This window comes from Sapajus apella, unplaced genomic scaffold (genome assembly GCF_009761245.1).
Source record: "Sapajus apella isolate SASKATOON/1434 unplaced genomic scaffold, GSC_monkey_1.0 scaffold32, whole genome shotgun sequence".
NCBI lineage: Eukaryota > Metazoa > Chordata > Mammalia > Primates > Cebidae > Sapajus > Sapajus apella.
The window spans coordinates 18,011,507-18,071,930 of NW_022436972.1; the positions used below are offsets into that span (position 1 = coordinate 18,011,507).

Sequence of the window (60,424 nt, forward strand, 5' to 3'; positions counted from 1 at the left end):
ACCTGGGTAACATGAGTGAAACTCCGTCTCAAAAAAAAAAAAAAAAAAAAGAAATCAAGACTGGTCTGCTCACACCTGTAATCCCAGCACCTTGGGAAACCAAGGCGGGTGGATCACCTGAGGTCAGGAGTTCCAGACCAGCCTGGCTAACATGGTGAAACCCAGTCTTTACTAAAAATACAAAAATTAGACAGGCGTGTGCCTGTAATCCCAGCTACTTGGGAGGCTGAAGCAGGAGAATTGCTTGAACCTGGGAGGTGGAGGTTGCAGTGAACTGAGATCACATCACTGTACTCCAGCCTGAGCAACAGAGTGAGACTCAAAAGAAAGAAAGAAAGAAAGAAAAAAAGAAAAAAGAAAGAAAAAAAAAAAAGAAAGAAAGAAAGAAAGAAGGAAGAAAGGAAGAAAGAGAAAGAAAGAGAAACCAATACTGATACGTTATTATTAACTGAAGTCAATGCGTTTTGCAGAATTTTTTAGTTCTCGCTCAATGTTGCTTTTCTGTTTCAGCATCTCAGTCAGGACACCATATTACCTTTAGTCATAGTGTCTCTACTGGCTCCTCTTGGCTATAACAGTTTCTCAGAGCATCCTTGTTTTTAATGGCCTTGAATATTTTGAAGAGTATGGGTCAAGTGTTTTGCAGAAAGCCCTTCACTTGGGATTTATCCGATGGAGTTATGAGTTTGGAGGAAGATAGAGGTAAAGTGCCATTTCTGTCACATCCTGTCAAGAGTGCTGGTGTTAGTCAGCTAGGGCTGTCACAGCAAAATACCACAGACTGCTGTGTCTTTTTTTTTTTTTTTTTTTTTTTTTTTAATGCTGAGTTTCACTCTTCTTGCCCAGGTTGGAGTGCATTGGCGTGATCTCGGCTTACTGCAACCTCTGCCTCCCGGCTTAAAGCAATTCTCCTGCCTCAGCCTCCTGAGTAGCTGGAATTATAGGTACCTGCCACCACACCCAGCTAATTTTTTTTATTTATTTATTATTTATTTATTTTTTTTTGGGGGGGATGGAATTTCGCTCTTGTTACCCAGACTGGAGTGCAATGGCGCGATCTTGGCTCACCGCAACCTCCGCCTCCTGGGTTCAGGCAATTCTCCTGCCTCAGCCTCCTGAGTAGCTGGGATTACAGGCAAGCGCCACCATGCCCAGCTAATTTTTTATATTTTTTTTAGTAGAGACGGGGTTTCACCGTGTTGACCAGGATGGTCTCGATCTCTTGACCTCGTGATCCACCCGCCTCGGCCTCCCAAAGTGCTGGGATTACAGGCTTGAGCCACCGTGCCCGGCACATTTTTTTTATTTTTAATAGAGATGGGGTTTCACCATGTTGGCCAGGCTTGTCTTGAACTCCTGACCTCAGGTGGTCCGCCCTCCTTAGCCTCCCAAAGTGCTGGGATTACAGACGTTAGCCACCTTGCCCAGCAACTGCGTATCTTAAACAACAGAAATTTGTTCTCTCACAGTTCTGGAGTCTGGAAATCTAAAATCTGCAGGACTGGTTTATTCCCAGGCCTCTCTTCTTATTGCGAAGATGCTACCTTCTCACTGTGTCCTCACGTGGCTCTTTCTCCATGCATCCAGCTTCCTAGGGTCTCTCTCTCTGTGTCTTAATCTCCTCTTCTTTTAAGAACACCAGCAGCTTGAGTAAGGACCTTAAGGGCCTCACTTGAACTTATTGCTTACTGAAAGGCCCTGTCTCCAGCTACAGTCCTATTCATGGGTACTGGGAGTTAGGGTGTGAAATTGGGCGGGGAAGGGGACACAATTCAATCTGTAACAGGTATTTACTATCAACGTGACTTTTCTCTGTCTTCCTTGATCATGAAGCTGAAATAGTGTTTGTCAGCCTCCTCCTCTGTAAGTTGTTCCCTCACCCCTGATCTCTGACACAGTTTTTATTTTGTTTTATTTTATTTTATTTTATTTTGAGACAGAGTCTCGCTCTTGTCACCCAGGCTGGAGTGCAGTGGCAAAATCTCTGCTCAGGCTCACTGCAACCTCCACCTTCTGGGTTCAAGTGGTTCTCCTGCCTCAGCCTCCCGGGTAGCTGGGATTACAGGGGCACACCACCATGCCTGGCTAATTTTTTGTATTTTTAGTAGAGACCGGTTTTTCCCATGTTAGCCAGGCTCGTCTTGAACTCCTGACCTCAGGCGATCCGCCCACCTCAGCCTCCCAAAGTGCTGGGATTACAGGCCTGAGCCACTGCACCCAGACTCTGATATAGTTTAGATATTCGTCCCCTCTAAATCTCTGTGGAAACTTGATCCCCAGTGCTGGAGGCGGGGCCTCGGGGAAGGTGTTTGGATCAGGTGTCGGATCCCTCATTAACTTCTCGGTGTAGTCCTCCTGGTAATGAATGAGTTCCAGGTCTATTAGTTACCTCAAGATGTGTTTGCCAAAAAATGGCCTGGCACCTCCTCCTCTCTCTCTTGCCTTCTCCTCCCTCAGTACGTGGCACACTTGCTCCCCCTTCCCCTTTTGCCATGATTGGAAGCTCCCTGAAGTCCTTACCAGACGCAGATGTTTGGCTGGGTATAGTGGCTCATGCCTATAATATCAGCACTTTGAGAAGCCGAGGCAGGGGGATTGAGACCAGCCTGGGCAACATAGCAAGACCCCATCTCTACTATTTAAATATTGTTAAAACTTAAAAAAAAAAAAAGGAGATGTTCTTGCCATGTTTTTTTTGTACAGCCCACAGAACTGTGAGCCAAATAAATGTCTTTTCTTTTCATTACCTAGGTTCAAGGAATCCTTTATAGTTTATTTGCATTGCTATGAAGGATTCCTTGACCCTGGGTAATTAAAAGCAAAGAGATACATGTGTGTATACTAATCACTGTATAGACACATGTCCATAAATATTTCTATTTGTAGCCATGTGTACCTATGTTAAGTTATACAAGAGTTCATACTGATCTAATCCAGTACCACATGGATCATTCTAGCCTTCTCCCCTTGTCTGCAATTTTTTCTTCCCCTCCTTTAGGGGATGAAACATTTATAAAGTAGTTAGATTCTTTTTTCACATTCTGCACACCATCCTGGGATCATCAAACTTCCTAAATAATTTTTAAAATTTGTAAACGTTAAGGTTCATCTTTTGTGCTATAAGGTAATATGGGTTTTTATAAATGCATGGTTTCATGTATCTACCATTACAATATCATACAGAATCATTTCCCTACCTTAAAGAAATCCTCTGTGCTTCGCCTACTCAAGTCTCCTCACCCTCTGATTTCTTTGTAACCACTGATCTGTTTACTATTTCTATAGATTTGCCTTTTCCAGAATGTCATATAAATGGAATCACCTAGGATTTAGCCGTTTCAGATTGGCTTGTTTCGCTTAGCAATACACATTTAAGATTCTTCCATGTCTTAGGGTGGCTTTGGTAGCTCATTCCTTTTTGTTACTGTATAGTATTCCACTATATAGATGCATTAATGTTTGTTATCTATTCTATTACTTATCCAACCCATTGAGATACACTGAAAGAAGTACAGTAATTCTGATGATAGTTGATGGACATTCTGGTGTAGTGGTGAAGAATTCTAGCTCTGACTTTAGACTGCCTGGCTGCTGCCGCCTCCCAATATGTGATCTTGGATGAATGACCTAACCTCTCTGTGTCTCACTGTCCTTTTAAGAGATGGATAGTAATTGTACCTATAGAGTATGAAACAATACCTGGTTCCGTAAACATTACCCACTTCTGTAATTGTTTATTTGCACATACCATGCAGCAAGCATGTTACATACATCCCTCTATGCTTTCCAGCAAAAATGGGGAAAACTTCATTTCCCCATTTAATTTTATTTTTTAATTAAAAAAAAATTTTTTTTTTTTTCGAGACAGAGTCTTGCTCTGTTTCCTGGGCTGGAGTGCAATGGTACAATCTCCGCCTCCTGGGTTCAAGGGATTCTCCTGCCTCAGCCTCCAGAGTAGCTAGGATTACAGGCACACACCACCGCTCCCAGTTATTTTTTTGTATTTTTAGTAGAGACAGGGTTTCACCACGTTGGCCAGGCTAGTCTCGAACTCTTGACCTCATGATCCACCTGCCTTGGCCTCCTTAAGTGCTGGGATTACAGGCTTGAGCCACCATGCCTCATTTCCCCATTTTATAGATGGAGAAGCTGAAATGCAGAGACCGTAAATCATTAGACTGGGGTTAGTCATTTTATGACTGAGGTTAATGACTGAGGTTAGTCATTTTATGAAGGCTCTGGTCATTCAACTTCATTACAGTGATTTCCCAGACCTTAAGAAAAGTTTCTTTTCCTGCAGCCCTAGTCGTACTGGACCTGCAACAGCATCTTTCCTCTTTGTTGCCACATTTTATGAAGGACAAACTAGAATGTATGAAACAGAGGATGATCAAATTGTTGAAAGGTTTTGAAACCCTTTGAAATGAGGTACTACTGAAGGAACGAGGGTTGATTACATGGGTGAAAAAATAAAAAACTGGAGATGAAAAAGCCAAAATGTCAACAATGTGTGTCTCTCAATGGTAGGATAACAGGTGGTTTTTATGTTTTTATATATTTCTAGATTTTCTATGATGTATCATATATATATGCACATATATATCATAGAAAATCTATAAATATAAAAAATATATGTAAATATAAAATATATATATATTTTCTATGAAGTGTATATATATGAAAATATTTTAAATATTTTAAAATGCATCAGAGAAAATCTAGAAAATTTTAAAAAGTAATAAAAATATACATGTATATATAAAACTTTTATAAGAAAAAATACCTTAATAAATTATGGTTTAAAAAAACCTTGAAATACAGATTAAATGTTTTTTGTTTTATTTTATTTTGAGATGGAGTTTCACTCTTGATGCCCAGGCTAGAGTGCAGTGGTGTGCTCTCAGCTCACTGCAACCTCCGCCTCCTGGGTCCAAGCAATTCTTCTGCCTCAGCTTCCCAAGTAGCTGGGACTATGGGTACACACCACCACGCCTGGCTAATTTTTGTATTTTTAGTAGAGACAAGGGTTTTACCATACTGGCCAGGCTGGTCTCAAACTTCTGACCTCGTGATCTGCCTGCCTCAGCCTCCCAAAGTGCTGGGATTATAGGTGTGAGCCACTGTGGCTGGCCCAAATGTTTTGTTTATGACTTCAGAAGACAGAGTGCTCAATATGTGAAAACTATCTTGAGGAACATTGGGGCTCATAATAAATAAAATTGGCTGATGTGAGGTAGCCACCTCCCCTCTACCAGAAAGGGTTTGATCACAGACTGGAATCAGGCTAGACCAGATGACTTCTGAGATCTCTTTAGCTTTTATTCCATAACCTGGACTTTGACTTAAGAACACAAAATGAGGAGCCTCTGGGAGTCATGGGAGGCAGGTGGGGTTGAAAAAAAACCCACAAAATGTTTTTAATGTTTTAACTCATGATGTACAAATTGATGCTGCTAATATAAATGCATTAAGTTTATTCATCTCTCCAGGCACCCAAGAACACTTAGAGATTTGTTTTATGTACTAGGATAAAATGAACCTGTATTTTCTTAGAATAATTTGAGAAGTTTTGCTCATTCAAACTAGACTTTTTTTCATCTTATATTGGTTTCCTAGGGCTGTTATAATAAATTACCACAACCTGCATGGCTAGAAACAACAGAAATTTTTCCTCTCACAGTTGCAGAGGTGAGAAGTCCCAAAATTAAGGTGTTAACAGAGCTGTGCTCCTTCAAAGGCTCTAGGGAAGAGTCCGTCCTTGCCTCTCCCAGCTTCAGGCAGCTGCAGGCATTCCTTGGCTTGTGGCTGTATCACTCCAGTCTCTGCCTCTGTCTTCATATGATCTCCTCTTCCTTCTGTGTCTCTCCTCTGTGTATCTCTTATAATGACACCTCGATATTGGATTTAGGGTTAACTTGTATAATCCAGTATCGTCTCATCTTGAGATTCTTAATTACAACTCCAAAAACCTTTCCAAGTAAAGTCACGTTTACAAGTTCTGGGAGATGGACATATATTTTGGGGAGGCCACCATTCAATGCACTACACGTGTGAATTAAGAAGTTGTGAGATATTTTGGCAATTTGCTTTCTGATACTGATTCTTTGCTCTAGTCCTTCTTCTTCTAGCCCTGCCAATCTTCCTGCCCACCTCTGATACTTATTCCAGTCAACTTCTATCTTAAGAGTCTCTGCTTTCACCTCCTCCAGAAAGCCTTTCCTGACCACTGTTGTCTTGCTCACCCCTACAGGCCCAGCATTTAGTGTGGCATATACACAGAACTTGAATCAACAAATCTACCAAAAGAAGGTCAAAGATGATGCGCACCTTTCTTCTGAGTTACTCAGAAGTGGTAAGTTTTTAACGATGCCTGGAGAATTTTCAGGGAGAGGAGGGATTTCTCTTATTTGAGGATCTGATAAATTCCAGATTTTTCCATTGTAGCACACTGCAAATATTTAAAGGGAATGAGGCGGAGCACGGTGGCTCACACCTGTAATCCAGCACTTTGGGAGGCCAGGACGGATGGGTCACCTGAGGTCAGCAGTTCAAAATCAGTCTGGCCAACATGACAAAATTCTGTCCCTACAAAGAATACAAAAATTAGCTGGGTGTCATGGCACATGCCTGAAATTCCAGCTACTGGGGAGGCTGAGGCAGGAAAATTGCTTGAATGTGGGCGGTGGAAGTTGCAGTGAGCCAACTGCACTCCAGCCTGGGCGACAGAGCGAGACTCTGTCTCAAAACAAATAAATAAATGAATAAAAATAAATAAATAAAGGGAATGAGAGGCTTAACCTAAACTGTTTTTTATTCTCAAGGCACAAGAATGTAGGGTGTTTAAGTCACATGCCACAGTTACTACAGGGCTATTGACTTTAATTGACTGAGTAATTTTGAACAGTGGGAGTTTTTTGTTGTATTGTTTTTGAAAGAGCAAGAGGAGGTTCTTTTGAGGAAAGCCTCACAGTGTAACTAGGATGGCGGGAGGTGAAGGAGTAAGGGGTGAATCTTCTCTTGAGGTAGAGCAGCCCTAACTGGATCTAAGTGAGATAACTTGGCTAATTAAAAGCAGTTAAGATGGCATATTTTGAGGCTTTGTAATTGATTTTAAAAGTTGGATTTGCTGTCCTACTCGCCAGCAACTTTCTGGGAATTCATCCCTTTCTCCCAGTAGCTTTTTGAGAGGTGATTTATGTTTTCAGAAATTGTAAATGGTGGTTCTTGATATTGGAGCTTGATCCTGAATTGAGTTTTGTTTTTCCTTGGGATTAAAGACTCTGAGGTTCATGTCTTGAGTTTCAAGGCTTTTTGTTTGTTGGAGAAAGGCTAATGAATGAAGTGGGTCTGTTTTCCTTCTCTCACTCCCTGCCTGCTAGGAAATACCAGAATCTGACTTTCCGTCTCATCCTTGATCTTGAATATGTGTTTTGTTTTTTCTCAGTGAATCAAGTGAAGCAAGATCCTAAATTGAGAAAGAGGAAGAGAAGGGAGGTGTTAAGGGGTGGAGAGGGGCAATGGTGTGAAATTGTGTGGAGGACAGAGGAGAGGGGTCAGAACAGGGATGCACAGTCTCATTGGCCAGAAGCACTAAGGACCCACAGGAGATTTGGGGGCTAAAGTCATGAATTTCAGTTACAACAAACTGACTGTCTTGTTTGACAGTCTCTATCCAGATTCAGCTGCATTGGTATAGGCATGTAGTAGGCACAGCCGCATTTAGCCCAGTGCGTGCCCATGCCAAGGAAGTAAGACAAATCAAGACCCGGGCAAGGATGTCAAAGGTATGGCAAAGCAATGATTAGACATCTCCAGATGCCCATTGACATACAAGCCCTCTTTATTAGTCTATGAGGGCTACTGTAACAAAATACCACAGACTGAGTGGGTTAAGCAACAATAATTTATTTTCTCACAGTTCTGGAAGCCAAAAGTCCGAGATCAAGGCATCAACAGGACTGGTTTCTTCCAAGGCCTCTCTCCTTGGCTAGCAGTGTCTGCCTTCTTGCCATATTCTCACATGGTCTTTTCTCTGTGCATAGGCATCCCTGGCATCTTTTCCTCTTCATATAAAGACACCAGGCAGGTTGAATTAGGGTCTACCCAATTGGCCTCATTTTAACTTGATCACCTCTTTGAAGACCCCATCTCCAAAGCATTCACACTTTTTCAGTACATGGTAAAAAATATATTTTACATTTGACCCAGTGAACACATACATAGATACATAAGTGAAAAGAGTTTCCACAAGATGCACAATGCACTTTAATATTTTAGATATTTTCTTTTCCATTAAAAAAAAATCTCTACAGGAAAAATAAAAATCTCTACAGGGATATTTAGGTATGTCACACAAATAATAATTACATAGTTTTGTGTGGATAATAGTGTAGTAATGTAAACAGTATTGATTTAACAAAGTATTGTGTGACTTTTTAAATTTTTGTTTGTTTGTTTGTTTTCTTTTCTATTTTTTTTTTTTTTTTGCGGTGGGAGTTTCACCCATGTTACCCAGGCTGGAGTGCAATGGCGCAATCTCGGCTCACCGCAACCTCCGCCTCCCGGGTTCAGGCAATTCTCCTGCCTCAGCCTCCTGAGTCGCTGGGATTACAGGCACGCGCTACCATGCCCAGCTAATTTTTTGTATTTTTAGTAGAGACGGGGTTTCACCATGTTGACCAGGATGGTCTCGATCTCTTGACCTAGTGATCCACCCGCCTCGGCCTCCCACAGTGCTGGGATTACAGGCTTGAGCCACCGCGCCCGGCCTGTTTGTTTGTTTTTCTTTTTGTTTTTTTTTTTGTTTGTTTGTTTTGAGACGGAGTATGGCTCTTGTTGCCCGGGCTGGAGTGCAATGGCACAGTCTCAGCTCACTGCAACTTCTACCTCCCAGGCTCAAACGATTCTCCTGCCTCAGCCTCCTAAGTAGCTGGAATTACAATCATGTGCCACCACACCAAATTAATTTTTTGTACTTTTTTAGTAGAGATGGGGTTTCACCATGTTAGTCAGGCTGGTCTCAAATGCCTCAGCCTCCCAAAGTGCTGGGATTATAGGCATAAGCCATCATGCCTGGCAAGAATTGCGTACTAACTAATGGGAAGATAAATGACATATATAAGAGAGATAAAATTCTAATTAATTATAATAGGAAATAAATTTCAAAAACAGTTGAACAGAGATATAGAATATATGCATATTATTTAAAAATATATGAGCAAAGAATAGAAGTAACAGTTAAAAATGCTGAGAGTGCCCACCTTTAGTGAGAAGGATATGCTAGGAAGTGGGGCTCAGGAGGTGGTAATTTAGAATTTTTTTTTCATTAGAAGTTTTTGAGTACAATTTGACTTTTAGACTATGTGGATATATTGTTTGATGAAAATAAAAAGTAGGCTGGGTGAAGTGGCTCACACCTGTAATCACAGCACTTTGGGAGGCCAAGGTGGGGGAATGGCTTGAGCCCAAGAGTTGGAGACCAGCCTGGACAACATAGGAAGCTCTGCCGTAAGAAAGTAACATAGGCCAAACGCAGTGGCTCACACCTGTAATCCCAGCATTTTGAGAGGCTGAGGTGGGCGGATCATCTGAGGACAGGAGTTTGAGACCAGCCTGGCCAACATAGTGAAACCTCATCTCTGCTAAAAATACAAAAATTAGCCAGGCATTGTAGCACATGCCTGTAATCCCAGCTACTTGGGAGGCTGAGGCAGGAGAATCACTTGAGCCCAGGAGGTGGAGGTTGTAGTGAGCTGAGATCACACCACTGCACTCTAGCCTGAGTGACAGAGCAAGACTCTGTCTCAAATAATAATACTAATAATACTAATAAAAATTTTTAAAATAATAATTTTTAAAAAGGCACATAGTATATTCAGCTATCTATTCTGCTGACCCTTAGGGACAGACCTGGTTGAGTTTCTTGCTGCACCTCCAAACCTGCACACCAACTGCTTGTAGCTGCTTTTTACTCAAAATTTCAAGCTATGCATTTATTTCATAGTGTTTGTATGGTTTTTTTTTAAAATTTCATGAAAAATATGTATTATAAAAAAACTACACATGCATTTAAAAATACTTTTCCACGAAAATAGTCATACTAACTTGTTACAACATGTATGAACAGGATCTAGTTTGAGGCACAAGAAGGATAAGACATCAGTTTGACCAGAGCCCCTATCAGATCAATATGAATTCTACTAAAATTGAAGCAAGAATAGCAAATTGATCATGAAGCTTGGGTGGAAGAATGGTGTAATCATTGATGTGCTTTATGAAAAGTTTATGGGGACAATGCCTTAAAGAAATCAGCAGTTTTACAAATAGAAAACTCATTTTAAGAAGGGATGAGATGATGTCAAAGATAAAGCCTGCAGCAGCAGACCATTCACATCAATTTGCAAGGAAAAAATTTATCTTGTTTGTGCCCTAATTGTAGAGGACCAGCAATTAATAGACAACACCATAGACATCTCAGTTGGTTCAGCCTATACAATTCTAACTAAAGTTGAGCAAACTTCCCAATCAATGGGTGCCAAAACTGTTTTGCCCAGATCACCTGCAGACAAGAGCAGGGCATTCAATGGAAACAAGTGAGGTCAAGATCCTGAAGCACTTCTTTGAAGAGCTGTAACAGGAGATGAAAAATGGCTTCACCAATACAATCCTTAAGACAAAGCAAAATCAAAGCTATGGCTACCAAGAGGTGGAAGTGGTCCAATCAAAGCAAAAGCAGACCAGTCAAGATCAAAGGGCCTGGCAACAGTTTTTGGGATGCTCAAAGCATTTTGTTTGGTAACTTTCTGGAAAGCCAAACAATGATAACAATGGCTTATTATGAGAGTGTTTTGAGAAAGTTAGCAAAAGCTTTAGCAGAAAAACACCCAAGAGAGCTTTACCAGACAGTCCTTCTCCACCACAATATTCCTGCTCATTCCTCTCATCAAACATCAATACAACAAAGGACAATTTTGAAAGTGTTCGATGGGAAATCATTGAACATCCACCTTACAGTCCTGATCTGACTTTTGATTTCTTTTTGTTTCCTACTTTTTAAAAAATCTGGGCTGGGTGCTGTGTCTCATGCCTGTAATCCCAGCACTTTGGGAGGCTGAGGCAGGTGGATCACTTGAAGTCAGGAGTTCAAGACCAGCCTGGCCAACATTGTGAAACCCTGTATCTACTGAGAATACAAAAACTAGCTGGACCTGGTGGTGCATGCCTGTAATTCCAACTACTCAGGAGGCTGAGACAGGAGAACCAGTTGAACCCAGGAGGTGGAGGTTTCAGTGAGCCAAGATCACACCACCGCACTCCAGCTTGGGCAACAGAGCAAGACTCTGCCTCAAAAATAAAGAAAGAATCTGCAAAGGGCACCCATTTTTCTTCAGTTCATAATGTATTGGGAGGATTGCTGGAAGGTCAAGATTGCAGCGAGCTATGATTGCACCACTGCCCTCCAACCTGGGTGACAGAGTGAGACCCTGTCACACACACACAAAAAAGACAATATTGACATGGTTAAATTCCTAGGACCCTCATTCCCTTATCGATGAACTAAATGGCTGGTATCATCATTTACAAAAGTGTCTTGAACTAGATGGAGCTTATGTTGAGAAATCAAGTTTATATTTTAAATTATTATCTTTTAATTCTGTTTTTCCATGAACTTTTTGAAGTCCTCTCATATATTAGGTCAGAGGTTCTCAGTCCTTTTAGTACATGAAGATGCTTCTTTCTTTACAGAAAGTTGGGATGACCAGTCGTAAAGAGCACAGACCCTTGAGCCAGACTTTTCCATTTACTATATGACCTCAGCACATGTAGTAACATCTCTGCCCTTCGGTTTCTACCCCTCAGTGCTAAATATGTTTAGCAGTATTACTTTTCATAGTGAGTAAATCAGCATTCTAGATTACGCAGTAGTTGCTATGAGTGAATTCATTTAACTTGAGTCTCTGAAAGACTTGTCAACTCTGGGTGCCCAGAAGGAGTCAGGCTTAGCACCTCTAAAAAGACAGAGTAGAGGATGAGACCCTGAAGTGAAAGGACCACAGGTACTACTGCCTCATGAAAGTGAGGCAGCCCCAGACTGTCTTTTTTATCTGTAACATAGCGATAGTAACAGTACTTACCTCATAGGAGTGTTAGGAAAATTAAGTTAATATTTTTTAAGTGCATACAGCAGTGCCTAGCATGTTAAATAAATAAAATTTCATAAGAAAGTAGTGTCCTTTTTGAATCTACAGCTTGAGAAAATGTGTACTTAACACTCCAAATTACCATGAGTTCAGTAATATTATATAAAATAATTTATATTTATCACACCTGGATTTGTACAATTTGCAAGACAGTATATCTGTGCAATATGTTATTACTTATCAGTCTATAGAAACTATTTAATATGTATATGAATTTGCAATAACTCTGAGGAGGTCAGGTGTTCACAATACACATATATGCTCCATACACTGTCCTCAATGTCTGAAAAGTAGGACTATAATTGGTCATTTTTAACTGATTAGAATCCTAGAGTTTTTATGTTTACACTAACATAATGTTCTCTCTCCTCCTACCAAGTCATGGCCCAATATGACTCTGTGAGAGTTCAGTAAACAAAACTAACACATACCGCAAAAGTTTGGTGCCCCAGAAACTAAACGTAAGAAATTATTGACTAGGGTACTGGGAGGCATGCTTTGAATGTAAGTGTAATGAACAAAGCTTCAATCTACTTTAACTCATTGCCTGAGAATTGACTGCGTTAACAAGAAAGGGTTAGCCAACAGCAGAAGCAGGGGACGATCAGAAAACAAAAGGTGAGAAGGATCTCTTGCACTGTCTAGGGGAGAAGGTACCTCGACCTATGAACACAAATAATCCATTCTCTTGAACGCAAATATCCCTATACTGTGGAGATACAAAGTCTCATGATTACATCATTAATTTTTAATCTATCCTTGTTTGTTCTGATCCAAGTTTAACAAGCAACATCCTGTGATAATATGGCTTCTCATGTGGGTTTGTCTAAGGGAAAAAATATGTTTAACACTATTACATCACGAGTAAATCAGCATTCTAGATTACGCAGCAGTTGCTATGAATGAATTTATTTAACTTGAGTCTCTGAAAGAGATGTCAACTCTGGGTGCCCAGGAGGAGTCAGGCTTACCACCTCCAAAAAGACAGAGTAGAGGAGGAGACCCTGAAGTGAAAGGACCACAGGTACTACTGCCTCATGAAAGGGAGGCAGCCCCAGACTGTCTTTTATAATAGCAATATGTAGTCCTCATTCTCAATAGGCTTGTAACTTTCTTTTTTTTCTGGTAGAGAGCGATCTTTACTACATTATTATCCCCAGGAAAAGTAGGCCAAAGTGTATTTTTTCCTTTGACACCAGTTCTGGTTTGGAATGTGTGCTACATCAATGACTTAAACTATTTTAATTAAATACCACTTATGTACTGTATTGATTCCTTCAGTTCAATAATTATCCTGAGTAATGAGCAAAACATTTTGTTGGAAGACGTATGGCTATAAAGATGGATTATAGAAATGTGGAAGCAACTCAACTGTCCATCGTCAGATGAATGGATAGACAAAAGGTGGCATATACATAACAATGGAATATTGTTCAGTCTTAAAAAGGAAAGAGATTCCAGAACAGGCTATGTCACAGATGAACCTGGAGGACATTATGCTAAGTGACATAAGCCACACACAAAAAGACAAATACTGAATGATTCTACTCATATGAGATACCTAGAGTAGCCAAACTTACAGAGACAGAAAGTAGAATGGTGGTTGCCAGGGCCTGGGGAAAGAAGGGATAGAGAGTTAGCATTTAGTGAGTACAGAGTTTGTTACAAGATGAAAGGTTTTGGAGATGGCTGGTTGCTCAACAGCATGAATGTATTTAATGCCACTGAACTTTCCACTTAAAAATGGTTAAGGTGGTGAATATTATGTTGTGTATGTTTTACCACACTTTATTTAAATGGGGGAAAATTGGATTATGGTTCTGTCCTACGGTGCTTGCTACAGCCTGCAGGAGAGGCGGACAGGAGGGTTGGAACAGCAGTATGGAAATTGAGGCAAAAGAGAGGTTAACACTGTCTGAGGAGACCTCGGCCCATCTCATGAGGAAACTAACATAAGAGGTAGACCATTACGTAATTCCCTCAAAGGCTTAAAAACCACTTCACAAAAGCTTCTCATCGCTGCTTGAAAAACATTAGGCCCAAGGCGAGGCGCGATGACTCACGCCTATAATCCCAGCATTTTGGGAGGCCAAGGGGGGCGGATCACTTGAAGTCAGGAGTTCGAGACCAGCCTGGCCAACATGGCAAAACCCTATCTGTACCAAAAATACAAAAATTAGCTGGACATGTGGCGCGTGCCTGTAATCCCAACTATTTGTTAGGCTGAGGCAGGAGAAGCACTTGAACCCGAGTGGCGGAGACTGTGGCGAGTCGAGATTGCAATGATGCATTCCAGTCTGGGCAGCAGAGTGAATCCTGTCAAAAAAAAAAAAAAAAGAAGGAAAGTAGGCGGAGAGAGAGAGAGAGAGGAGAGAGAAAAGAAAGGAAGATGCAAGGAGGGAAGGAAGAAGGGAGGGAGGGAGGGAAGGAAGGAACGAAAGGAAAGAAAAGAAAAAAAGCATTATCCCAGGAGAATCAGACTGTGTTCTCGACCCCTTGTTCTCGGCTCAGCTGTCGCTCCCAAGCTTTGGACCGAAAGACCTCGCTGGCCCAGCAGATGGCGCCGGTGTACGCAGGGCGCCTCCAGGCGCACAGGGGGCGCTCTCGCCCGGGCTTTCACTCCTTGACTGGGTGACTCTTCCGCCTTCCGAGCCTGCCTCCCTGCCACGCCCCTGCGTCAGGGCGTATTGCGCGTGCTCTGGCGGGAGGACAGTGAGGAGTATGGCTGCGTCTTCGAGTGGTGAGAAGGAGAAGGAGCGGCTGGGAGGCGGCTTGGGAGTGGCAAGTGGTAACAGCACACGAGAGCGGCTGTTGTCTGCGCTTGAGGATTTGGAAGTCTTGTCTAGGTAATGCCTCAAGCCTGGGAGCCGGGTTGGAGCTGGGCCGGGGGACTGACCCCGGCCGGCCCTTCATTTGTACTAGTTCTCTGCGCTCGGCGGGGAGGGCCAGCGCGGGAGTTTCGGGTGCACGATGGTCATGGATGTGGGGTCCGCAGCCCTCTGGCACTCTGGGCGGCGGTTTTTCCCAATAGAGGGAATTTTAGTAATGATAGTAATCTTGGAAATTAAGAAATCGCGCGGTCTGAGCCCCTTTCGTCCACGGCCGGCCACTTAACATTTATGGAACGCCCCTTGGGTGCCAACCACTGGGGAGACAGTAGTGAAGGGTAGGCTGGATGTCAGCTGTAAAGAAAGACAGATTTGTAAACTGTCGCGGGCTGCGCTGCGCTGGAGCATGAGGGCTGGACACTTTTCCTGGATGTTGTCAGGACAGGCACCTTGAAGAAAGGGCTGCTTGGGAAGCATGAGCTCGCAGACTCACTAGGCAGCAGGTAGATGGAACAGCATGTGCAAAAGCCTGGCTTGGTGGAGTTGCGAATTGTTTGGGATGGTTATGTGGCAGAGGTAGGAGATGAAATTAGATGTCACTCTTCATATTCTGTTACTTTTTATAAGTATCGCAAGTTGAAGCCTTCCTTGACTCCCTCACGTTGGCTTGGATAGTAAATTATCTTGGTTCTGCTTCCTAAAATGTTGCTCAGATTTGCCGTCTCGTATCTACCCCGCTGTTAGTAACTACTTCTTAAATTCAGTCTCCCAGTTTTAATTGCCTCATGCTTCTGCACTTTATCCTTTTATATTGGCCGAGACCAGTTTCAAAAAGCATGTTATATCACTTTACTGCAGAAAAATGATGTAAAACCTATCTCATTGGTAGGTTTGCGTTGTCCAATGAGGTAAAGTTCAAATTCCTTAGCCAGACTTACATCTTCAGTGCCAATCCCAGTCTACCCTCAATTTGGTGAATGATTCATTTATCCTTCAGAATCCAGCTCAAGTGTCACCTTTTCTGTAGCCAACATTCTTTGACAGCTTTAGAATGAATCTTATCTATTGTATTTTAAAATATACCTGATCTACTTATAAACAGCGCTTCATCTCTGCTGTTAAATTTAGTCTTTGCCACAACATTACAACCAAGTTACCAGGTCAGCATGATATTTAATGATGGAAGAGAACCCTAAAACACATACACCAGAAATTAAACGGCTTGTGTGTTTAATCCACTGTTTAAAATAAACTGTATTAGGGCCGAGTGTGGTGGCTCGCACCTGTAATCCCACCACTTTGGGAGGCCAAGGTGGGTGGATCGTTGGAACTTCTTCACAGAATGAAACTGCTCTGATGTGACTGACTTTCAGAAAAGTCTCATGTGCTCACTCAGACATAGTTATGTGTACTGATTCTGTGATCTGTGAAGTTTGTCAGTCTCTGAACGGAATTTGTGTCTGGATTGCATTTATGAAAATGAGAAGAAAATTCACAAATGGACCTTACATATTTTTAGGTTGAGCATCTTTAAAAAACAGTGGATTTGTAACTTAGGGTTTTTTTTTTTAAATATATTTTATTGCGTTTTAGGTTTTGGGGAACATGTGAAGAACATGCAAGATTGTTACATATGTACATACATGGCAATGTGGTTTGCTGCCTTCCTCCCCGTCACCTATATCTGGTGTTTATCCCCATGTTAGCCCTCTCTGTTTTTTTTTTTAAACTGTTAACCTGATTATATAGTCTTTCCGGATATTTATTACTTTGTAAAACGTAATCGGAGGAGGTAGTCTTTGGAGGAATTTAAAAAGTTGAAACACAAATTGTAGTTAAATGTTTTTTCTTTTCTTTTTTCTTTCTTTTTTTTATTTTTTTGAGATGAAGTCTCGCCCTGTCACTCAGGCTGGAGTGTAGTGGCATTATCTTGGCTCACTGCAACCCTCGCCTTCCAGGTTCAAGAGGTTCTCCTGTGTCAGCCTCCTGAATAGCTGGGATTACAGACACCTGTCACTGTACCTGGCTAATTTTTGTATTTTTAGTAGAGATGAGGTTTCACTATCTTGGCCAAGCTGGTCTTGAACTCCTGACCTCGTGATCCACTCACCTCGACCTCTCAGAGTGCTGGGATTACAGGTGTGAGCCACTGAGCCCGGCTGCTAAACGGTTTCTCTTAACCTGTTTGTAACTCAGAACTCATTGTCCCACAGAACCATGTTGATAGGAGTCTTGAGATTTCCACACCAGCCTATTAATTCTGTTTACTTGAAAAGTGTATTGCCACTAATAATGTAGGCTCTAAACCCTATGGAAATTTTATTTCTGTGGGGAAATGGGGCTGGATTCTAATGTGGTATGCCAGGAATGCACCTTCTTTGTAGCAGTACAGGGCTCTAATTTCCACATCTTTAACCAGACTGAGTGCAGGCTTTCTTTGGCCTTTTTTTCACAATTGGAGAGGACAGAGGTTTCCATTTTGTCCTGGACTGTTACAGAACATGACTAAGTCTTAGAGACTTCTACCTCCCCTGTACTCCTGTCCCTAAAGCAAGCCTTGTAAAGCTTTCTGTGGACTCACACTCCCAGATTTGCAAGAACAGAGAAAGGCTTATCCCACATCTCCTGCCATAGCCCCACTCCAATGAGCACCACCCCTACCCCACCTGAAACCAGCTTTTACTTAGACCAAAGGTTCTCAACTCTCTATGTCTCACTTGTGGCATACACAAAAAGGTTGACATAACATGCTGTTTTCATACACTGTTGATTAAATCCATCAGCCAGTCCTGTTAGCTCTACCTCCAAAAGATATCTGAAATCTGTCCATGTTTCTCCCATCACCGTTACTAAGTCCCAGAGGCTAGGACCTAGTCAAAACCAGTATCTTTTTTTTTTTTTTTTTGCCTGGAACACTACAAAAACCACCCAGCTTCCTGTTCTGGCCCTCTTACAGTCTGTTTACCAAATAGCTCAATAGTTGTTTAAATGTATAAATCAGATCATGGCATTTCCCTGTTTAAAATGATTAAATGGCTTCTCATTGCATTTAGAATGAAACACTAATCTTTACCTTAACTGCAAGGCCCTACATAATCCCACCCCTGGCTACCTGGCTGCTACATCCTCACTTTGCATCCGTCTCCCCAGTGTACTCTGCCCTGGCTACATCTCCTCAGATCCATCTTTCAGCCACTGAACTGTGTCTTCTGCCATGCTCTTTCCTCCCAGATCTCTTGGCTGACTTTGCTCATTTAATCCATGTCTTATATCAAAGCTCTGCCCTTATCTTCTCTGACCACCCTATTTAAGTAGCCAGCCTACTCCCTCAGTAGTCTCTAATAAAACACTGCTTTATTTCCTTCCCAGCCCTTATCACTCTAGTTTTATTTCTTCTCTTAGTTATTCTTGTCTCCTATATTGGAATTTAAGTGCCGTTGTTCACTTTGATACCTTAAGTATCTAGAAAGTGCCTGGTACACAATAAATATTTGATGAATTACTGAATGAAGACTTTGCATTCTTATATCTACTTTTTTCATTCATTAATTAATTCATAAATAATGGTATGGGAAAGTAGTAGTGGGAAGAAGGGTTGGGACCAGTTGTGACATGGTCCAGAAAAATGGTATGAGGCTAGCTGGAAGGAAGGTGGAAATTTGAAGGTAAAAATAGCCTGGTAGCCAGTGAGAAAGTACAAGCACTCGGTCTGATCAGAACAGTGTCATGTAGCTAGTTGTGAAGCTGCTCCTCCTGCATAATTTCTCAAAAGTCTCATCTATCAATGAGTTTGAAACTAATATATAAACATTACCTGCTATACATGTTTCCCAATCTTATTTTCCTGATCAGATACTAATTTTCATATAGGAAAACTGGCATATTTATTAAGTGAGCATTCTAAAAGGATGTCATTTTATTATGTGTAAAAATCCCTCTAGCTGATAGATGTTTAATTTAAAAAATTCAGTGGGTGAGGAGTTGGGGAGGGATAACATGGGGAGAAATGCCAGATACAGGTGATGGGGAGGAAGGCAGCAAACCACATTGCTAGGTGTGTACCTATGCAACAGTCTTGCATGTTCTTCACATGTACACCAAAACCTAAAACGCAATAAAATATATTTTTAAAAATTCAAATAAAGTGGAGAATCATTAAAAAATGATCCATGCATCCCTTAATTGTTTTATTTTACCTTAAAATATATAACATATATTCATTCACTAATCATGTTATATAAGACAGGAGTCAGAAAACTTTTTCTGCAAAGGTCAGATAATAAATACTTTTGGGTTTACGGGCCGTATAGTCTCTGCTGTAACAACTCAATTCTGCCTTTGTATTGGGAAAACTGCCATAGACAATATGTATAATGAGCAGACTGTCTTAGGAAAATGTTATTTACAAAAACTGCAGATGTGCTGGATTTGGCCTGTAGACCCCTGATATAGGAGTTTTTCTTGCATGAATCACTCATAATGCATTGTCTACAATTTCTAGTTTGATTTCTAGATCAAATCAAAATGAGAACTTAGCCTTTCATCAAGCAGTCTTAGGGCAGACTCTGAGTTTTTATGACTTTTCCCTGGTCCTTTCTTTATAGCTATCCTTTGCAAGCCTCTATTGAGTCTTTCCAAGCATTAGGCCTAGGTTTTTATAGAAAGAGCTCTTTCTAGTCACAATCATATTTCATTGGTATTTAGGTAATAGCTATTTATATAATGATAGTATTGAGTAGAACTTTTATAAATAAGTTAGGTAACCAGTACAACAGAGCCTTGGTGAGCTGAAGTTCACTGTCATAGTGGACTGTAGGGAGCAGTCCTTGGTATTCAGCATGCCATGAAAGGCTTTTTGTTGTTGTTATTTTTTCTTTTAGGGAACTTATAGAAATGCTGGCAATTTCAAGAAACCAGAAGTTGTTACAGGCTGGAGAAGAAAACCAGGTAAGTGGCTTCTTTTTAAATTAATTAATTTCTCTTTGTTTTTTAATTAAAAAAAAAAAAGTGGTCAGGCGCAGTGGCTCATGCCTATGAACCCAGCATTTTGGGAGGTCAAGGCAGGTGGATCGCCTGAGGTCAGGAGTTCAAGACAAGCCTGACCAACATCGTGAAACCCGTCTCTACTAAAAATACAAAACTTAGCCAGGCATGGTGTGGACACTTGTAAGCCCAGCTACTCAGGAGGCTGAGGCAGGAGAATCGCTTGAACCTGGGAGGCAGAGGTTGCAAATGAACCGAGATCGTGCCATTGCACTCCAGCCTGGGTGACAGAGCAAGACTCTGTCCCCCGCCTTCCCCCCAAAAAAAACTTGATTTCTGCAAGTTTTCTATTTATATTTACTTTGTTTGAGAACAGGAAGATTGGATCCTTTTAAGTTATTAATTGAAACTTTAAAATTGATATTTTCTTTGCATTACTTATGTAAGATAACAGTGTGCTCAAGAATAGTTGCCTACCCATTTAGCAGTATATTATTATTTTCTCTTATAATTCTAGTTATACTTACACATTTATTTATTTTTGTCTTTTGAATTAACCAAGAAAGGTTTGTTGTGGAGATTACAACAGTATCTAGAATCAAAAGTTAATGCTCATAAACTTACCCTTTATTGTAAGTGTAGTTCCCTAGTTTCCTAATGCAACTTGAACATGAATGGAAATAAAAGAGCATACAACTCTTAGTAGACATCGCTTTATAGGTGTGAAAGTACGGGCAGTTTTTATTTTCTCACTTTTCTGTGCTTTCTAATTTTCTACAATGAACAGACTTTTTCTCCTTGATTCACAAATTTTTTTAGAGGTAAGAGGATAAATTTTATATTACATTTTTGGCACAATTATTATTTTGAGACAGGTTCTCGCTCTGTAGCCTAGGCTAGGGTGCAGTGGCGTGATGACTGCTCACTGCAGCCTCAGCCTGCTGGACTCAAGCTATCTCCACTTATCCTCACCAGTATGGGGAATACAGACATGCAGTACTATACCTGCTAATTAAAAAAAAAAAAAAAAGTTGTTTTTTTTCTTTTTGGTAGAGATGGAGTCCCTCTGTGTTGCCCAGGCTAGTCTCGAACTCCTGCCCTCAAGCAGTCTTCCTTACCGATGCCTGCCAAAGTGCTGGGACTACAGGCATGAGCCACCATAGCTGGCCAAAAAACTGTTTAAGAGAAAATGAATGGAGAGGATTAACCTTTCTAAAAATGATGAAAAGTGCAAGAAGAGCAGTAATACATCTTTTATCTGCATCATTATGTTCTATCTTATGACATGTTTTGAGGGCAGGGAAATCTGATGGACTCAATAGAAAAGTGTCAAGGAACCTCAAAAAGGGAAGAGGGTATCCAGATGAGGCCACAAGCCTGGAAAAACAGCTAACCTTAGGGGTAGTAAGGTTTTTGTTTTGTTTTTTTAAAAAAGAAAGAGGCTAGAGATAAATTTGTTAATAGAAGACTATTAGTCTCTCGGGTACTCTATTAATACTTGTGGGATTAAATAGGAATTTATACAAAATGTGCAAGAAGGAAAATATAAAGCTTGACTTTATTTCGTAGACACTTATTAAATGCTTGCTATGAACCAGGCACACAGATTATTCAGAAGGCGATAATTAAGACCTATAATCAGCACTGACCTTTCTTGTACTTTTTAAAGAGTAGCAATTTTGTGAATTGTATCTTATACTTAGTACTGTGGATTCCTATGTAATTTTGATTGAAACTCTTAATATTAGAGAGGGATGTACCCATCTGAAAATTTTCTAGCCACAATTTTATTTGGATATTTATAATCTTACGTAGAATTTTACAATTAGGATCTTAACGATGTTCAGTTCAACCTCCTGTGAGACTGAGCTCCAGGGTGGACAGATGAACTAGAGGTTAATGGTGAGTGGAACCAGAACCTAAGTCTTCTGACTTTAGTTGAGTAATTTTTCCCTATTGAACAATAAGATCTGAAGAGAATATTTTTTACTCTTGGGTAGTAAACAAATTAGTTCAAACTATATAAACTTTTTAAAGGTTGTCATGGAACTTATGTGTACTACTTGCTTTAATAATATAGCTTTTATAGAAATGGAAACCTAGCTTTCTCCTCCTATGATGTGGGAGGAATGAGGATTAGAGGCCTATTAAACAAATACAATATACTTTTTACAGAAGAAGCTTTCTGTTGTTATCTAAAATACTCTTAATATTTGGCAGTTTGCAACTCAGTCTTTGTCTGTTGTATTAGGAGAATTCCTATAAAAATGAGAGGAACTTTATATAAAAGGGAACTTGAAGAGGCATACCTGTATTTTTTAGTCTTTAACAAATGTTTTTAAAGAGTTTTAAAATTGATTCTGAATTTTGATAGCTGTTTTCTTTCTGAAGTATTGTTCTCTACTTAGCACAGAAAAGTAAGGGTATATAGGCTAGACTTGCATCTTAATTCTGTACTGGGATGGTGATTGTAGTTACTAGCTTTTGTTGAACTCTTCATGTATGTACTTAAAATGCATTATATAATGAATCCTCACAATAGCTTTATGTAGTAGTATTATATTCCTTTTCCTAATGAGAGCACAGGCTCAGAGAGGGTGGTAACTTTGCCTATGTCACGCAGGTAGCAAATGGAGGACTAGAGAAATGAACTGCCAGATTTTCTATTTTATGTGTTTTAGCCGTCATGGTTTTTTGCCATATCTGCATACCACCTATTTATTTACTGTTGTTTGAAATAACTGTATTTTTAAGATCATCTTCATCATAAGCAGTACTGTGCATAAAATCAGTTTCAATGTCTCAGTTACATTTATTCTAATATGTATTATCAAAAATGTATAACTAAACGTTTTTTAAGTTCTTGGTGCCATACCTAAAATCGTCTCAAGTGCCAAATTTTGGGAGAATCTTCATTATATTGTTTTTTTGTTTTGTTTTGTTGTAGAGATGGAGTTTCAGTCTTGTTTCCTAGGCTGGGGTGCAATGGCGTGATCTCGGCTCACCACAACCTCCAACTCCTGGGTTCAAGCGATTCTCCTTCCTCAGCCTCCTGAGTAGCTGAGATTACAGGCATGTGTGAGCATGCCCGGCTAATTTTGTATTTTTAGTAGAGATGGGGTTTCTCATGTTGGTCAGGCTGGTCTCAAACTATCGGCCTTAGGTGATTTGCCTGCCTCGGCCTCCCAAAGTGCTGGGATTATAGGTGTGAGCCACTGCACCTGGCCTATATTGTATTTTTAGGGATAAACATTTTTTTTTTTTAAGATGGAGTCTCACTCTGTTACCCAGGCTGGAGATCAGTGGCATGATCTTGGCTCACTGCAACCTCTACCTCCCAGGTTCATTCGATTCTGGGATTATAGGTGCCCTGCCACCACACCCAACTAATTTTTGTACTTTTAGTAGAGATGGGGTTTTACCATATTGGCCAGGCTAGTCTCAAACTCCTGACCTCAAGTGATCTGCCTGCTTCAGCCTCTCAAAGTACTGGGATTACAGGCAGGAGTCACCGTGCCCAGCCATAAGATTAAACTTTGAAATTTTATCTTCCGTAGGAAATCCATAAACCTGATCATGCTGTCATATTGCTAGTTCTGAAAGACTAGTTTTATTTTATTTTGTATGAACAGCTGAAAAAGTAGAGAAGTTTGATATTAATGTTCCCCAAAATAATCGTAGGTAGGCTATTTTTATTCTTAAGAACGAGGAATAATATTTTGAAAGTTGAAATCCATAGCAAATTCGGGTATGGATTCCTCGTTTCATTGGAATGCAGCCTTTCAGTATTCTGTTGTCTGATTTAATTGACTGTTATCTGACAGGTCCTGGAATTATTAATTCACCGAGATGGGGAATTTCAAGAACTAATGAAATTGGCAGTTAATCAGGGAAAAATTCATCATGAAATGCAAGTTTTGGAAAAAGAAGTAGAGAAGAGAGACAGTGACATTCAGCAACTACAAAAACAGCTAAAGGAAGCAGAACAAATACTGGTAAGTTGACAGAGGTTGATTCTTAAGGTGAAACACAGTATTATTTAATCGATTTCTGAAAAATCTGTTATCAGTATTTTGAAGAGCAGAAAACTAGACTTTCCAGGTCTAAAAATGACATGTTGTCCATCTTGTCACTAACCATTGCCAGTGGTTAAATGAAAGGCTATTGTCATTCTCTTTTTTACTTACTGTTTTCAGATAGCCTGCATTACTTTTGAGCCACATTTCCATTACTTAAGGATTTTACAGTTTTGAATTATAGAAATGGAAAGTTTTACTTTTATCCTGGTTTAAGTTTTAATTATCAGTAGTCTAAATCTCTCTCTCTTTTTTTTTTTTTGGTCTCTGATCCTTAGGATAAAAATCAGGGAAAATTTTTATTCTTATGTATTTTGAAATCAGTAAAAATATATACACATTTTATAAAATGGTTAACATTTACATTAATTTAGTCTTTCATCCTCATCTAGGTAGGATTTGGACCTGTATCAAGGATCCTAGTTTTTCCTTTGTTGTTTTGGCTACTATTTCAAAGAGGCAATTTATTTGCTATTATTTGTCCAGTTACTTAACTAAATGCTAACTAATATAATATGGTGGTTTTGCAGAAATAGCTGAGCTTGATTCTCATGTCAACCAGCCATTGCTGGCATCCTTACTGCGGATGATCTCTTAACAAATGTGTCAAAACGAGCTCTAGTAACTAGAAGCCTGCACATTTCAGGGTAAATTAATCACCCCCACTAAGAAAACAATTCACTAGTAAATAGTTTTTAAAAATACATTAAAATCAGCCAAGCACAGTGGCTCATGCCTGTAATCCCAGCACTTTGGGAGGCCAAGGTGGGCAGATCACCTGAGGTCAGGAGTTCAAGACTAGCTTGGCCAACATGGTGAAATCCATCTCTACTAAAAATACAAAATAATTAGCTGGGCATGGTGGCTTATGCCTATAATCCCAGCTACTCAGGAGGCTGAGACAGGATAATCTCTTGAATGGAGGCGGAGGTTGCGATGAACCAGGGTTGTGCCACTACACTCCAGTCTGGGTGACAGAGTGATAATCTGTCTCAAAATATATATATATTTATACATTTAATAATATATATATTAAAATGTTTTTCCTTATGAAGGTAATACTTGCTCATCAAAAGAAATTCGGGAAATATAGAATAATGGAAAGAGGAGGGGAAACAATTGCCTTTAGTTCAGCTGCTTAAAGAATGCCACTATTCATAGTTTGGTCTATTTCCTTTGAGTCTCTGGTGTATTCATTTTTTAGCTTATTGTAGTTAAGGATACTAACAGACTTTCAGTTACTATTTATTGATACTTAAGCATTTTTCATATAATAGTATCTACTTTGTTTGATTTTCCAACTTTGTGTTATAAAGAAAGAATTAAAGACAGTGAACAAAGGATCATAAAACTGAATTTCATGATTTAAATTGTAGTAACGAACATTGATTGAGCACTTAGGTACCAGGCCCTGTGCCTTGCATTTTATATGCCTTCCATCTTCATAACAGTTTACGTAAAGTCAGTGTTGTTATTTAGAGGAAGAAACCAAGACTTTAATAACTAACTTGCCCATGAAGGCTAAAACGTAGATTGAATTTAAACCTTGATCTCTCTGATACCATACTCTTTTTTTTTTTGAGACAGGGTCTTGCTCTGTTGCCCAGGCTGGTGTACAGTGGCACAATCTTGGCTCACTGCAACCTCTGCCTCCTGGGTTCAAGCAATTCTTCTGCCTCAGCCTCCTGAGTAGTTGAGAGTACAGGTGTGTGCCACCATACCTGGCTAATTTTTTTTTGTATGTTTAGTAGAGATAGGTTTTTACCATTTGGTCAGGCTGGTCTTGAACTCCTGACCTCAAATGGTCCACCTGCCTCGGTCTCCCAAACTGCTGGGATTACAGGTGTGAGCCATTGTGCCTGGCCTGACTCCATACTCTTAACCACTGTGTCATAGTCGAGGATATGCATACACTAAGTTAACTTCATTTTGTCCTTCAGTGTATGTACCTGGGGAGTTAGATGGGGTGTTTTTGTGATAAAGTCATTAAACATTGAGGTGACATATAAATGAATAAGAATTTGAATACAAGGTTGTATCTTCCAAACTAGGGGAAAAAAAGGTGTTTTTTTCTTGAACTACTTGCAAGAATAGGATGCTTTTGGGTCGTGCATGGTCTGGATGTCTTCTGTATGTTTATGAAGACATGAAGAAAAAGTAAACAATTTATATTTTGTTTCTACAACTAATTTGTGAATGGGAGGCTCGTTCATAAATTAATAGTTCTTTCATTATATATGACTGAAATAAATAATGTCAAGTGATATTATAGAACATTACAAATAAATTGTGGGGATTTCCAAGTTTTGAAGACTGTTCTTATGGGATAAATGATCTTGTGAATTAAGCCAAAAACTATGTTTGATATAGTTAAGAATAAAACACATTTTTTTAAATGTTGTTTCAATTAGGCAACAGCTGTTTACCAAGCAAAGGAGAAACTCAAGTCAATAGAAAAAGCAAGAAAAGGTTAGTATTATGGGAAGATGGAATTACCTGAAAAGTTTTTTCAAGAAACCAATACGAGAGGATATTACTGATAATCATTTGCTGCTGTTGAAAATATTGAATAAATTTTTCTTGTAAAGTATGTTATGTTCTCTTATTGTGGTAGGTGATGTGAGGGAGGTAGAAGTATGACATCCTTTTTCAGATAATAAAAAGCAGTTAATACAAGGCAGTTTTTTGCTGTGGGCCAGAATGTGCAGTAAAAACAGTGAGTTTATAAAATTGGTGGGAGAGGGGAAGAGAAGTATGGGCTGTCAGTGGGACTTGTACCAGATCTTGAAGGCTAGGGCAGAGAGTAAAACGACATCCATTGGACAACTGAGCTGGGACTGAAACATCATGAAGTCAGAGCTAGTTACAACCTTGGCATGCAAGTACATTTAGTGGTGCAGAGGCCCACAAGCCTTCCTGCACTGCTGTCCCTCTGTCAAAGGTTCCTGTTACAGATATTACTTGACTTGTTAGTTTGTCATACTGACGGTCAGAATTGTAATTGCAACTTTGGCTGCTTGCCTTTAATGACTTGTAGATATGGTTTTACATTTAGTCATCTCAGATTTATTGTCTGTCCTCTTTTTTAGGAGCCCATGTTTTGATTGTTACATGTGAAAAATAGCTAATACTCTCTTAAGAGTTAAGTTAGGCTTAGAAAGAAATTTGTAGCAAGAAACAAATCTCTGGGAGAGATGACTGAGGCTGGCTATTGAATTCTAGATGATAGTTTGGTTTTTTTAATTTTTTTTTTATTTTATTGCATTTTAGGTTTTGGGGTACATGTGAAGAACATGCAAGATTGTTGCATAGGTACACACATGGCAGTGTGATTTGCTGCCTTCCTCCCCAGATAGTTTGATTTTGTTTTTAATCTTCAAAAATTTTACACACATACACTTTGTTACTTTGAAACAGTATCTAAAATTTGTAAAATAAAAAGTGTGCTGTTCTCACTTCTTGGTGGTAACTACTATTAATGTTTGGTATATGTCCTTCTAGATTTTTCTTCTAGATCTGTGAGTATGTATGTAGTAAAAATACAAATACACATATGTACGTATATTTTAAACAGTCAGGTAATACCATACATATTATTTAGCAGTTTAGTTTTTTTTTTTTTTTTTTTTTTTTTAACCTAATGAAGACATTGTAGGCATCGTTCTACTCAGGTCTATTTAAGAGCCTCAGGGCATATTAATCAAACAGTGGTGTGAACTATCTGCTCTGATTTCATAGCTTGGATGTCATTGAGAAGTGAAACGCTGTTTTCTCTCTATTTGTGCTCACTATTGCTTTCAGAAGAGTAATAGTAGGCCGGGCGCGGTGGCTCAAGCCTGTAATCCCAGCACTTTGGGAGGCAGAGGCGGGTGGATCACGAGGTCAAAAGATCGAGACCATCCTGGTCAACATGGTGAAACCCCGTCTCTACTAAAAATACAAAAAATTAGCTGGGCATGGTGGTGCGTGCCTGTAATCCCAACTACTCAGGAGGCTGAGGCAGGAGAATTGCCTGAACCCAGGAGGCGGAGGTTGCGGTGAGCCGAGATCGCGCCATTGCACTCCAGCCTGGGTAACATGAGTGAAACTCCGTCTCAAAAAAAAAAAAAAGAAGAGTAATAGTATTTAACAGTAGTTAATAATTGAGATTATTGAGTGCTGTCATGCTAATCTCCCAGACTTGTTTATGTCAGCTGATTTTTCTGAATTAGTATCTTGTTTTTGGAGATTTAAGTTTATACTAAATATGTAGGTATTGTTAAGGAAGGCGGGTGACTGAGATTATTTTCAGATAATTTAAAATTAAGTATGATGTGTAACTGATAAATATACTTCTAAACTTGTATGTTTGTTATACTACAGATTATACTATCCTCTTAACTCTTTCAGGTGCTATCTCCTCTGAAGAAATAATTAAGTATGCACATAGGATCAGTGCAAGTAATGCTGTATGTGCTCCACTAACCTGGGTTCCAGGTAAACATACTTCTCTTTTGTACTAGATATATGTGGTTTTGAAAATTCTTAGGTGACTGTGTACAGAAATAGATTTAATATAGAATGTATTTATCCTTTGAAACCTCTGCTACATATTTTCACATTTTTAATGGTTTATAAGTAATGATACAGGCCATGGGTTTTATAAATTTGGTTTCCTACAAAGCCATTGTTGCTAGGGACTGCATTTCTTTCCTCTTTTGAAATAATAAATTGATAATTTTTTTAAAGTACAAGATAATGTGATACTTCTAAAGCTTTGGATTTATATACCATTATATCAGGGCTGGCCAGGAGCCAACTTTTTAGAACCATTGGGATTTCCACAAAGGTTCCAGCTGAGAAGGTCAATTCCAATTCTCTTAGATGCCAAAGACAAAGTGCTGTGCACCCAACACTGAACACACAGGCTTGGAAAGAGCTGGGATAATTAGACGGCAAAGAGAGTATTAAGCTGCAACTATATTGACAGTGGATGAAACATAAAACAGGAGACATAAGGTAGCAGCCTTCCTGGAGGAAGGGGAAATATTAATAGTTATCTCCAGTAACTCCTGAAGGTGCTGTGTTACCATGCACTAAGGGTGACTGTAATTTTGGGGATGAGTAATCTGCAGTTGGTGGACATGCCCAAAAAGTCGGTCCAAATCTGGTCATGTTTTTGTTAACTCCAAACTGCTATTTAGTGTGCTTTCATGTTTGGAATGAACATTACCTGCTCCTGCTATTTCACCACTTATAGGAATTAGTTTCTGAATGACAAGATCAAAGAGGTTGGTTAGAAAAAGGTTTTATCTTGAACAAGGTGGTATGGGGGAAAAAAATAAAGATGAATTTTTTTTAGAAAAGGTTTAAATTTAGACACTCCTTCCAATAAACATTCCAGTCCTTTCTGTCTTATAAGTGTCATGATTTTTTTCTCCCTTACAACATATATCATTGTCATTTTTTTGCTAGAAAATAAAGTTAAATTTGAATAATTGAGATCATTATAATTTTCTTAAGTTGTCATCAGGAATGTTTATAAAAAAATGGCTTCATTTTTTTTAATGTATAGAAAATAGGGTATTCTTGGGAAGATTTAGAAAAGAAATTAAAATGCATGTATTTTAAGAAGTGATACTATATTCTTAACAACAATTTATAAGATGAGTTTTATAATCCTCTTTTTCTGAGATGCAGTCTCGCTCTGTTGCCCAGGCTGAAGTGCAGTGGCGCGATCTCAGCTCACTGCAACCTCTGCATCCCAGGTTCAGGCAGGCAATTCTCCTGCCTCAGCCTCCTGAGTAGCTGGGATTACAGGCGCACACCACCACGCCTTGCTAATTTTTGTATTTTTAATTAGAGATGGGGTTTCACCATGTTGGCCAGGCTGGTCTTGAACTCCTGACCTCAGGTAATCTGACCCCCCTGGCCTCCCAAAGTGCTGGGATTACAGGCATGAGCCACCACACCTGGCCAGAGTACTTTTATATTTCAAAATTGAAAATGTGGCCTGAATTTTTCACTGTGAACCAAGGAAAGTTAGTACTTAAAAGAACATATTAATGCTTATTTTTTAAAATATGATCGAATTAAATGTGGTCTTTATTGTTTTAGGGGACCCCCGGAGACCTTACCCAACTGATTTAGAGATGAGAAGTGGTTTACTAGGTCAGATGAACAATCCTTCCACCAATGGTGTGAATGGCCATTTACCAGGGGATGCACTTGCAGCAGGAAGATTGCCAGGTAATGTTAAGCTGAAGAGTATTTGCAAACAGATCCCGGTTTTCCAGGATGACAAGGATGGGATATCTGGCTGTAAAGCAAGTTTGAGATTCCCGACATAATTTTTTTTTTTTTTTTTTGAGACGGAGTTCTGCTCTTGTTGCCCGGGCTGGAGTGCAATGGTGCGACGTTGGCTCACCACAACCTTCACTTCCTGGGTTCAAGCGATTCTCCTGCCTCAGCCTCCCAAGTAGCTGGGATTACAGGCATGTGCCACCACGCCCATCTAATTTTGTATTTTTAGTAGAGATGGGGTTTTCTCATATTGGCCAGGCTGGTCTCATTTCTCTATGTTGGTCATGTTGCAGATATTAGGAGACTGGAGAGCCCAATGGGTGAAACAGGAGGATTTTATTTAGGTGCACCGGCTCAGTGGATTTGCATTTGAAAACTGAGCACAGCACAAAGAAAACGGGTGCCTTTTATGTACCTTTGTGATGCAGGATAACGAAGTAGGAAGCGATTTTACACAACTAAGAACAAAGGGCTGTTAATTAACCTGTGGCATGTCTTGTGATGTACTTTACATTTGAAAAATAACATTTTGAGAAACACATTTTGCATTCTTCAGGTTTATCTGCCTGTGACCTTGCAGCTGATCTGCAAGAAGAATAGGAACCCTTAGATGCCTGGAAACTTTCCTAAGAATGTGGGGAGGATAGATAATGTCAAATGGTTTACAGAGAGACAGTTAATGTCTTAGGCAGAGCTGGGGAGGAGGTATTAAACAGCACACAACACAGCAAAAGTTACCTTATGTAACAGCTGCTACAAATTACTATTATTGTTATTTAATTTTTTTCTTCAGTCAGGCTGGTCTCAAACTCCTGACCTCAGGTGATCTGCCCACCTTGGCCTCCCAAAGCGGTGGAATTACAAGTGTGAGCCACCGCTGGTGCCCAGCAATTTTTTTTTTTTTTTTAAATTTGAGACAGAGTTTCCCTGTGTCGCCTAGACTGGAGTGCATTGGTGTAGTCTTGGCTCCTGGGTTCCAGTGATTCTCGTGCCTCAGCCATCCCAGTAGCTGGGATTACAGGCTCGTGCCACCACACCTGGCTAATTTTTGCATTTTTCGTGGAGACGGGGTTTCGGCCTGTTGGCCAGGCTAGTCTCAAACTCCTGACCCCAAGTGATTGCCCACCTCAGCCTCCCAAAGTGCTGGAATTGCAGGTGTGAGCCAGTGTACTCAGCTGTCAGACCCAGTTCACTGTAGTGGCTAGATTATTTGCCAGTTTATTCTGCTCTCTAAAGATTCTCCTTGAGGGAGGTATGAAATTAGAGCAAGCTACCTCTCTCTTATTTGTAAATATTACACTGTTTTCCTCAGGCATTTGGCTTCTCTTTTTAAATTATTGCTCTAAACATAGCTTTTTTATAATTGTGAAACATGCTATGTAAACAGAGTAAGATCGTTTACAGAATAAAGTGAACACACTCCTGTGTGTTAACAGAATAACAATACCTTTTTATAAACTTTTAAAACTTTATAAAATAGTATTTCTGTGAGACCCAGTTCATTCTGAGCTTCTGTTTTCCTGGAGTTTTTCATAGGTTTGTGCTGTTTTTATATATATTTATTTTATATTATTCCTCATCTTTTGTAGTTTGTAGGTGACTTTTGTTTTAATGTGGTAGAACATTTGGGAAGTAGAAAAAGGCATTTAAAAAAGGAAAAAAAAAAACAGCCCTTTCTGAGGTAATCATTTTAAATATTTAGCTTGTTTTCTTTTTTCCCTGTACATTATTTGCTTAATGTTACATCATAAGGTGGTCCCTATGTCATTAATAATGTTTTATATGCATCATTTTTGTTAGCTACCTAAAATACAAACTGGGGAACCCACTGTGATATCTTTGGGTATCACCTCATATTTCTCATTTTTTGAAAGTACAGGAAAAACAGGTATGGGGAGTCACTGCTACATTTTGGACCAAGGAAGGGACAGACCTAGAAATGGTCCTCCCCAGCCCCATCCCAAGGCCGATATTCAAATCATGGTGCTGTCATTGGAGAGGGTGTAGTGTAGTTGTGGCCCACTCTATGGCAGAGAAGTTAGATGAGGCGTCAGAGGCCAGAGCTGGCAAGCAGGAACTTACCCACTGGGGTTCCAGGGAAACTTGCTTGGAAGCTGCCTTTTGGGATTGTGGTGAAACCTGCTAGGAAACCACCTTTAGGGATGCCACTGAAAGTTGCTGTGGTGAATACCACTTAATGTCCTGCACATGAACCAGGCATCACAGCAGTAAAGGAAAAAAACACCTGATCCAGGAAGTCAAGCTTATTTGCCTGTGGAGTCTCACCTGTGCCCTCTACTGACAAAACTTAATTGTGGCAGCTGGCAAAGGAGAAATGGTTTCAGGGGCCAGAGAGTAGGGTAGATTTGAAGCTAACTGGCATGCCTTTCTAGTTAACACTGTAACTCTTTCTTTTGACCCTTTAAAAATCTGCCTTCTTTCTTTGAGTCTTGAACTATACCTGTTTATGTGCTCTGTTCCTTTGCTTCAGAAATACAGACTTTTAATGTGACTTGGGCACTTTTTTGTAAGATATTTTATATGCATACATTGAAAATCAGCCTCTCTTTGATGAGAGTCACTTACAATAGCAGTTCCTCTCTTAAGAAATCATTCAAACCTAGTATAATAATACTAAATGAAGTACCTATTACCTGTTTATAATATGTAGAATAATCTACATAACCTAGTATACATAATTATGTATTATACATACATATAATGGATACACAGATACAGGAAACATTTGTAATTGTAAATGTCTTACAAAAGAAAAATTATATCAGCTGACTATTTGAATAGTTTCTTACAGAGTAGTATGATTTAAAAAAAGTTCCCAATTGCTAAAATATGATACTTTTTCTTGATAAATTTGATTTTTACTAATTTGGCCAAATGTGTATTTTTTTCCTAGTCTTAAAAAAATTGGTACAATAGCTTATGCCTGTAATACCAACACTTTGGGAGGCTGAGGTAGGAGGATAGCTTGAGCCCAGGAGTTGGAGACCAGCCTGGGTAACATAGGGAGACCTCATTGCTACAAAAACTTTAAAAAGTAGCCAAGCATGGTGGCATGTACCTGTAGCCCAGCTACTCGGGAGGCTGAGTCAGGAGGACTTCTTGAGCCTAGGTCAGGGCTACAGTGAGCTGTGTTCGTGCCATTTCACTCGAGCCTGGGTGATAGAATGAGACCCTGTCTCAAAAAAAGAAAAGAAAAAAGTAATATTAAAAAATATATATACTTCAAATTGTTTGTATAAAGGGAAAAGTTAGTACTAGATTAATTACAAATGGAGCTGTTCTTATCTGTGATTCCTTTTTTCTTCCAGATGTCCTTGCTCCTCAGTATCCATGGCAGTCAAATGACATGTCAATGAATATGTTACCACCAAATCATAGTAGTGACTTTTTGTTGGAACCTCCTGGGCATAATAAAGAAAATGAAGACGATGTAGAGATTATGTCAACCGACTCCTCAAGCAGTAGTAGTGAGTCTGATTAAAAAACTGTAAAAGACAATATATAGAATTGAATACTGTCAAATTCTGTTTCTTTAACAGTAGCAGGGTAGGATAAACTACAGATGGCAAAGAATAGCCAGGTAAACACTGGCTTTGGTAGAATTGTGCAGCCATTAAAAGTCAAAATGAACTTTTGCTTTGAAGCCAAAGATTATAGCTTTAGTGTTAAGCCCCTAGGCAGATATTTAGGGGAATAGTCAAAATTTACTGTTGAAAAGAAAAAGCAGTGGCTAAGTGCTGTTTACCCTGTTCTGTTCCAGTTGTGCTGGATTTGTCACCTTCCTCTTCTTGCAGTTTCCCAGAAGTCACTTTTAACCACTTTTAATTTCTGGTGGTTAACCTCTGTGTTTAAGTAATATGCTATTTCTTGATGTATGAGTTTCAGACAATGTATCTTTTTTCTGATTTCAAAGGTAATACAACATATTATCAAACATGTAGCCAATACAGTAAAGCACAAAGGAAATAGAGTTGAGGGAAATGATCCATGTACATATCACTCATAGGCTTCCTGGAATTATTTAGAAAAGCATTTTTAAACTGGCAGTGAATAACTAAATAGGGATCATATTTTTGTGTGTCATTTAAAAATGACAAAAACTCTTATTTGACAGTAAAGGCTCTTGGCTTCTGTTGGAGGAATGGGAAGTTGTCTCAATTTGTACAGTTTGTAATTATTGTAATTTTTGTAAATAAATTTACTTTTGTTTGTACTTTGTATGCTTTGCTTTTTTAAGTTTAAATATACCATCAGTGTAGGTAGGAAATTATTTCTGTAAATCTAGCTATATTTTATAATACTTGAGTGACTAATTAAGTTGAAATCTAGTACAATGAATAGGTTTTTCAAAGGCCCACATTCTTATTAGATGAAATATTTTTTTTAATAATTGAAAAAATTTACCACAGTCTCGTCTGATTTTAAGAATAGGTTGCGTAAAAAGATTTAAATGCAAAGCAACCATTTCTTCCCTTCACCTTCTTGCAGTTTTCCAGAGGGAGTCACTTTTTTTTTTCTTTAACTTATTGTACTTTAGGTTCTGGAGTACATGTGCAGATCATGCAGGATTGTTGCATAGATACCTACATGGCAAGGTGGTTTGCTGCCTTCATCTCCCCCATCACCTATATCTGGTATTTCTCCCCTGGTTATCCCTCCCCACCCTCTCCACCCCACACCATCCCTCCCCTAACCCTCCCAACTGACCGCAGTGTGTGATGCTCCCCTCCCTGTGTCCACGTGTTCTAATTGTTCGACACACACCTATAAGTGATAACATGTGGTGTTTGGTTTTCTGTTCTTGTGTCAGTTTGCTGAGAATGATGGTTTCCAGATTCATCCATGTCCCTATGAAGGACACGAACTCATCACTTTTTATGGCTGCGTAGTATTCCATGGTGTATATGTGCCACATTTTCTTTATCCAGTCTATTGTTGATGGACATTTGGGTTGGTTCTAGGTCTTTGCTATTGTAAACTGTGCTGCAATGAACATACGTGTGCATGTGTCTTTATAATAGAAAAACTTATAATTCTTTGGGTATATACCCAGTAATGGGATTGCTAGGTCAAATGGTATTTCTGTTTCTAGGTCCTGAGGAATCACCACACTGTCTTCCACAATGGTTGCACTAATTTGCACTCCCACCAACAATGTAAAGCGTTCCTATTTCTCCACATCCTTTCCAGCATCTGTTGTCTCCAAATTTTTTAATGATCACCATTCTAACTGGCATGAGATGGTATCTCAGTGTAGTTTTGATTTGCATTTCTCTAATGACCGGTGATGATGAGCCCTTTTTCATATGTTTGTTGGCCTCATAGATGTTGTCTTTTGTAAAGTGTTTGTTCATATCCTTCACCCATTTTTGAATGGGCTTGTTTGTTTTTTTTCTGTAAATCTGTTTTAGTTCTTTGTAGATTCTCAATATTAGCCCTTTGTCAGATGGGTAGATTGCAAAATTTTTTCACATTCTTTTGGCCACCAGTTTGCTCTAATGATTGTTTCCTTTGCTATACAGAAGCTCTGGAGTTTAATCAGACCCCATTTGTCTCTTTTGGCTTTTGTTGCCATTGCTTTTGGTGTTTTAGCCATGAAGTCCTTGCCTATGCCTATGGCCTGAATGGTTTTGCCTAGGTTTTCTTCCAGGGTTTTTATGGTGTTAGGTCTTATGTTTAGATCTGTAATCCATCTGGAGTTAATTTTAGTGTAAGGTGTCAGGAAGGGGTCCAGTTTCTGCTTTCTGCACATTGCTAGCCAGTTTTCCCAACGCCATGTATTAAACAGGAAATCCTTTCCCCATTGCTTGTTTTTGTCAGGTTTGTCAAAGAACAGATGATTGTAGATGTGTAGTGTTGCTTCTGAGGCCTCTGTTCTGTTCCATTGGTCTATGTCTCTGTTTTGGTACCAGTACCTTGCTGTTTTGATTACTGCGGCCTTGTAGTATTGTTTGAAGTCAGGCAGCATGATGCTTCCAGCTTTGTTCTTTTTGCTTAGGATTGTTTTGTCTATGCGGGCTCTCTTTTGGTTCCATATGAAGTTTGAAGTGGTTTTTTCCAGTTCTGTGAAGAAGGTCATTGGTAGCTTGATGGGGATAGCGTTGAATCTAAATTGCTTTGGGCAGTGTGGCCATTTTCACGATGTTGATTCTTCCCAACCATGAGCATGGAATGTTTTTTCATCTGTTTGTGTCCTCTTTTATTTCATTGAGCAGTGGTTTGTAGTTCTCCTTGAAGAGGTCCTTTACATCCTTTGTTAGTTATATTCCAAGGTATTTTATTTTCTTTGTAGCAATTGTGAATGGGAGTTCACTTTTGATTTGGCTCTCTGTTTGTGTATTACTAGTGTATAGAAATGCTTGTGATTTCTGCACATTGATTTTGTATCCTGAGACTTTGCTGAAGTTGCTTATCAGTTTAAGGAGATTTTGGGCTGAGATGATGGGGTCCTCTAAATATACAATTATGTCATCAGCAAATAGAGACAATTTGGCTTCCTCTTCCTAATTGAATACCCTTTTTTCTTTTTCTTGCCTGATTGTTCTGGCTAGAATTTCCAATACTATATTGAATAGGAATGGTGAGAGAGGGCATCCTTGTCTAGTACCAGTTTTCAAAGGGAATGCTTCCAGTTTTTGCCCATTAAGTATGATACTGGCTATGGGTTTGTTGTAAATAGCTTCTATTATTTTGTGATATGTACCATCGATACCTAGTTTATTGAGGGTTTTTAGCATAAAGAGCTGTTGAATTTTGTCAAAGGCCTTCTCTACATTTATTGAGATAATTGCGGTTTTTGTCTTTGGTTCTGTTTATGTGATTGATTACATTTATAGACTTGTGTATGTTGAACCAGCCTTGCACCCCGGGATGAAGACTACTTGATCATGATGAATAAGTTTTTTGATTTGCTGTTGTATTCTGTTTGCCAGTATTTTATTGAAGATTTTTGCGTTGATGTTCGTCATGGATATTGGCCTGAAATTTTCTTTTTTAGTTGCGTCTCTGCCCGGTTTTGGTATTAGGATGTTGGTCTCATAAAATGAGTTGGGGAGGATTCCCTCTTTTTGTATTGCTTGGAATAATTTCAGAAGGAATTGTACCAGCTCCTCTTTGTATGTCTGGTAGAATTTGGCTGTGAACCCATCTGGACCTGGACGTTTTTTGGTTGGTAGGCTATTGATTGCTGCCTCAACTTCAGCCCTTGTTATTGGTCTATTCAGGGATTCAACTTCTTCATTTAGTCTTGGGAGAGTGCAAGTGTCTGGGAATTTATCCATTTCTTCCAGGTTTACTGGTTTGTAGTAATCTCTGATGGTAGTTTGTATTTCTGTGGGATCGGTGGTGATATCCTCTTTATATTTTTTTATTGCATCTATTTGATTCTTCTCTCTTTTCTTTTTTATTAGTCTGGCTAGTGGTCTGTTTTGTTGATCTTTTCAAAAAAACCAGCTCCTGGATTTATTGATTTTTTTTGAAGGGGTTTTTGTTTCTCTATCTCCTTGAGTTCTTCTCCGATCTTGGTTATTTCTTGTCTTCTGCTAGCTTTTGAATTTTTTTTGACCTTCCTCCTCTAGCTCTTTCAATTTTGATGATAGGGTGTCGATTTTAGATCTTTCCTTTTTTTTCATGTGGGCATTTATTGCTATAAATTTCCCTCTCAACACTGCTAAGCAGGTGTCCCCAAGATTCTGGTAAGTTGTGTCTTCATTCTGATTGATTTTGAAGAACATCTTTATTTCTGCCTTCATTTTGTTATTTATCCAGTCTACACTCAGAAGCAAGTTGTTTGGTTTCCAAGTGGTTGTACGGATATGAGTGTGTTTCTTAATCCTGAGTTCTAATCTGATTGCACTGTGGTCTGATAGACTGTTATGATTTCCATTCTTTTTCATTTTCTGAGGATTGATTTGCATCCCATTATGTGGTCAATTTTAGAGTAAGTGTGATGTGGTGCTGAGAAAAATGTGTATTCTGTGGATTTGTGGTGGAGCGTTTTGTATATGTCTATTAGGTCTGCTTAGTCCAGCTCTGCATTCAAGTCCCGGATGTCCTTGTTAATTTTCTGTCTCGTTGATCTGTCTAATATTGACAATGGAGTGTTGAAGTCTCCTACTATTATTGTGTGGGAGTCTAAATCTCGTTTTAAGTCATTAAGAACTTGCTTTATGTATCTGGGTGCTCCTGTGTTGGGTGCATAGATATTTAGGATAGTTAGCTCTTCTTGTTGGATTGATCTTTTTACCATTATGTAATGCCCTCGTCTCTTTTGATCCTTGTTGGTTTGAAGTGCATTTTATCAGAGACTAGGATTGCAACCCCTCCTTTTTTTTGTTCACCATTTGCCTGGAGATAAATAATAAATAATACATTTTCCATCCCTTTATTTTGAGTCTGTGTTTGTCTTTGTTTGTGAGATGGGTTTCCTGAAAACAGCACACCGATGGGTCTTGACTTTTTATCCAGTTTCCCAGTCTGTATCTTTTGATTGGGGTGTTTAGGCCATTTACAATCAATGTTAATATTGTTAATATATGAATTTGATCCTGCCATTTTGTTACTGGCTAGTTTTCTTGCCCGTTAGTTGACTCATTTTCTTCATTGCATTTTTTGGTCTTTGCTATTTGGCATGCTTTTGCAGTGGCTGGTACTTGTTCCTTTCCGTGCTTAGTGTTTCTTTCAGGAGCTCTTGTAGAGCAGGTCTGGTGGTGACGAAATCTCTCAGTAATTGCTTGTCCGTAAAGGACACAAAAATCCTTCACTTGGCCGGGCGCGGTGGCTCAAGCCTGTAATCCCAGCCCTTTGGGAGGCTGAGGCGGGTGGATCACAAGGTCAAGAGATCGAGACCATCCTGGTCAACATGGTGAAACCCCGTCTCTACTAAAAATACAAAAAATCAGCTGGGCATGGTGGTGCATGCCTGTAGTCCCAGCTACTCGGGAGGCTGAGGCAGGAGAATTGCCTGAACCCAGGAGGCGGAGGTTGCGGTGAGCCGAGATCGCGCCATTGCACTCCAGCCTGGGTAACATGAGTGAAACTCCGTCTCAAAAAAAAAAAAAAAAAAATCCTTCACTTATGAAGCTTAGTTTGGCTGGATATGAGATTCTGAGTTGAAAGTTCTTTTCTCAAATATGTTGAATATTGGCTCCCACTCTCTTCTGGCTTTTAGGGTTTCTGCTGAGAGATCTGCTGTGAGTCTGATTGGCTTCCCTCTGTGGGTGACCTGACCTTTCTCTCTGGCTGCCCTTAGCAATTTTTCCTTCATTTCAACCCCAGTGAATCTGACAATTCTGTGCCTTAGGGTTGCTCTTGTGGAGTTCTCTGTATTTCTTGGATTTGAATGTTGGACTGCCTTGCTAGGCTTGGGAAGTTCTCCTGGATAATATACTGGAGCATGTTTTCCAGTTTGGATTCATTCTCCCCGTCGTATTCAGGTACACCAATCAAGTGTAGATTAGGTTTTTTCACATAATCCCATATTTCTTGGAAGGTTTGTTCGTTTCTTTTCACTCTTTTTTCTCTTGTCTTGCCTTCTCTTTTTATTTCATTAAGTTCAATTTGTGATACCCTTTCTGCTTGATTGATTTGGCTATTAAAACTTGTGTTTGTGTCATGTAATGCTCGTGCTGTGTTTTTCAACTCCATCAAGTCGTTTATGTTCTTCTCTAAGTTGGTTATTCTAGTTAGCATTCCGTCTAACCTTTTTTCAAGGTTTTTGGTTTCTTTGCATTGATAGAACGTGTTCTTTTAGCTCAGAAAAGTTTGTTATTATCCACCTTCTGAAGCCTGTTTGTCAGTTCATCGCACTCTTTCTCAGTCGTGTTGTGTTCCCGTGTTGTTGAGGAGTTGCAATCTCTTGAAGGAGAAGAGGTGCTCTGTTCTTTGATGGTTTTCATCTTTTTTGCACTGTTTTTTTCCCATCTTTGTGGATTTACCTGGCTGTGATCTCGGAAGCTGTTTGATAAGGTGGGTTTCTAGGGACTCCTCAAAGATCTCTTCTTTAAAGTACTCCTTTAACATACACACAATTTATAGCGTTTTACATACTAACTTGCTGAAACGAAAAGAAAATGTGGCCAATTTAAAATTTACTGTAGCATAGAATATGGCCGTAACAGTCCCAATGGAAAGAACAGGATGAAGAATAATATATGTGGGGTGGTTTTTTTTTCTCCCCCTGAATTCTTGTAAGTATAGCACTTCCCATTTTTGAAAAACCTTCTTGTAGCATTCAATCATCTTTTTCTGTATATGATTCTAAATACAGTGATTAGTTTTCACCAGCTGTATTCCACACATGGAATTTTTTTTTTTTTAAAGTGGGTTAGCTTTGCCTGTCAGCTTCTTCCTCCGGTGAAGATATATAACTTGCTTCTCATATTTAGTGCTCATATCCCCAAGAGTGAGATACTGACAGTACCTTTTAAGTACAGAATCCAACATAAAGTCCTATTGTTAAAATTTTTTCATCATCAATTAGGATTTTTTAAATGTGCCAACGCGCTTAAAACTTAGGATAACTAAAATATATTATGACAGTAGGAACTACAAAAACCATCCTTCTTGGGATTTAAAACAATACAAAACAAAAAATAACATCTTGCTTTTGAAATACTATAATTTGAAAACATCTGGTACATTCTCCATTCTGGTTGTACTGTGATTTTTTTCTCATCAACAAAACATGTACCAGTAGTTTTGGAGTTCTGATTCTGCCCCTTCCCCTCTTGGGCTTATGAAGCACATTCCCTGTTTTAGGATACCATTTTCACATTCCCTTCATCAGTTTGATGCAGCGCCCCATCATTCCTTCCAATACTTTCCACCTTTTTCATTTTTATAAGATATATCGGTAGATTCCATTTTTAGGACAAATTCTTGTTTCCCTGACAAGGATGTCCACTCACTTGGTATCAGAAACAGCACATGGTGATATGAAACAGAGAATTAGCAACCCCAGGCATGATCTATCCCCATTTGTCTCATTTTTGACAACACTGGAACTCAGTCAAACAAAGTTACCATAGACCCTACTCTGGCCTGTCATGTACAGAAAGTGACTGTCATAGTTAGCTGAGCAACTTCTCATTCCAGCCCAGAGCACCTACCACTTTGGAACAGGTTCAATACACAATGAAATCGTCATTTTTGTATTTTCTTGTAGTGCCTCTTCCTTTCTCTGGCATCTCAATGCACACTATATTAGGAAAGGACACCTCACATGTTACAATTTGGCAAACGAGGCAGGTAGTAACAAACAGGGCCTTAACTTGCTGTAATTATATGCACAGGTAGGCAAATGCCTAATTCTGTGCAGTGTGTTTCATAACAGATTTTCAAAAGACAAAGACAATTCTAGTCTGTAACAGCCCCATGGAACGGTTAGGTAAGACTTAAATTAAGTTTCTAACTGTAAACAATGCTTTTGTATTGGTGATTATTTTCCAGAAATTGAAATTTCAGGACAGTGCAACACTGCTCGTTGTGTCTTCTTTGGCAATAAATAGCAAGGATCTGGATGGAGAGTGGAGTGGTCACTTCAGAAGGGCCAGGTATACAGCTCGAGAATACTTCATCTCCCGTTCCTGTGCCATACAAAATATCAAGTCCCTGAGGCAGATTCTCGTGATTCTTGGATGAAGCAACTGTTTGGTGGCTCTCAGGCTGGATGTCTCAGAAGCAAGAAGGTTGTCTTTTAAACCCTCACTTCCAGATTCTAGTGGTCTCTTCTTCCTTGGTCCAGTAGCTGCAAGAGCTGTGAGATAAGCATCTCTATGCTGTATCTGTGCAAGCTCCAACTGCTGTAATCTGGCGTTCTGCTTTAATCTCAGCTGTTCTGGGTCTTCTTTATTAGAATGACTCTTGGCTGCAACATTTCTCTTTGTTCTAAATCCTTTCTCTGCTTCTCCAATTGATCCAGCTTTTCAGAAACTGAGCTGTAACCTGGTATCACTACACAAGATATAATTTTCACTTGCCTTGTTAAGTAGCCATTCTATGCTGAGCAATTGCAGTCAGTTTTTCTAGAAGGTTCCTGTGTTGCATGGTAGATAAGTTCACAGCATTAGAGTTAAGTTCTGTAATGTCATGCTTTTTACCAATGTGTAAAATTCTCTTTTGTAGAGCTACAATAAAAAGAAATGATTCATCTTTACATGACTGAAATGAGTGTGCCAACCAATTCAGAGTTTGTTGCTAAGATGCAGGCATTTTCTTCATTAAGGTTGACCTCTGCCATAGAAGTCACATCACTGATGTCATCTTCATCTCTGAATCATGTTCCATTCTCTTTTATTTCATTTTTCTGAGTAGGAGATGCTTGAAGTGACAGAATTTTGTTTCCAGGCAGAGTAATTTGCTTTAGAGTGGACGCTGGAGGAAACTGGCTGGTAGGTATTACTGTGTTCCCTGGCATCATCTTCTGTCCAGATTTCTGAATGGTCATTGCAGAGGAATGTGAGTTTGGTCACCTGTTTTTCATTGCCTCCTAAAGGCTGCTGAACTACTGGTTGCTTGACTTTAACTGCCTGTGGAATCCCAGCTGTTGTGAAAGGACAGGGTCCAGCTGGGCAAGTTTGATTTGAATTGGAGTGCCAGTAACAGGCTGGTCAGATGTGGTCCCAGCAGAAGTAACAACAGTTTTCACAGATGGAAGACAAATGGCTGCACCTGAAGTTTCTCAAAAGTTACTGCTGGAAGGGAGTGTTACCGCTGTTCCAGAGACAACTGGCTTTTCAGGTTGCAGTGAGACTGTTGTCACTGTGTTTGGTACAGATGTCACAAGTGGTTTTGAAGTCTGAAGCAAAACAGTTCCAGCTATTGTTCCTCCTGTTGCAGCAGCTGGGCCCACAGAATGAAGTGTCACAACTCAAGCTTTTGCTCTCCCTGGACCACCAAGTGGGTTCAGAGTTTGCACTGACACAGTTCTGGGTGCTGTTGCTCCAAAAACAATAATGGACTTTTCAGACTGGCTTGAGGACACTGTTGTCACCACAGGAGAAGTTGTTACTGTTGTAGTACAGGTAGCAGTGACTCCCTCACTAGAAGTCTGCTGAACACATTGCTGGATGAAGCTCTGGGAGCTAGGCAGAAATTGTCTAAGCAACCACACTCTTCTTAAGAAAAGGAACCAGGTGAGGCTGAGGTGAAGACTTGAGTTCAACATACAGTTTCCTAGGAAATTCTGCTTCGATTTTTGCATCCAAAAGTTGTTCCACCAGTTTCTTCATATTTTGCTGCATTTCTGGGGACTGTGATCCACCACATGCTAGTTTTATGAACATTGCAAGGAAGTTCTTGCATTTCTTCACATTTTCTAGCATTGTCAGAGAAAGATTAATCTGAACAGCTGCTGAGTTCTCTGCTTTAAAATTGGGCTCATTTGAGGGGGTGGATGATGCTCCCAAACTTCAGGGTAGCTACAGTAATCAGTGGCTTTTCAGGAGTTACTGTGACAACACTGGTAGGCACAGCCACAGAAGGCACTATACAGATTGTGACTGTTTGAGGACTGGCTGGTACTGCTGGCCTTGAAGTTATGTTACTTGTGGTCTCGGCTCTTGCTTGCTGAGGATATACCAACATCAACTGACTACTGTTACTTTTGATCAAAACGGTTCCTGGAGGAAGCTGCAAATTAGCAGGAAACTGGATTGTCGTGGTGTTGGGGGCTTTCACAGCGACCATCTGAGGAGCAGGCAGCCTAGGGCCGCTGCTGAGTTTAGGAGAGGCGCTGACAGGAGCCACTTTGGTCACCAGGGTCCCCACGGGGGACCACAGGGGCTGGGACGCCATGGGCTCCATGCAGACGCTGACAGGAACCTTAGTCATGGCACCCAGGGCCACCGGAGTGCTCTCTACCCGCACTGGCTGCCCCGCCGGCCAGGGCCATAGTCACGGTCCCGGAGGCGCTCACAGCAGCCGGGGGAGCAGCGCCCCCTAGAGGCTCAGCGGCGGCTGTGGCGCTGCGGTTCCGGGAGCTGCGGTGAGGGAAGGCTGGGTGCACAGCCGACTCCGGTGCGGTTGCGGGAGAGCCGCGGGGGTCGCAGCAGCGAAGTCAGTGAGGGGCTCCGGCTGCACTGCAGGACACGCGCCTCCCGAACCTTCTTCTCCTGCGCGCGAGCCTGGGCTGCCCCCGGAGCAACACCCGCCAGGCTTCTCGCAGCTTCCTCAGAGGCGCTCACACATGCGCAGCCTCCGCCTGGCGCCTCAGGCTCGGTCCCGCTGCGGGATGTGACCTCTGCTTCAATGTGAGCACCCACGATCAGGTCAACATGGGTGACGGCTTCAGAGCAGCCAACTGGTGCCTAGCAAAACCAAAACCAGAGTCTCCGGATCTCTAGAAACCGATTAAACAAAAATATTTATAGAACACCTAGTACATGAAGGGCATTTTGTAGGTAGTTTGGTTCCTCTCCTGAAGGAGAGAGCTTTCAGGGGAGTTGGAGATACGTGCACGCATGGGAGATGATGTCTCACTGCAGGGCGGTGCATCATCCGTGCTGAAGGAGTGCCAGTGTTGCAGAAATGGACACAGAGCAGGTCAGTTGATGGACGAGGAAGAGGAGCACTCTCTATGTGCCAGCACTGTTCTAAGTGCCCTGGACCTTCTGGGAACAACATGAACGTTTTACTTTCGTACATGGGACACTGAGGATGTGCTAGGCAGAGATGAGCCCTTTCATGAAAGGAGTTAATCTAGAAATCACGATCTGTCTCATTTGGGAGGAGCTAAATAAATCTCTTTTCAGTGAAGCAAAGGTCAATAAGAAAATGTGTATTTTACCTATAAAATTACGAATCAGAATTTACCATGAGGCATAATCTTAGTCAAGTGCCCAAATGAATGATTTCAGACCACAAATACTGAAACACCGAAGTGATAAGGAGGCAGATATTTCAGTTAGCTACTGCTGCATAACAAATGACCCCAAAGCTTTGGGACTTAAAACAATGATTTGTTATTGCTTATCATTCTGTCAGCTGGGAGGTTCTTTTGCTGGCCTCACCTGGGCTCATGCACACGGCTACATTTAGCTAGGATGTCAGCTGGGTGATAGGCATAGCTGGGATGCTGGATCACCTGAGTCTGTCTCTCCATGTGGTATTGTTTTAAAATATAGATTTTAGCGCTGCCTCAGGATGTAAAGTGTAACAAGGAGGCAGGGTGGGCAGCATGGGCCTGTGGGGCTTATGAGTACCCCTAGCTCCCCCCACAGGGGTCTCCGCACTTGTCAGCTCCGGTTGCCACGTGAAGATTTGGGTTCCAAATGGAGGGCTGTGTGTTCTCTTGCTGCTTATTGTTGCCCCGGTTACTGTGGCAACTGCCAGAGCAGACTTAGCGCTGTGCAGGAGCCCGGGTCTACCTCTCAGCCCTACTTGGGGTTGGTCCTGGTGGAGCTACGCAGGGTTGTGGCAGCACTGCCTCAAAATATGACAGCAGATTCTAATTCTTATGGGTTTCCGCGGGAATTCGTGATATGGGCAGCTATTGTTGGATTTTTCGCTGTTCCCATTTTTTTGTGGAGAAGTTTGAGATCGGTTAGGAGTCGGCTTTATGTGAGAAGAGAGAAAAAGCTTGCTGGTGTGCTCTCTGGACTAATTGACGAAAAATGTAAACTACCTGAAATATTTACCCTTATTAAAAAAAGAGCATGAAGGCTGTGAAGTAGAGCCATCTTTAAAGGAGGCCAGCTTTGAGGAGTAGGCAACAGAGGCACGAAGTTTGGAGGCAACATGTGAAAAGCTGAACAGGTCCAATGATGAACTTGAGGATGAAATACTTGGTCTCGAAAAAGAGTTAAAAGAACAGAAATCAAAACATTCTGAACAAAATCAACTGATGGCTGTTATTTCAAAAACGATACAGTCTCTAGGAGATGAGTCAAAATCTCTCAAATCACAAGTAGCTGAAGCCAAAATCATCTTCAAGATATCTCAAATGAATGAAGAACAACTGAAGATAGCAATAAAAGGTGCCTTGAATGAAAATTCTCATCTTCAGAAAAGCCAGAAACAGCTTTTGCAAGAAGCTGAAGTATGGAAAGAACAAGTGAGCGAACTCAATAAACAGAAAATAACATTGGAAGACTCCAGAGTACACACAGAGCAAGTTCTAAACGATAAAGACAATCACATCGAGACTCTGACTGAACGCTTGCTGAAGATCAAAGACTGGGCTGCTATGCTTGGAGAAGACATAATGGAAGATGAGAACTTGAAATTAGCAATGAACAGTGAATCAGAAGAATGTGCTTACTTAGATCATCCTCCAAAAGGAGCTGTGAAGAAACTGATTCATGCTGCCAAGTTAAATGCTTCTTTAAAAATTTTAGATGGACAAAGGAAACAAATTGATTTTCAGTTATCTGAAGTCGAAAAAACAAAAGAGCTTGCACAGTGCATTAAAAATCTTCAGACTCAACAATCATCTTTGCAGTCTGAAAGCACGCATTTAGAAAGAGAATCAGAAACTTCAACAGAAACTTAATGACTCAATTCTATCAAGAAAATGAAATGAGACTCTATAGGAAATTAACATTATAGGAAAATAACCACTTAGAGAAAGAAGAGAAACTTTCTAAAATAGACAAAAAGATCGTCCATGCCACCGAGAAGCTGGAGACCTATAGAAAGCGAGCCAAAGATCTTGAAGAAGAATTGAAGAGAACTATTCATTACTTTCAATGGCGGACTATTTCTTATGAGAAAAAAGCACATCGTAATTGGTTGGCAGCTCGGACTGCTAAAGGAAACCTCAATGATTTAAGGAAAGAAAATGCTCACAGCAGACAAAAATTAACTGAAATACAGTTTAAACTGTTAGGAAAAGATCCTGATGCACTTTATGTTCCAAATACGGCATTTGGCAGAGAACATTCTCCATATGATCCCTCACCAATGGGTGGATCTTCATCTGAAACGAGAGCTTTTCTCTGTCCTCCAACTTTGTTGGAGGGTCCACTCAGACTCTCACCTTTGCTTTCCAAGGGGAAAGGAAGAGGCTCAAGAGGCCCAGGAAATCCTCTGCATCATCAGATTACCAACGAAAGAGGAGAATCAACCTGTGGTAGGTTACCGGATCCTCAAAAGGCTCCTTCTGACACTGGGTTCCTGTCACCTGGGTGGGAACAGGACCGTAGTATGATGATTCCTCCACCAGGACACCAGGTCTACTGTGGTTGTAGACAAATGGGAAAGTAAATTTATGCTTAAATAAATTTTAGTTGGTTTAAAAAATATATACATATATATTTTATTATTCTTCAGGTGCAGAGAGACCAACAGATCAAGAGTCTATTGTCACTAAAAAGACAGGTTGTGACTGACAGATCCCATGAGAAGGGAAAGTACTATGCCATGCAGGAGCACATGAGGAGGCACTGTGGTCACTGAGAAGGCAGGAGTGATGGGAAAACATGGGCAAGAGCCTTTATTGTGTTTTCCATGGGAAGGAATGAGTGAGGCAAGGTGAACTAGGTTACGGTTTAGGTACTACAGTATGAGTAATTTCAGCAGGCTCTGGGCTTAGGGGCTGTCCCTAGTTATCTGGTACCTGGCCCTGGGGTGATTAGGGCAGAGGAATATTGGCCTAGAGTGTGTGAGTCCTATGGAAGGCTGATGAAGTGGGTAGCTGTGGGCATGAGCTCTGGACTGGTTAGTTTGTGTGTGAAATGCATGCTCATGGGCAACTTGTTTCCTGTCTCTAGGAACTGGCTAACCCTGAGAGGGATGGGCTTGCCAAAGTCAGCAAGGCCCTAGATGTCGAAGCATCAGAATACATAAAAAGACATGGTTAATATGGTATCAGAGCCTCGTCTTCATGTGGCCTTTCATGAAGCGCTCTAGAGGGAGCTCCCTTGGTGGATGTCAAGGACTGTTCAAGACAGCAGAAGCCACAAGGTCACATACAGCCTCAGCTTGGAAGATATACAACATTACTTCTGCTGATCCCATGGGTCAAAGCAAGTCACAGATGCACCCCAGATCCCTGCTCACGCTGAGAGGAGAGGAACATTAACCATGTGGCAGGGGAAGGTCATCACCGTTGTTTTTGCCAACAACCTGCCACAGAAGATGTGGCTTCAGAGTGCTGCCAAGGCCTTTCTGAATGGACCAGATCCAATAGGAAGAGCAGAAAGAAGCTGAGTTCCAGCTCATTTGTCTTTGCTAGTGTGGAGTCAGGGTATAGCTTCCCTCCCGCTGTTGGTCCCCACATTGAGGGTCAGTTGGGTGTTTGCCCAGGAGCCTGCAGGGACTTTTTGTGCCTTTAGAGGAGGGTTGGCATGGCTTTGGGTTGCTGTCTTTGAAACTGCCCCAGGGCCTGGCATCCCGGGAGAGTGCCTGCCTACTCTGGCAGGGAGCCCAAGCCTGTTTGCAAACTGAATGCCTTAGGGTCAGGCTCTCTCATAGACATATTATTTTCTTATCAGGAGTTAAAATAACCCTAGAACTTCTCCCATCAAAATGCAGAAGCTTTATTACAATGAAAATACCACTTGTAAAGCATATGGAATTAGGCCAGTAACAACCAGCATCTACTCCACACTTTAGGGCCCATGAAGCACTTTCTCCTGTGCTCTTCCTTGTTCTCACAGTCACCTGTTTTAGGCCTCATTATCCTACTTTTTCATATCAGAACACTGAAGCTCTAGGGGCTCCCTGCTCCCTGTCTTGCTGGGGGCTCCAAATTGGCTTAGGGCCCTAGGAGTTACCCTAGGCCCAAGGGTGAAGCTATGGGAGCCCTACAAAGCCTCCCCCGTTTCGTGCCAGCACCTCAGTGAATTCCTTCTCTCCCCCATACCTGCTCATTCTGTGTGGCTGCACTCATTAGATTATTTCACCCTTTGAATTAGATGCCTCAGTCCCCTTTGTGGGCCCTGTTAATCTCTGCAGGGGGTACTGACACCCCAGGTACAGCCCAGTCCTGCATGCTGCTCTTTGCTCCAGGGACCCCACCTCGTCCACCATTTGCTGGGAGATTTCAGTCCCTACAGAACACAAGCCTGTGAGGAGCCACACTGGCTCCAGAGCCCAAGCCCCAGTCACTGCTGGGTGCAGTGCACATTCCTCTGCTGTGCAGTGGTGGAGCTTCATTCTGGTGGTCCTTTGTTCTGGATCTAGGTGTCTCAGTGAGACGCCAGCCTGGCTGCTTCAGAGCCCCAGGTGAAGCCGTGATTCTCAATCCGATTGAGGAAGAGAAGGCGGCATCTCAGCTGAGTTGCTGTCCAACATAAAACCACGGGGCATTGTGCTCAGACACACGCTGACACTAACTGAGGCTAATGAGGCAGGGCCTCTCATAATAGCATTCTGTTTCTTTGGAAACCAAGGTGTAGTTTTTAAAATGTCGCATGGCCCTCAAGCACATTTTGCATTTCCTAGAACTTATTCTACCATTTTTACAGGGACCTGTGGCAGGCAGAGCAGCTCCGGCCAGCTTCCCGGCAGGATTCCACTTCCTGTTTGGGTCGCTCAGGGCACCTTCCCGGCAGGATTCCACTTCCTGTTTGGGTCGCTAGGGGCAGCTTCCCTGCAGGATTCCACTTCCTGTTTGGGTCGCTCGGGGCGGCTTCGCTGGAGGATTCCACTTCTGGCTTGGGTCGACCTTGCTACTGCAAGGTACGGCTTGCCCCTTGCCTTTCTGCTCCCTGGGTGTTTCCTTTGTGAAGGGAGGGACCTGGCCTTCTAGAAAACATCTCAAAGCCCTGCTGAAGAGGAGCTCCGGCTTCCTTTGGGATGCCCTGAAGAAGGTGCTTTCCAAATGAGAGGGCCTCAGGAGGGCAGTGACATCTCCCTGACTGCGGCGAGTCAGGTGCGGCTCTAGCCAAGGTGAGTGGGGCCTGCCGCGTCCGAGGTGGTGACAGCAGGCACTGAGACTGCTCCGGAATCATGGCTCTGTGAGGTTGCTGCTCTGAAGTCCTGCCTCTGGGTCCTCCTTTAGTGTCGTTACACCTCTTTTCTCTGGAAGAGGACAGTCTCTCTCCCTGCAGGAACCACCTTCGGCCTGATATTTCTTCTGCTTAGGGCTGGCCTCTGTCGACTGCTCCGTGGTGTCTGCTGTTTTTCTTAGCTCAGTGCTTCTCAGCGAGGGTGCTTGCCCTCCCCCAGGGCCATTTGGTAATGTCCAGAGATAATTTACACAGTAGCTACTCGAGGTGTGCTGCTGGCGTCAAGTGGGTGGAGGCCGGGGATGCTGCTAAACACCCCACAGCACACAGGACAGACCCTTACATCAAAGAATTATCTGTTCCAAAATGTCAGTACTGATGGGGTTAGGAAACCCTACTAATGATGGTGTTTCCTTACCTGGCAAATAAAATTCAAGATTCTTGGCCTCCACATCAGTACAGAATGAATGTTTCTTAACTGAAATGCTTGGAGCCAGAAGTGTTTTAGATTTAGGATTTGGGAATATTTGCATTATATTTACTGGTTGAGCATTCCCAATCTGAAAATCTGAAATCTAAAATGCTCCAGTGAGCATTTCCTTTGAACATGACATTTTAGCATCATGTTGATGCTCAGAAAATTGCAGAATTTGGAGCATTTCACATTTTTGGATTGCTCAACCTGTACCCTTCACAGTATCTTGAAAATGGACCATGCTTATCTGTTTTGATTTACAGTCTCCTCCTTCTCCGTATCCATACCATGAATTCCTATTCCAGCCCAGAAATAAATCATTCATTACTACTGTGTATTAGCTACTGAAGGCCAGGTGATGCTTTCCCAGATCTTCCTCATATAATCATGATCATTATCATCATCATCAATTACTTTAGGCTCATCATAAGAGTTCCATATAAGCTAGCCAACAAGCAGTCATCAGTCATCTGCCTGTAGCCCAGTGCTACCTGAACTCAGTTCCTGTCATCATGTATTTCTTAATTTCAAAATAGGCAGCACTAAAACTGGTCCATGGGCTCATTAACGTCATAATCGTCATCATCATCACCATCATTGTTGTCATCATTGCAAACCAGGCAACAAGCAGTCACTAAACTCATGCTGATTCTAATGCTGATGGTGAATGGGAAGCAGCGCTGCAGAAAACCGCCTCACTCCAAGCAGCGCAGGGCCACAGGTGCTCTGTGTTAGGTTGAGTGTTCACTTGTTCACTGTGAATGCATTTTTGTTAAGAGTTATTAGCATCTGAGCTTCTGGTGACCTTTCTAAATACACACACACACACACACACACACACACACACACACACACACACACACACACTCTGTTGGAGAAACCCAAATGGTGTCACTAAACATGCACATCAGAGGAGGCAGGTGGGAGGAGACACTTTGGTTGCTCAGCCAGGTATGATTCTGCCAGAGCAAAAGACCCTATGTGGCTCTCTTTTCTGCCCCAGCACTGCCTTGTTATGTTATCATAGTTTTATTGAAGCTAAAGTTTGGGCATTCTGGGGTAGCCTTTGTCTCACACCCACAAGAGTCTTTTATTTTTCAACTGCCACCGAAGTCTGGAAATTGCACTCTGCCTTTTCTTCAGGCGCCATAGAAACTGGGTCTCCTGGGTGTTTTAACTTGGCATCTGACTCCATTAGATGCTCAGGGCCTCCTGCACTTACCCCTAGGGATTGGGAAAAGGGGTGTTCTGAGACTGGGGGGCAGTTTGCCCTCTATTTGGTGGCTTTCCCTGTACAGTGGAGAGAGCAGCCAGAACCTGAAATGACAACTGAGACATTGTCATCCGACGTAGTGTCTCTTCCCTCCCTGACCTCGTTCCTGTGCCACCTTGCACTCCCTCTCTCCCACTTCCAACACTTAAGGATGAGTTATGAAGTGTCTTATCGGAAAGCGAGACCTGAATAGCAATGAAGGGAAGACACTATAGTCAGTTATTATTGATCATCTCTACCTGCACTTTCTATATTTGTAAGCACTTTTCAGGACTTAGTAATAAATAAAGTGTCTCTAGATCACCTTGCTGCTTCCCACTGCTGCTGCCTCATGAATGCAGTTCTAGTTGTGTACCTCCTGGTTACACACACTAAGGAGGTGGGACCTTCAAAAGAAGTGCAAAATATTTCTACAGTTAATGATAAACACCCCCAGTGGATGCTATTGGTGCCTTGCCCAGGAGGATGCACTCATCTCCCAGCCCCTGTGAGTATTGCTCACAGCAGCTGCCTGCTTCCTGAAGAATTGCCCTTGGCAGAGCAGAAGCCACTGTGCTAGGAAGTTATCCACTCCCTCAGCATCCCATAGCCAATAACTGATTGCCATCAGGGCTGTATTAGTTATCTGTTTCTCAAATTACTCCAAAACGTAGTGCCTTAAATGAACAATGAATATTTGTTATCTCACAGTCTGTGTGGTCAGGGATTTGGGAGTAGCTTAGCAGAGTGGTCCAGTTTGGATTTCTCAGGAGGTTGCCCGCAGACTGTACATCAGGGCTGCAAGTGACCTACAGGCTTGACTGAGGCAGGTGGCCCTGCTTCGGGGTGGCTCACTGGCCTGGCTGGCAAGGTGGGGCTGGTTGTTGGCAGAATGCTCGGTCCCTCTAACCGTGGGACTGTCCTAAGTTCAGCTTCTAGAGAAGCTAAGACAGCATACTTTCTATAAAACCTGTATTCTAAAATATTATATTTAATAAAGTAACTTTCTTCTAATTTTTAGATCTGCAACATTTCTCTCAGCAGTTCATTTTAGACATTCAGAGGCTGAACATTTAACATCCTGGCTCTGAAGACACATGGGTGCCCTCAATATTAATAGCAGCAGCTAATAATTCCCAAGGCTTTTCCATGCACCAGGTCATGAGAAGGGCGAAATGTGCTGTGATTCGGTTGAAACAATTCCCATCACCCCTTCAGTCGCACATTGAAAATGTAACAAGGCAACTAGAAAACTGTCTTCAACATCAGTGCCTTTTGCATTTTGCTTCTCTCAATGTTTACATCTCATAAAGCTGAGAATCCACCTATATTTGTTCTTTTATCCAGTGCACATTGGCTTCGGACCTCACCCCTGAAACGGCTTCTCCAAAGTCTGCAGTAACCCCCCTGAGACCACATCCCAAGTGATTCTTTTCAATCCTTTTATTACATGACCTTTCCATGGATCTTGACCCCAGTGGGTAACTTCCCAAACTCCTCCTTCTTGAAACTCTCCTCTCTTGGATTTTGAACTTGGATGACAGAGTGAGAAAGGCCTGGCGTGTTTGTTCTGGATTGGGCAGCCCAATCCAGATTTTCTGCACAAATTTGGGATGTGAACAGACCCAATGGGGCTTCTGTCCAGTGGGTTATAGCTAGGCTGGGCTGGAGGTAGGGAAAGCAGGAAGGAGGCAGATAGAACCTGAACTGGGGGAGGCAGTGAGCCTTAGGAGAGCAGGCAGATTCTAGATACTTAGGAAAGCCACTGTCACAGAGCTTGGTAAAGGGACTTTGGATGGAGTGGGCACTGGGGGAGGGCAGAAAGGAAAACAGAGGCATTGAAGATGTGTCCAGGCTTCTCTGGGGGTAGTTCGTAATGCCATTGACCCAAGTCAACTGACGTATTCCTGTGTTTTTGTTGGCTTCTTCTTTATTTTTGCCTTTCCTTGGCTATATGGATTTCCAGAAGTAGCTGTTCCAGGGGAGACTGACAAGTGAGAGGGGTTTGAGGCATAGGACGGTGGGTGGGGCACAGGCAGCTCCACCAGGGCACCGCCCCTCCAGCAGGAGTGGTTTCTTTATATGTACCAGGTTTATTTCTGCACTGAACTCTAGACGATGTGGAACTTGGCTTTTTAGCAGGTCAAATGCCAGGCACAATTTTCTAACTGGGCCAGATGCAACCACATACAGGAAACCTGCTTGATTATAGTGTGTGTGGACCCAGGTTCTCTTCCTTCACAATTTAGTAAGTATAAATGAGGTTGCGTGGAGATTAACATCACAAATTTGAGAAGGCTGGGCCTCACTTAAAAAAAAAAACAGTTTTATTGGGATACAATTCAGGTCATAAATTTCACCCTTCCGGAGTTTATAGTTCAGTGGTTTTTGGCATATTTATAGTATTGTGCAACCATCACCACTTTAAATTTTAGAACATTTTCACCACGCTTCTCTCCCATAAAACCATGTACTCATTAGGAGTCATGCCTTACTCTTTCCTGGCAACCTCGTATCTACTTTTTGTCTCTACAGAATTGTCTATTCTGAGCATTTCCTATGAATGGAAACGTAAAATGTGTGGCTTTTTGTGTCTGGTTTCTTATACTAAGCATAATGATTTAAAAGTTCACCCATGTTGGAGCATGCATCAGTAATACCGCATTCATTTTTATTGCTGAATAATAATTCATTTTATGGATATACCACATTGTGTTTGTCCATTCATTCGTTGATGGATACTTGGGTTGTTTCCATTTTTTGGCTATGATGAATAATGCTGGCATGAACGTTTGCATACAAGCCTTTGTGTGGACATCTATTTCATGTCTCTTGGAGAGACACCTGGGAGTGGAATTGCTGGGCTAATATGGTGACTGTGTCTTTACGATGACTTTGAAGAACTGACACATGGGCTGCATCTTTTTTGATCTTGTCAGTGATGCACGAGAGTTCCAATTTCTCCACATCCTCACCAACACTGTTACTCTGTCTTTTTTCAGTGCATATGAAGCGGTGTGTCATTGTGGCTTTGATTTGTATTTCCTTAATGATTAATGATGTTGAGCAGCTTTCTGTGTGTTTATTGGTCATTTGTATATCCTCTTTGGAGAAATGTCTATTTAAATCATTTGCGTATTTTCAAATTGGGTTGTCCTCTCGTTTATTTGTAAGAGTTATTTATTTTGGACTACCTTGTAACATCTATGGTTTGCAAATATCTTCTCCCATTTTGTGGCTGTCTTTTCACTTTCTGGGTTATGTGCTTTAAAGAACAAAAGATTTTTATTTTGAAGAAGTCAGATTTACTTATTTTTTCTTTTATTGCCTGTGATTTCAGTGTCTATCTCAGAACCCATTGCCTAATTCAAGTTGTAAAGATTTGTTCTTATGTTTTCTCCTAATAGTTCCATAGTTCTAACTCTTGCGTGTTAGACTATACCCATATTGAGTTAATTTTTGTGTGAGGTTTGAAATAGGAGCCCAACTTTATTCTTTTGCATGTGAATATCCAGTTGTCCCAGCACCACTTATTGAAAAAACTGTTCATCTCCTATATGATTGTCTAGGCTTGTCTAAATCAGTTGGCCATAAAAGTAAGGATTTATTTCTGTTCGTAATAAAAAATGTAGTTCTATTCCATTAGTCTACATGTCTAGCTTTTTCTAGTACCATGCGGTCCTAATTATTAGAGCTTTGTATTAAGTTCTGAAATTGGGAAATTTGAGTCCTCCAAATCTATTGTTAGTTGTTGGCCAGGCACGGTGGCTAGTGTCTGTAATCCCGGCATTTTGAGAGGCTGAGGTGGGAGGATCACAGGTCAGGAGTTCGAGAGCATCCTGGCTAACACGATGAAACCCCGTCTCTACTAAAAATACAAATATTAGCCAGGCATAGTGGTGCATACCTGTAATCCCAGCTACTCAGGAGGCTGAGGCAGGAGAACTGATTGAACCTGGGAGGTGGAGGTGGCAGTGAGCCGAGATCACACCACTAGACTCCAGCCTGGGCAACAGAGCCAGACTCTTGTCTCAAAAAAAAAAAAGATAGTTTCAGCTATTCTGGATTCCTTGCATTTTTATGTGAATTTTAAAATCAGTTTGTCAATTTCTACATAGAAGCCAGATGGCATTTTTAAGAGGATAGTGTTGAATATGTGTGTCAATTTGGGAAATATTGCTATCTTAATACTTAAATCTCCTGATTCATGAAGATGGCATGTCTTTCCACTTATTTATGTCTCTTTTAATTTCTTTCATATCTTATAAGGTTTAGCATATACGACTCTCATTTTCTTTGCAAGTACCAAATGTTACTGATTAGAAGTAAAATGGAAAATTCCTTCAGTTCCTATTATCCTTTTATTGCTTTTAATTGACATATAATGTATATATTTATGGGATACAGTGTGATTTTGAAGCCTTGCACTTATGTTGGGTTTATCTTACCTATTTTTTCTCTAGATGCTATTGTAAATGAAATTGTTTCCTTAATTTCATTTTCAGATTATCCATCGCTCCTATATAGAAATACAATTGATTTTTTTGCATATTGACCTTGTATCCTGCAACTTTATTGTACTTATTTATTGGTTCTAAAAGGTTTTTTATGGATTTTCTAGGTAAGAGATCACACCATCTGTGAATAGAGATAATTTCATTTACTTACCATTATTCTCACTAAATGAATCAATAAGTAAGAGCTGTGGAGTAATTCCTGCAGTCTAGAGAGTCTCTAGAAGGTGGCCTTGAGAAGGCCAGCAGTGATCAGCAGGGGATGAGAACAGGTTTAGGACTGTGAGATTGGAGTGGGGACTGAGGAGAGAAAGTCAGGAGGAATGACAGGCAGGTGCAAGGTAGAATCGGTGAGTGGTGGATCAGTAAGTCCTAGACAACAGGTTGCCGGTGGCACAGTCATTTTTATTACCCTTTTAGCAGGCTGGGTGCCTCTCCTGGCACACATTTAAAGGACCCAAAGGATTCCTTCCAGCAGTATCATCCGTAGCAGGAAAAAGACATAAGTCTAAGTCTTGTTGGCTTTGTGCAGCCGGATAGGCTATGAAGTAGGCAAAGGGCAGAAGAGGAGAGAAAACTAACATTTATTATCTAGTATGTGCCAACATTTTGCATATACTGTTTAGTTTAACCCTTACAGTACTCCTACTTTTGCAAATGTGAATCTGATGTTTTGTATAATATTCAGAAAATGAATGATATTTATGTAGTGGTAGCTGCCATCACACCATGTCAGTTGCCCATTTCTCCATCCACAAGGCAGCCATCCTCTGTATTATAAGGAGCTAACTTCTCAATTAGTTGTTTGAAAACTGAACAGCATGTAGTAATAGAACAATATCCTATATTAGTGATCCTCAACCAGGAGTGTGTTAGGAGAAAACTCTCCAGGAGTTTCTTGTATTTCTGCAATGTTTATGAGCAGGGGCACTGCACTTTTGTTCTAGTTAACTTTTCTTTTTTCTTTTTTTTTTTTTTTGAGACAAGAATTTCCCTTTCACCCAGGCTGGAGTGCAATGGTATGAGCTCGGCTCACTGCAACCTCCACCTGCTGGGTTCAAGTGATCTTCCTGTCTCAGCCTCCTGAGTAGCTGGGATTACAGGCATGCATCACCACACCCAGCTAATTTTTTTATTTCTGGTTGAGACAGGGTTTCATCATGTTGGCCAGGCTGGTCTCAAACTCCTGACTTCAGGCAATCCACCCACTTTGGCCTCCCAAAGTACTGGGATTACAGGTGTGAGCCTCCGTACCCAGTCTTGTTCTAGTTATCTTTTCAATGATTTTTTTCAAGAAGATTATAAAGGAAATCATCTTGGCAGACAAAAATAGTGTCTCCCTCCAGGGAAGAGAGATTTGCTTACTGTGTATGATAATAAAGATAATGTTGGCCAGGTACGGTGGCTCATGCCTGTAATCCTAGCACCTTGGAAGGCCAAGGCATGCAGGTCACTTGAACCCAGGAGTTCAAGATCAGCCTGGGCAACATAATGAGACTCCATCTCTACCAAAACAACAACAACAACAACAAAAACAAATTAGCTGGGCATGGTGTGTGGTCCCAGCTACTTTGGAGGCTGAGATAGGACAGTTGCTTGAGCCTAGAAAGTCAGGGCTACAGTGAGCCATGATGGAGCCCCTGCACTCCAGCCTGGGTGACAGAGCAAGGCCCTGTCTCCAGAAAAAAAAAAAGATAATATCTCACTCTGGTATAAAAGTTGGGCAGGTTTGCCAGCAGTTCTTTCAACCTTTCAGAAGATTTGGGTTTCTGAAACTTCGGGCTCTTCTGTATGATGAACCCAATATGTGCTCTGTATTCACCTGGGCCACTCTGCATCACCCTGTGGTGCCAGAGAATGAAAGGAACCAACCTGCACATGAAGTTAATGCTGCTTGCTGTGCTTTGTTTCTGACCCTGGAGTCTCGTGTATTTTGCCAGCATACATGGAACTGCGGCAGACTAACTCCTATAAAGATGCTCATCTGAATCACCTGTGGGGTTTCAAAAATCCATACCTAACTGGGCCCTACCACAATGATTCAGCTGTTTTCACTATCTCCCCATCCTAAGGCAGATGGCCGGTAGGGGGCGGCGGCGAGGTGCGGTTTGTGGGCAGTGGTGTCAAAGTCTAGCAGGGAGAAGCGAGGAGAGAGGAGGTTGAAGATGAGGCTTCCAGGATCCAGGACTACTCCCTCTGTCCACTTCCTGACTCACCCAGTAGCATGGTGACAGGGGTGTGTCTCTGCGTGTATGTAGAGGAACATGAATAGTAGAGGAACCCCAGACCTGTAGCACATGGAGTCCAAAGCTACTGTGGAGAATTCTCCCAATTATCTGACTTGTAAAACTGTTAGCAGAGTCGATTCTCATCAACAAAGGCGTCTCTTGTCAGGAATGTACTTAATGTGGCCTTTATGCTTATAAGCACATCATGGATTGTTTTTTTCTTCAATGGCAGTTGCAAGAAATACAATTCACTGCAGCTGTTGTATTTTTAGGGTGGAAATCGATAGTCGTGTTCTCTCTATGAGTGTGTCTACGTGTGAAGTGGCATATTCTACCCATTCCAACTCTCCCTAGTGAAACATTTCTATCAACCTGGTTAGGGGAAAGGCTGAATTATCTTTTATAAAATCCTAGCCAGAGGAAGAGTCCATCAGAGCCCCAAAATATAGGGTAAAAGTGTTGCAGAAGTGTATTAGTTAATAAAAACATGAAATTAGGTATCTGGATTGTTTAGCATTTTTGCTGTACTTGTCAGCTCTTCAATATTTGTGATTTGCCATGAAGTCTTTACATTCCAGACATCACTTTTGTACCTAATTTTGTATTTGTAATTTTATATTCTTCTTTTCTTAAGGAAAATACTCCAGACTATATAAGATGTAGGCCCACAAAACCTGAATCGATTCCTGACAGAGTAATGAAGTAATAGCTGGAATGACAGCCACTAAATGGCCAAGCCAAGATTTGAAGCCGGAATTCAGGCGTGGGCCTCAGAAGGCATCCTGGACTCTAACATGCGTCCCTGGAGTCAGGGTCTTGTTGAGGTGCAGATTCTGACTCAGTAGACGTGGGCTGGGGCCCAGGTGCCGTGAGGCTGCTGCTCTGTGGGCCGCACTCAGGAGCCAGGGTCTCTCAGCTGATGTGCTCTATGGCGGCTCTCGGGCAGTGCAATTAACCACTGCCACTCAGGGAGGTGGTGGGACTTGCCCAGATAGCAGAGTCACAGGCTGAACTCACAGCTCCTGCCCCCGCCTACCATGGTGGCAAGGGGGCTAAGTGTGGAGTCCCAGGAGTCAGCTCTGGGTCCCCAAGAGGAATGTCCCTTCCAGCCCCCTACACCTCAGGTGGAAGCTGTCACTCCTGTTGCCTGGGATTGGCCTGAGATGCTGCGGTCAGTCTCGACCTGCACTGGCATTTCCAGTGTGACAGCCGTACCTGGCTGGACTCTATTTACCTGGCTTTTTCCACCTTGGTGACAGCCTGCTCAGCCCCACTAAGCATCAGTTTCCCTATGCATGAAACAAGCTGACCCACCTCATAGAGTTATTCAGGATTAAATGAGGCGTTACATGACTAGTTACACAATCTGACTCTGCGTGTGTTGGCCCACAGCACCGTGAAACCGATCATTGTTGTTCCTGGGCTAAACTGACCTTCGGAATCAAGTGACTACTTCTTGCAGCATGTACTCTCAGCTTCCTGTTTCTCAATGTGTGTGAAGAAGAGACGGTGTTAGAACAGAAGGCCATCTGCAAACATTCACACCCTGCAGAGGGCTGAGCAGAGGCTAAAGGCTTGATGGCAGCTAATTGTTCCCTGAGAGATGTTAGCTTTGCCTGTCTGTCTCTCTTAGTGTGTTTGCAGCTGTGCAGCAGGCTGACAGCCTCTGCCATTCT

At 41.3% G+C, this 60,424-nt stretch overlaps 1 protein-coding gene and 2 pseudogenes across 2 annotated transcripts; 2 read left to right on the forward strand and 1 right to left on the reverse strand.

The window, feature by feature from the left end:
• The first annotated feature begins 14,869 nt into the window (after positions 1–14,869).
• On the forward strand, positions 14,870–34,608 carry MED4 (mediator complex subunit 4). Its single transcript, XM_032294673.1, has 7 exons — positions 14,870–15,046; positions 19,909–19,975; positions 23,836–24,006; positions 26,499–26,556; positions 28,477–28,563; positions 30,184–30,315; positions 33,699–34,608. The coding sequence occupies exons 1-7, from the start codon at positions 14,922–14,924 to the stop codon at positions 33,869–33,871; spliced, it is 813 nt and encodes a 270-aa protein (XP_032150564.1). The 5' UTR covers positions 14,870–14,921; the 3' UTR covers positions 33,872–34,608.
• A 5,459-nt stretch (positions 34,609–40,067) lies between these two features.
• On the reverse strand, positions 40,068–45,398 carry LOC116562428 (annotated as a pseudogene). The gene has a single exon (XR_004273936.1). The product of XR_004273936.1 is annotated as a transcription initiation factor TFIID subunit 4B pseudogene (transcript).
• A 276-nt stretch (positions 45,399–45,674) lies between these two features.
• LOC116562430 lies at positions 45,675–49,912 on the forward strand (annotated as a pseudogene).
• The last annotated feature ends 10,512 nt before the right edge of the window (positions 49,913–60,424 follow it).

What these genes read in the sequence shown, in the direction of transcription:
- MED4 (XM_032294673.1), top strand. Translation starts at nt 14,922, where the DNA reads ATGGCTGCGTCTTCGAGTGGTGAGAAGGAGAAGGAGCGGCTGGGAGGC. An exon ending in AGGCTGGAGAAGAAAACCAG is followed by an intron (nt 19,976 to 23,835) that starts GTAAGTGGCTTC and finishes GTTATCTGACAG; the next exon opens with GTCCTGGAATTATTAATTCA. An exon ending in AGGAAGCAGAACAAATACTG is followed by an intron (nt 24,007 to 26,498) that starts GTAAGTTGACAG and finishes TGTTTCAATTAG; the next exon opens with GCAACAGCTGTTTACCAAGC.